Source organism: Zingiber officinale, chromosome 4B (genome assembly GCF_018446385.1).
Source record: "Zingiber officinale cultivar Zhangliang chromosome 4B, Zo_v1.1, whole genome shotgun sequence".
NCBI classification, from domain to species: domain Eukaryota; kingdom Viridiplantae; phylum Streptophyta; class Magnoliopsida; order Zingiberales; family Zingiberaceae; genus Zingiber; species Zingiber officinale.
Genome location: NC_055993.1, coordinates 106,099,582 through 106,171,084, shown reverse-complemented (window position 1 = coordinate 106,171,084; position 71,503 = coordinate 106,099,582). Strand labels below are relative to the sequence as shown.

Sequence of the window (71,503 nt, the reverse complement as noted above, 5' to 3'; positions counted from 1 at the left end):
CTCTACTCCAACTTCCACTGGAACCACTGCTTCACCCACGTACACTAGATGGAACGAGATTATGTCGACCGCCTCTCTTGGTGTGGTACGAGGAGCCCACAATACGTTGGGAGTTCATTGGCCGAGCTGTCTCTAGCGTGATCAAGCCGAGCCCATAACCCTCTGAGAATTTCTCTGTTGGTGACTTCTACCTGGCCGTTCCTTTTGGGATAGGCCACTGACATGAAAGCCTGTGCAATGTCATAGCCCTCACACCACTCTTTGAGCCTCCATCTTGTGAACTGTCTTCTGTTGTCCAAGATGAGTCGGCGAGGGATGCCGAACCTACACAAGATGTTTTGTCATATAAACTTGATAACCATATGCTCAGCTATCTTGGCTAGCGGCTCGCCTTCCACCCATTTTGAGAAATAATATACTGCCACGAGTAGAAATCTTCGCTGACTAATCGCCATGGGAAACTGTCCAATGATGTCCATGCCCCACTAGTCGAACGGACATGACACCATGGATGCTTTCATCTCCTCGGTGGGTCGGTGCATGATGTTATGATACTTCTGACATAACAAGTAAGTGGTCATCGTCAGAGCGGCGCCATCTTGCAATGTGAGCCAAAAATACCCCACTAATAGGATCTTTTGGGAGAGTGATCTGTTGCTCGGATAACTACTACAGGAGCCTTGATGAACTTCTTGCAAGATATAATTAATGTCCACCGATCAGACGCACTTGAGCAGTGGCCTTGAGAAAGTTCTTTTTGTTAGGACCTTCGGATAGCGGCTAGAGAGGGGAGGTGTGAATAGCCGACCCCAAATTCTCGTTTCTTCCTCCAATTTGAGTTAGCGCAGCGGAAATAAAGAGTAGAAACGAAAATGGAGAAGATCAAACCTCAAACGCAACAATATAACGAGGTTCGGAGATGATACTCCTACTCCTCGGCGTGTCCGTAAGGTGGACGAATCCTATCAATCCGTCGGTGGATGAGACCCCGGAAAACCGGCTAATAAAAGCTCCTTCTGGGTGGAGAAACCTCGCCACAATCTCTCTTGCAACAGCAAGATCGGAGTACAAGAAATACTGCAAGAAGCCAAGAACAATATGAATGTAAAGACACTAATTTGCTTGCCTTCTCGTCGACTGGTGATGAAGCAACCACTTCACGCCAACAACAGCAGCAACTACAGCAGCAACTGATCAGTTGGAGTCCAGCCGAGGAAAGCTCACACGAAGCTTCAGTAATGGAGAGCTCAGCAAAGCTCTGATCACAAGGAACAAGAAGCAGCAAGAAGAAGAAGTCCACTCTACTGTAGAGGCCCTTGATTTATATGAACATGCGAAGAAGAAGAAAGAAGAAATCTAGCCGTTGTGACTCAACGGCTAGACCTGGACCGATCAGGCTCCACCCTGATCGGTCCAGGGTGGATCTGATCGGTCAGGGGACCGATCAGGCCCTACTCTGATCGGTCCCCAGACCGATCCCAACTCTCACAGAGAGTTGGTTGCGATCCCTGATCGGTCTGTGGACCGATCAGCCTTCTTACTGATCGGTCCCCAGACCGATCAGATAACTCACAGAAGCTTTCTGTGTGGTTACTGATCGGTCCACAGACCGATCAGATAACCCAGTGTTTCACTGGATCGGTCAGCAGACCGATCCAATTACCCAGCCTTAAACCTAAAGCCTTCCTGATCTAGAGAACGAGCTACCGAGCCCTCTCTGACCTAGTCCGGAGAACGAGCTACCGAGCCCTCTCCGACTTCCACGTCCGGTCCAGAGAACGAGCTACCGAGCCCTCTCCAACTTCGTCCGGTCCAGAGAACGAGCTACCGAGCCCTCTCTGACCTAGTCCGAAGAACGAGCTACCGAGCCCTCTCCAACTTCGTCCGGTCCAGAGAACGAGCTACCGAGCCCTCTCTGACCTAGTCCAGAGAACGAGCTACCGAGCCCTCTCCAACTTCGTCCGGTCCAGAGAACGAGCTACTGAGCCCTCTCTGACCTAGTCCAGAGAACGAGCTACCGAGCCCTCTCCAACTTCGTCCGGTCCAGAGAACGAGCTACCAAGCCCTCTCTGACCTACCATGTCAAACTTCCATACTTAGACTTTTCCCCGTGCCAAGCTCCCTGCTTGGACTTTCCCCGTGCCAAGTCTCCGTACTTGGACTTTTCCGTGTCAAGTCTCCATACTTGGACTTTTCCCGTGTCAGGTCAACTCAAGTCGGGTCAACCAGATCAACCTTAACCAAAGGTTGCACCCACAATCCCCCAAGTTCCTATTCTTGTCAAACATCAAAATACAACTTCTCCATTCTTGTCAAACATCAAAATATACCTCGAGTCAGGTCAACTCGAGTCGGGTCACCCAGGTCAACCTTGACCTAAGGTTGCACCAACACTTTTATATAACTGTCTCCAATCAGAGTAAATCGCCCGACCCTCTTTTTCAACAAACGAGCTTCCTCTTGATTGTCTGGTGTGACGTCCATGTTGGTTGCTACTCGGAACACCGTTCTGTTTCCCCTGTACAAAAATTTGTACAAGCACAGAACTTAACCTAGATACCCATGTGCTCTACTGAAGTTAGACTTGGATTGCAAACGATGTTTAATATTATTAATCCAAGTTGCTCTTCAGAAGTTAAACTTGGATTGAAAACGATACTTAACATTTTTACTCCAAGTTTAACCAATGTGATCTTCCTAAGTTAAACCATATTACAAAAGTTAATTAAATATCTATTTGAAATATTGACTTCCAAGTTAAACATGACGAGACACTAGACCTTCTTGGTTATGAGATCATCCATCACTTCCTAGACAAAGTCTTTCAACAAAATTGGATATTTAACTTCTTACAGTAACCCTAGGTTTAACTACAGAGAGCACAATAGAAACACAAGATCGAAACGCAAAATCGAAATACAAAATCGATAGCACGAAATCGAAACATAAAATCGCTAGTCTCTTGTGTTGGTGTTTCAGAATCCATGCAAAGAAAACTAACTAATTAATTCGAAGCGGAAACCATTAATTAGTTATATCTTTCTTTGTAGCTAAAGACCTCTTGATCTTCTGTTGTATTCCTCTCCTTCTCTTGGACGTTGTGTGGGCGACAATCTACCAAGAAAACTCCACTCGAACCACTTCTTTGCCTCCAAAAAACTCGAGCCACCAAGGGATGCCAAAATAGAAAACTTCCTTCTCTTCTTCTTCCTCTCCAAGCAACCGACCACAAGAAGATGCCAACTTGATGTGTCGTTGGCCCTTAGGAAGCAAAAGAGAAAGGAAGAAAAGAGAGAAAATCTGGCCACCAATCACCAAGAGATGCTAGGATACAATGCCTCCTTCTCTTCTTCTTCTTCTATATACAACCGGCCACCAAGGATGAGGTTCTCTCCTTAATGCCGCCGGCCACAAAGAAGAGGGAAGGGAGAAGAGGATGGCCGGCCACACCAAGGAAAAGAGAGGAGCTAAGAGAGATCAATTCAATAACCATAAGGCAACCTCTACCTCTCTTTTATAATCCTTGGTCATGGTAAAAAAGAAAATTTTAATAACAATTAAAATCTCTCTCTTTTAAATTTCCTATTGTACATGGCAATAAAAGGAAAGTTTTAAAATTAATCTCTTTCTTTTAAAACATGTAGACAACTACAAAAAGGAAAGATTAATTAAAACTTCTCTTTTTAAATCATAGTTACAAAAAAGAAAAGTTTTACCAAAAATTAAAATCTCTCTTTTAAACATTATAGATAACTACAAATAAGGAAAGATTTTAACTAAATTAAAATCTCTCTTTAATCTTTTGTAGATAGCTATAAAAGGAAAGATTTTAAAATTTTTAAACTCTCTTTTAAAACCATGAGAATGACTATAAAAGGAAAATTAAAATCTTTCTTTTAACCATTGTAGACAACTACAAAAAAGGAAAGATTTTAACAAAATAAAATCTCTCTTTTAACCATCGTAGATAACTACAAATAAGGAAAGATTTTAACAAAATTTTATTTTAAAAAACAAAACTTCCTTTTCCTTTTCTAGTGGCTGACCCCTAGCTTGGGCACCAAGCTTGGCCGACCACCTCTTGGCTTCCAAGCCCATGCTTGGTCGGCCCCCTTGCACCAAGCAAGGATGTGGCCGACCCATTATTTATGTAAGAAGTGGACTTTATGGATACAAGGATTTATAGAGGTTACAACAGGGACCAAGAGGAGAAATAGGTTTCTTAAGCTTCCTGTGTTCGCCTTGAACACCCAACTCAAGTTCATCAATAATAATTCATACCACTAAAGAGTTATTATTGAACTACCGCACCAATCCCAAATTATATTATGGACTCCTTCTTATCATGAGTGCATTAATCTCCATATGTTTAAGATATCAAATGTCCATTAATTAAATGAGTTACTGACAACTCACTTAATTAATATCTAGCTCCAAGAGTAGTACCACTCAACTTCATTGTCATGTCGGACTAAGTCCACCTGCAGGGTTTACATGACAATCCTTATGAGCTCCTCAAGGGGACATCATCAACCTACATTAGTAGAACACAGTTTTTTTCTATAATAAAAAAATACACCATATAAATAATATTATTTCCCAACTAAATCTCACCCATTGATAAATTAAAGAAATGCATACTAAGTATATGTGCTTGTTATTATATCGGGATTAAGAGTACGCACATCCATAATAACAGAAGTATTATTCTTTTATGTAGTCAGTATAAAAAGAAACTACCTCAAATGGTCCTGCTCAACACACACATAGTGTACTAATGTAATTTTATAGTCAAGATAAACTAATACCAAATTACACTACAACCACTCCAATGGTTTGTCTCATTCCATTTTGGTTGTGAGCTACTATTTATAATTTATAAGGAACTGATAACATGATCTTTTGTGTGGCACCACACACCATGTTATTTATAATATAAATTAAATGTACAACTGCATTTAACATAAATGTAGACATTTGACCAATGTGATTCTTATTTCAAAATAAATGTTTACAAAAAGTTAGATTTTTAGTATACATCCTAACAATCTCCCACTTATACTAAAAGACTATGCTGCCATAAATGTTGTCATACATCTGATTCTCATCCCCTCAATATGCTGATCAAAAGCTTTCGCTGGTAGGGCCTTAGTGAAAGGATCTACCAGGTTATCTTCTGATGCAATCTTGACGACAACAACTTCTTCTCGTTTCATGATGTCTCATATCAGGTGGTACTTGCGCTCTATGTGTTTATTTTCCTTATGGGCTCGTGGTTCCTTCGAGTTTGCTACTGCACCACTATTATCATAATAAACTGTGATAATTTTGGGCAAACCAAGAATCACATCCAAGTCCATCAAGAAGTTTCTGAGCCATACTGCTTCTTTGACTGTCTCAAAGGCTGCCACATACTCAGCTTCTATAGTAGAGTCTGAAACGCATTTCTGCTTAACACTCCTCCATGTTATGGCTCCACCTCCCAAAGTAAACACATACTCCGATGTCGACTTACTATTGTCCATATCTGATTGGAAATCTGAATCCGTGTAATCCACAGGGAGCAAATCATCTGCCTGGTAAACCAACATATAATCTCTAGTCCTTCTCAGGTACTTTAATATATGCTTTACGGCAGTCCAATGTCCCTGTCCAGGGTTACTTTAATATCGGCTAAGGGAGCAAATCATCTGTTTGGTAAACCAGCATATAATCTCTAGTCCTTCTCAGGTACTTTAATATATGCTTTATGGCAGTCCAATGTCCCTGTCCATGGTTACTTTGATATCGGCTAACCATGCCCACGACAAAACATATATCAGGTCTCGTACATAGCATTGCATACATCAGACTTCCTACAGCTGAAGCATAAGGAACTGCCTTTATCTCCTCTATCTCTTTTGATGTCTTAGGAGACATCTCCTTTGATAAAGGTACTGCATGTCGAAAGGGTAAAAAATCTTTCTTTGAGTTTTACATGCTAAAACGAGCAAGGATAGTATCGATATACGAAGCTTAGGATAAGCACAATATCCTTTTTTTTATCCCTTATTACCTTGATCCCAAGAATATGTCCACATTCTCCCAAGTCCTTCATATCAAATTGCTTGGACAGTCATACCCTTACGTCTGACAAAACTTTGACATTGTTGCCAATGAGAAAAATATCATCTACGTATAGTACAAGAAATATCACCACATTTTCATCACACTTCTTGTATACACAAGACTTATCTGAACACTGAATGAATCCATAAGACTGGATCACTCCATTAAACTGGATGTTCCAAGATCTCGAAGCTTGCTTCAGTCCATAAATAGACCGGTTGAGCTTACATACAAGATGTTATTTGCTCTTCACAATGAATCCCTCTGGTTGCTTCATATGGATGTTTTCTTCAAGACTTCCATTAAGGAAAGCTATCTTGACATTCATTTGCCAAATCTCATAATCTATATGAGCGGCAATAGAAAAAAGAATCCGGATAGACTTAAGCATGGCTACCGACGAAAAGGTTTCCTCATAATCGATTCCCTCTATCTGAGTATACCCTTTTGCAACAAGCCTTGCTTTGAAGGTTTCCACCTTCCCGTCTGTCCCTCTTTTTCTTTTGTAGACTCATTTACATCCAATGTCTTTTACACCATTTGGTGGCTCTACAAGCTCCCAGACCTGATTAGAATACATAGATTCTATTTCAGAGTTCATTGCATTTTGCTAAGATGCGGCATCTTTATCTTAGAGTGCTTCATCATATGTCCGGGGATCAAGTTCATATTCATCAGGGATCAAGTCTGAAGATTCTCCCAAAAATATGAATCTTTCAGGTTGCCTAACAACCCTCCCACTACAACGAGCCACTACTTGTAATTGTGCATCATTTGTGACACGTGTTGCAGTTTCTTGTGGTATCTCATCTTGTACAGTTGGTACTAAATTAGACGTGTCTTCTCTAATTTCCTCAAGAATAATTTTACTCATGAACTTGTGGTTCATTACATAGTCTTCTTCTAAAAATCGGGCATTGGTACTAACAATGAGTTTCTGATCTTTAGGATTATAAAATAAACCACTTTTCGTTCCTTTAGGATAACCCACAAACAAGCAAACTTCTGTACGTGATTCCAACTTATCAATGTCTCCTTTCAGCACATGTGCTGGACTACCCCCAAATGGGAATATCCTTCAGACTAGGCTTACGCTCATTCCACAATTCTATGGGAGTAGAGGGTACTGACTTAAAAGATACCATGTTTAGAATGTACACTACCGTTTCCAGAGCATATCCCCAAAACAAATTTGGTAATTCTGAATAACTCATCATTGATCTAACCATTTCCATAAGAGTCATATTCTTTCGTTCTGCCACACCATTCTGTTGGGGTGTACCAGGTGCAGACAATTGGGATTTAATCCCGGCCTCTGATAAGTAATTCCTAAACTCTCCCAAAAGATACTCACCACCATGATCTGGCCGTAGTGTCTTGATACTTTTACCATGACGTTTCTCCACATCAACCTTGTACTCTTTGAACTTATCAAAGCACTCAGACTTGCGACGCATCAAGTAAATGTACCCGTATCTCGAATAATCATCTATAAAAAAGATAAAATATTCGAAACGACCTCTTGCCTAGATTGTTATAAATCCACACAAATCAGAATAAACCAATTTCAACATATCTTTGGCTCTATTCCCCTTGGCCTTAAAAGGTCTCTTGGTCATTTTTCCTTCCAAGCAAGATTCGTAGGTTGAAAAATTTTCCGCCACCAATGAACCTAAAAGTCCATCGGCTATTAACCTTTGAATCCTACTCAAGTTAATATGACCTAGCCTTAGATGCCAAAGATATGTCTGGTTCATTTCCGAAGGATGCTTTCTCTTATTAGAATTAGAATATGTGTTATTAATTGTTGCATCGTGTGAGTTATTGGATTTAGAGTATACAAATTGCCAACCAATATACCAGAACAGATAACCACTCTATTTTTGTTGACAACTACTTTATCATCAAAAGAAACAGAATATCCATACTCAAATAGTTTAGAAACTAAAATTAAATTCTTTCTAAAACTTGGTATATAAAAGTAATTTCTCAAAATTAATGTTTTACTCCTATCAAAGGATAAATAAATATCTCCCACTGCAACAACCGCCACTTTCGTAGCATTGTCCATGTAAATGGTGATTTCCCCTTCATGTAGTCATCGAGTTTATTAGAACCCCTGCAATGAATTGCAGACATGATCAGTGACTCCCGTATCTACACACTAGGTACCGGTAGATAACACCACTAAACATGTTTCAATAACTAATGAATAAGATACACCATTATTGTTCTCATTTTTTAGAGGACAACCCACCTTAGTGTTCAAGTTTTGTTTCCCATCATTATAATTGGGACTAGTAAGTCTATTCTCTAATACAACAGCAGGAGGTTTGAAGGTCATTTGAAATCCTAAGAATCACAAAATATTTGGTCAATACTTTAGAATTTAAAATAATATTGACTTCTTAAACAATATCATTTAAATTCACCAACACCTCAAAACATCGTGAATTTTATATGCCACGTTAGTGTGGACGTACACAAATTCAAACATTTATAAATGGAGATTTTACCCATTAATTTTATTAGTTTGTCATCCTAACTTTATGACAAATAAAATTAATAGCTGATTTTTTTTTCAGTCACACAAATAATAGCAGTGACTCCGATGGGGATGATACTATTAAATGTGCCTAAGTATATACCATTACTTGATACTTAGTTCATTAAATAGGATTGTGCCCCTTCAGTTGGAGAAGATCACACGCTCTTAAATAATTTCCTATAACCATCCAGTAAGGAAGTTTGATCTAGTGATCCGCAAACAAACTCATCAGTTGTGGAGGAAGGCACTCAGAGCCAACATGCAAGTTTGAATGCATCACTTACAAACCAGTAATGGAGACCGTGGAATTTAAATAAAATTCCTCTCCCACTTAGTTATTTAGAGATGAGGAATTTTAGCATGCACACAAGCACACAAATACAAGCATACATAACATAAAAGGCAATAAATAAGAAAAATAATTTTCCAACTATTATGACCTCATCCAATGTTGTCCTCCGTATGCCACCAACCCTAGCCGCCGCCAAAGGGTTTACGTCGTCGCGTCCATCATGCTTCCTTTTCCGTTGCGCCTCCGGTGCTCAATTAGTATCACGCCTAGCAAGGATACGATCCGCGACAAAAATAAAATTTTACATTTATCGATCCTATATTACACGAAGGAATGTACATGTAATCTAGATCGAATAAAAATGTAAAATCCTAAAACTAATACAGCTCCTGCTGTATTTAATAATTACAATCATGCACACATATAAAATGCCCTCGACATTTTCGAGGGTCCAATTACACACAATCACAATAGGTCATAATAGTTGGAGCCTACAACCACAGAGTTAATCTATTTACACATCCTACTATTATCCTGCCTAAACTTATGTATGAAAAGTGCATAATTAACTGAAAACCAAACACATAGAGGCAAAAAACCTAGCTCTGATACCAATTATTGGTTGCTACTCGGAACACCATTCTGTTTCCCCCATACAAAAATTTGTACAAGCACAGAACTTAACCTAGCTACCCATGTGCTCTACTGAGGTTAGACTTGGATTGCAAACGATGCTTAACATTATTAATCCAAGTTACTCTTCAGAAGTTAAACTTAGATTGAAAATGATATTTAACATTTTTACTCCAAGTTTAACCGATGTGATCTTCCTAAGTTAAACCATATTACAAAAGTTAATTAAATATCTATTTTAAAGATTGGCTTCCAGGTTAAACATGGTAAGATACTAGGCCTTCTTAGTTATAGGATCATCCACCACTTCCTAGACAAAACCTTTCAAATAAATTGGATATTTAACTTCTTACGGTAACCCTAGGTTTAACTACAGAGAGCACAATAGAAACACAAGATCGAAACGCAAAATCGAAATACAAAATCGATAGCATGAAATCGAAACATAAAATCGCTAGCTTCTTGTGTTGGTGTTTTAGAATCCATGCAAAGAAAACTAACTAATTAATTCGAAGCGGAAACCATTAATTAGTTATACCTTTCTTTGTAGCTAAAGACCTCTTGATCTTCTGTTGTATTCCTCTCCTTCTCTTGGACGTCGTGTGAGCGACGATCTACCAAGATAACTCCACCCGAACCACTTCTTTGCCTCCAAGAAACTCGAGCCACCAAGGGATGCCAAAATAGAAAATTTCCTTCTCTTCTTCTTCCTCTCCCAGCAACCAACCACAAGAAGATGCCAACTTGATGTGCTGCCGACCCCTAGGAAGCAAAAGAGAAAGGAAGAAAAGAGAGAAAAATCCGGCCACCAATCACCAAGGGATGCTAGGATACAATGCCTCCTCCTCCTCCTCTTCTTCTCTGTACAACCGACCACCAAGGATGAGGTTCTCTCCTTAATGCCTCCGGCCACAAAGAAGAGGGAAGGGAGAAGAGGATGGTCGGCCACACCAAGGAAAAGAGAGGAGCTAAGAGAGATCAATTCAATAACCATAAGGCAACCTCTACCTCTCTTTTATAATCCTTGGTCATGGTAAAAAAGAAAATTTTAATAACAATTAAAATCTCTCTCTTTTAAATTTCCTATTGTACATGGCAATAAAAGGAAAGTTTTAAAATTAATCTCTTTCTTTTAAAACATGTAGACAACTACAAAAAGGAAAGATTAATTAAAACTTCTCTTTTTAAATCATGGTTACAAAAAAGGAAAATTTTATCAAAAATTAAAATATCTCTTTTAAACATTATAGATAACTACAAATAAGGAAAGATTTTAACTAAATTAAAATCTCTCTTTAATCTTTTGTAGATAGCTATAAAAGGAAAGATTTTAAAATTTTAAAACTCTCTTTTAAAACCATGAGAATGACTATAAAAGGAAAATTAAAATCTTTCTTTTAACCATTGTAGATAACTACAAAAAAGGAAAGATTTTAACAAAATAAAATCTCTCTTTTAACCATTGTAGATAACTACAAATAAGGAAAGCTTTAACAAAATTTTATTTTAAAAAATAAAACTTCCTTTTCCTTTTCTAGTGGCCGACCCCTAGCTTGGGCACCAAGCTTGGCCGACCACCTCTTGGCTTCCAAGCCCATGCTTGGTCGGCCCCCTTGCACCAAGCAAGGATGTGGTCGATCCATTACTTGGGTAAGAAGTGGACTTTATGGATACAAGGATTTATAGAAGTTACAACAGGTACCAAGAGGAGAAATTGGTTTCTTGAGCTTCCTGTGTTCACCCTGAACACCCAACTCAGGTTTATCAATAATAATTCATACCACTAAAGAGTTATTATTGAACTACTGCACCAATCCTAAATTATATTACGAGCTCCTTCTTATCATGAGTGCATTAATCTCCCTGTGTTTAAAATATCGAATGTCCATTAATTAAATAAGTTATTGACAACTCACTTAATTAATATCTAGCTCCAAGAGTAGTACCACTCATCTTCATTGTCATGTCGGACTAAGTCCACCTGCAAGGTTTACATGACAATCCTTATTGTTGGTGCAACCTTAGGTCAAGGTTGACCTGGTTGACCAGACTCGAGTTGACTTGACTCGAGTTGTGTTTTGATGTTTGACGAGTTATGTTTGACAATGTTTGACGTGAACAGAAAAGTTGTACCTTGATGTTTTACAAGGATACAAGCTTGGGAGATTGTGGGTGCAACCCGTGGTCAATGTTGACCTGGTTGACCCGAGGTGAGTTGACCTGACTCGAAAAAGTCCAAGCAGGGAGCTTGGCATGGGAAAAGTCCAAGCAGGGAGTTTGGCATGGTGAAAAGTCCAAGCAGGGAGCTTGGCACGGGAAAAGTCCAAGTATGAAGACTTGGCACGGAGAAGTCCAAGTATGGAAGCTTGGCACATGGGAAGTCGGAGAGGGCTCGGTAGCTCGTTCTCCGGACTATGGTCAGAGAGGGCTCGAGAGCTCGTTCTCTGGACCGGATGAAAGTCGGAGAGGGCTCGGTAGCTCGTTCTCCGAACTGTGGTCAGAGAGGGCTCGGTAGCTCGTTCTCTGGACCGGCAGTGGGAAAGTCCTGGTGAGTGAAGCCAGGCAGTGGGAAAGTCCTGGTGAGTGAAGCCAGGCAGTTGTGAAAACCCTAGTGAGTGAAGCTAGGTGAAAGTCCTAGTGAGTGAAGCCAGGCAGTGAGAAAGTCCTGGTGAGTGAAGCCAGGCAGTTGGAAAGTCCTGGTGAGTGAAGCCGGGTAGATTGGAAATCCTGGTGAGTGAAGCCAGGTGAAAACCCTAGTGAGTGAAGCTAGGTGAAAGTCCTGGTGAGTGAAGCCGGGCAAGGGAAAATCCAGATGGATCAAGGGTGATCGGACATCTGGTGTTGAGAAGGTCAAGTAGGTCAAGGGAGTGACTGGATACTTGACACGAAGAGAAAAGTCCAAGTGGGTCAAAGGGATTGACCGGACACTTGGTGGGGAGTCTTAGCAGGTCAAGGGAGTGACCGGATGCTAAGCATGATGTACCAACAGGTCAAGGTTGACCGGATGTTGGTTTGGAAGGTTTGGGACTTGGTTTGGGCAAAAACCAAGCTCTGGATCGATCAGTGGATCGATCCAGTGATACACTGGGTATCTGGATCGGTCTGGTGACCGATCAGTAACCAAACAGTAGCCTACTGAGTGTTATCTGATCGGTCTGCAGACCGATCAGGAAACAACGATCAGAAGGCAAGAAGTTCGGGAGAAAAGGAAGGGACATGCATGTTGATCGGTCCCTGGACCGATCAGAGGAAGCTCTGATCGGTCCCCAGGACCGATCAGAGGTGCCCTGGACCGATCAGGCTTCAGCCTGATCGGTCCAGAACTATCCGTTGGCTCACAACGGTCTTCTGTCTTCTGCTGTCTTCTGGCCTCTTCTTCGCAGGTGGATGCAGGTATAAAAGAGGCTGAGGGCTTCTACAGTGGGGTTACTGCTTCTCTTCTTCTTCCTACTCCTGACTGTGCTCTTGAGCTTTGCTGAGCTCCGAAGCTTCCTGTGAGCTTCTTCGACTGAGTTACTTGTTGGCATTCGTCCGTGAAGTTGGTGCTTCATCCGGGACTTCAGTCGACGAGAAGGCAAGCGAGTATTTGTACATTCATTGTGTATTTTGTTCTTGCTCTTCTTTGTATTTCCATATTGCTATTGCAAGCTATTGTGGCGAGGTTTCTCCACCCACAAGGAGTATTTATTAGCTGGTTTTCCAGGGACTCATCCACCGACGGATTGATAGGCTTCGTTCATCTTACGGACACGCCGAGGAGTAGGAGTTTCATCTCCGAACCTCGTTACATCGACGCGTGTTGAGGTTTGCTATTCTCCGCTTTCGTTTCTATTCGTTTTATTTCCGCTGCGCTAACCTTGATTTGTAGAAAGAAACCAACGATTTGGGGCGGCTATTCACACCCCCCTCTCTAGCCGCGATCATCGATCCTAACAAGTGGTATCAGAGTGAGGTCGCTCTTCGCCGGATTAACACCCGAGGGAGCACAAGCTAGAGATGGATCAACTCGGAGAGAACATCACGATTCCACCCTTCTACGATCGCGACGACTTCGCGTTTTTGGAAGGTAAGAATGAAGTACTTTCTTATGACTAACCTTGAAAATTGGAGTTGTGTTCAATTAGGTTTCAAGCCTCCGATGGACAATAAATGAGAAACCCTAGAGAAGAAGGAGTGGACCAAGGAACAAGTCCACCAATCCCTAGTCAACGATGAGATATTGAAAATTTTTGAATTTTCTTTACCTAATGATGTTTTGTGTAGGATAGGTGGATATAACGATGCCAAGGAGTTATGGAACAACTTGGCAAAGTTCCATGAGGAGAACTCCACTTCAAGTCATGAAGAGGAGTCAAGTGAGCCAAGTAGCTCACTTCATGGAGGAATGGATTTAGAAGTTGAGGACCACTCAACATCTAAAGAAGAAGAGGAGGAGAGTTCTTCTTCAAGTTCGGAGCAAGAAGAAGAAGCTTCTACCTCCGGAAGGGATGAAGGAGAGAGCGTTCATCCATCCTCAACTCTAGGTAACTCAAGTCATTTAGTTTCTAGCAAATTACACATAATGTGCTTTGAGTGTAGGGAATTTGGACATTACAAGAGTAAATGTCCAAAGAGGGTTAGAAAGACTCCACCGGCGCCAAAGGTCAAGGAAGCTGGAGTCCCAACACGCAAGGGCAAGGAGCACGTGGTGTGCTTCCAATGCAAGCGAAGGGGACATTATCAGAGCCAATGTCCGAGGGGGAGGCAACCTCACAAGGACAAGAAGACGAGCACATCGATAGGGGGAGCTAAGGCAAACCCTAAGGTAACATTTAAGTCTCACTCTTGCAATAAGACACATGCTAGTAGTTTTGTTGCAATTGTTAATAATGATAAGCATGTTAACTTTAGGAACCAATATATGTGCTTAGGTGCTAAACATGTTAGCCTAGGTAAGGACAACACTAGAAATGTCAATCCTAGGATTAACTCATCTAAGGTTAGGGAGAACCTAGGTAGAAATCCCAAATCAACTAGACACATGCCTAGGAATACCTCAAAGAAAAATGATAAATTAAAGCTTGAGGTATTAGAGAAAGAAAATCAAGTCTTGAGGTCAAGACTTGACTCTCTAGAAAAGGCTCTTGAGGACTTGACTCTAGGGTCTAGGGGTCAAAAACTCAAGTCCAAGGACAAGAAAGGTTTGGGTCACAAACCTAAGTCCCAAGTGGTCAAGCCCACTTATCATAATGTTCCATTCGATTATGGAACAAGACCTAGGGTTAGGAAGACCATCACCAAGGTCACAAGGGGAGTCACCCCTAGAGTTGATCTTGATGAGTCCCAAATGGCCAAGGCTTTAAAGCCTAAGAGGGTCATTAGGAGGGTTGCTAAGGAAGTCATCCCTAGTGAATATTTAGTGAACCCAATGAGCTCAAATAGGTATTGGGTTCCTAGGAGCGTGATTTCATCACGCTAGATGAGTTAGGGTGTGCCAACCTTACTTGAATAGGTAGTTAACCTAATCATGACAAAAGGTGGCACTTTAGGAATTTTCAAGATCTAATCAAGCCTTGAAAATGAAAGTGAAAATTATTCCTAAGATAATTAGGATGTGCCAACCACATTTGAGGAATTTTCTAGAGTCAATCTAGTTGGCACATAGTGATCTAAAAGTCTTGAGGATATGATTTTAGGTCTATTACACTTAGGAATATAGAATTTATGGCAAAATGATCAAAATTATCAAAAATGACAACTAAGGCTAGAATTAGGTATTTTCTATACCTTTATGCGCTATTTGCCATATATTGTTTGCCATATGCCATGTCATGACATCATATTTATTTTATGATCATTTAAAATGTCATGATAATGCTTAGGTTAGTTAAATGTCATGCTTTATTTAAGTTTCATACTTTATGTCATGACATCATGACATTGGCACATGTTATTATGTATGATATCATTTTATGTCATGTCATCATTTCTTGCATTTATAATCAATGAAATTGATTTAAGGACTAAAACACAATTTGATATGGAGATCAAATTGTTGTTTAGAAAATGCATGAGAACTGCCTAAGATGACCTAAACTCATATCTCACATCAAAATTGACTTGGACGTGTTTGATACACCTTAGATGTGTGAGATATTAGGATGATGAGTTAGGAACAAGGTGCATAGTTCTTGTACCTAGATGAGCCTAATTAAAAATTGGGGATCATAGGGAAAGCTTATGTACAAGTCATGTACATTTAGCCCAAAGATTGTGGTCATAAATTAAATGATTTAAAATCATTTCAAAATTGATTTGAAAAACCTTGATGAAGCTTTTCTAGTGATAGCATTTATCATTGAGCCAAGTGATACAAAGATGAGTTAACTTTGAGCTATTTCAAAGACTTTTGAACTTTGTATAAAGATTTGAAAATGGAACTTATTTTCATAGAAAACTATTTTTCCATGATAGTATATGTTATGAGGAGTGTATCCTCAAAATTTCACAATTTTTGGAATTTTCTGTAATTTTCTAGAGGTTTCTGAATTTCGTGGAGAGAAATTCAGAACTGATATCAGAGGTTGTGAACCGATCAGAAGGGAGTCTGATCGGTCCAAGCAGTTGTGGATCGGTCACTGTGACCGATCCAGGGAAGACCTGATCGGTCTGGTGACCGATCAAGGCGTGCCAGTTTCGACTGTGCTGTCCGAAATTTCTGAAATTTCAGCACTGAAGTTGGTGTTTTGGATTTCTAAAGGGTTGAAACTCTCCAAGACATTGTTGGTGCAATGGTCAAGGGGGAGTTGACCTTTAGGGGGAGTTTTACCTATTAGTCAAGGGGGAGTTGACTTTTAGGGGGAGTTTTTACTCCTAAAGACTTGAGTGATATGAGATTATCACTAAGTTAATTGTTGACCTTAGTATCAAGGGGGAAATTAAGGGTTTCAATAAAAGGTATGAGACATTCATTAGAAAGAAACTCTTGACCTTGATTCACTCTTTTTGATGTGTGTCAAAAAGGGGGAGAGTGTAGGTTTGAGGAGAATAGAGAATGTTCAGGGAAGAACATTGAAAACCTAAGTTAGGTTATCGGGTTAACCTAACTTGATTATGAGTTTGATTATGGGTTTTGTCAAACATCAAAAAGGGGGAGATTGTTGGTGCAACCTTAGGTCAAGGTTGACCTGGTTGACTAGACTCGAGTTGACTTGACTCGAGTTGTGTTTTGATGTTTGACGAGTTATGTTTGACAATGTTTGACGTGAACAGAAAAGTTGTACCTTGATGTTTTACAAGGATACAAGCTTGGGAGATTGTGGGTGCAACCCGTGGTCAATGTTGACCTGGTTGACCCGAGGTGAGTTGACCTGACTCGGAAAAGTCCAAGAAGGGAGCTTGGCATGGGAAAAGTCCAAGCAGGGAGTTTGGCATGGTGAAAAGTCCAAGCAGGGAGTTTGGCACGGGAAAAGTCCAAGTATGGAGACTTGGCACGGAGAAGTCCAAGTATGGAAGCTTGGCACATGGGAAGTCAGAGAGGGCTCGGTAGCTCGTTCTCCGGACTGTGGTCAGAGAGGGCTCGGGAGCTCGTTCTCTGGACCGGATGAAAGTCGGAGAGGGCTCGGTAGCTCGTTCTCCGAACTGTGGTCAGAGAGGGCTCGGTAGCTCGTTCTCTGGACCGGCAGTGGAAAAGTCCTGGTGAGTGAAGCCAGGCAGTTGTGAAAACCCTAGTGAGTGAAGCTAGGTGAAAGTCCTGGTGAGTGAAGCCAGGCAGTGAGAAAGTCCTGGTGAGTGAAGCCAGGCAGTTGGAAAGTTCTGGTGAGCTAGGTGAAAGTCCTGGTGAGTGAAGCCAGGCAGTGAGAAAGTCCTGGTGAGTGAAGCCAGGCAGTTGGAAAGTTCTGGTGAGTGAAGCCGGGTAGATTGGAAATCCTGGTGAGTGAAGCCAGGTGAAAACCCTAGTGAGTGAAGCTAGGTGAAAGTCCTGGTGAGTGAAGCCGGGCAAGGGAAAATCCAGATGGATCAAGGGTGATCGGACATCTGGTGTTGAGAAGGTCAAGTAGGTCAAGGGAGTGACCGGATACTTGACACGAAGAGAAAAGTCCAAGTGGGTCAAAGGGATTGACCGGACACTTGGTGGGGAGTCTTAGCAGGTCAAGGGAGTGACCGGATGCTAAGCATGATGTACCAACATGTCAAGGTTGACCGGATGTTGGTTTGGGACTTGGTTTGGGCAAAAACCAAGCTCTGGATCGATCAGTGGATCGATCCAGTGATACACTGGGTATCTGGATCGGTCTGGTGACCGATCAGTAACCAAACAGTAGCCTACTGAGTGTTATTTGATCGGTCTGCAGACCGATCAAGAAACAACGATAAGAAGGCAAGAAGTTCGGGAGAAAAGGAAGGGACATGCATGCTGATCGGTCCCCAGGACCGATCAGAGGTGCTCTGGACCGATTAGGCTTCAGCCTGATCGGTCCAGAACTATCCGTTGGCTCACAACGGTCTTCTGTCTTCTGCTGTCTTCTGGCCTCTTCTTCGCAGGTGGATGCAGGTATAAAAGAGGCTGAGGGCTTCTACAGTGGGGTTACAGCTTCTCTTCTTCTTCCTACTCCTGACTCTTGAGCTTTGCTGAGCTCCGAAGCTTCGTGTGAGCTTCTTCGACTGAGTTGCTTGTTGGCATTCGTCCGTGAAGTTGGTGCTTCATCCGGGACTTCAGTCGACGAGAAGGCAAGCGAGTATTTGTACATTCATTGTGTATCTTGTTCTTGCTCTTCTTTATATTTCCATATTGCTGTTGCAAGCTATTGTGGCGAGGTTTCTCCACCCACAAGGAGTATTTATTAGCCGGTTTTCCGGGGACTCATCCACCGACGGATTGATAGGCTTCGTCCACCTTACGGACACGTCGAGGAGTAGGAGTTTCATCTCCGAACCTCGTTACATCGACGCGTGTTGACGTTTGCTATTCTCCGCTTTCGTTTCTATTCGTTTTATTTCCGCTGCGCTAACCTTGATTTGTAGAAAGAAACGAACGATTTGGAGCGGCTATTCACACCCCCCCCCTCTCTAGCCGCGATCATCGATCCTAACACTTATGAGCTCCTCAAGGGGACATCATCAACCTAGATTACTAGGACACAGTTTCCTTCTATAATCAAAAAATACACCATATAAATAATATTATTTCCCAACTTATCGGGTCTATTGATTTAACGAACTAAATCTCACCCATTGATAAATTAAATAAATGCATACTAAGTATATGTGCTTGTTATTATATCGGGATTAAGAGTACGCACATCCATAATAACAAATGTTTTGTTCTTTTATGTAGTCAGTATAAAAAGAAACTATCTCAAATGGTCATGCTCAACACACACATAGTGTACTAATGTAATTTTGTAGTCAAGATAAACTAATACCAAATTACACTACAACCACTCCAATGGTTTGTCTCATTCCATTTTGGTTGTGAGCTACTATTTATAATTTATAAGGAACTGATAACATGATCTTCTGTGTGGCACCACACACCATGTTATCTACAATATAAATTAAATGGGCAACTGCATTTAACATAAATGTAGACATTTGACCAATGCGATTCTTATTTCAAATTAAATGTTTACAAAAAGCTAGACTTTTAGTATACATCCTAACAGTCTGATCGGAAGAACTCTATCAGTGGCGTTCTCTAGTGGCTCGAGAAGGTTATTCCGTCCGTTCTATCGATGTGTGCCACCAGTGAGACTTGTTCGATCGGCTTATCAATAATGATCGATGATAATGAACTAGCTAACTTATCCAACTCGTCAGCGGTCTGGTTGTCCGATCGAAGGATCTTTTGTATAACCACTTCTTGAAAACTTGCCTTCTACTTCTCGAAACCATCGGCGCATAACCTAAGCCGGGCGTTACTTATCTCAAATGTGCCCAATAGCTACTGAGCTACCAGTTGAGAATCCGAGTGGATGAGGACTCTTGTGGCTCCTACATGTCGAGCTGCCTGCAAGCCAACTATCAGGGCCTCATATTCGGCTTCGTTATTTGTAGTCGGATAATCTAGCCGTACGGACAATCACATCCTATCCTCCTGCGGCAATATTAAGAGGATGTTGATCCCGCTACCTTGTCAAGTGGATGAACCATCTACATATATCTTCCAAGTCATGTCCGACTCGGTGTTCTAGACCTCGGTGACAAAATCAACTAAGGTCTGGGCCTTGATCGCTGTTCGTGGTTGATATTATATGTCAAACTCGCTCAGCTCGGTGGTCCATTTGATCAGCCGTCTAGACCCTTCTAGGTTAAGGAGAACTCTTCCCAGTGCGTTGTTGGTCATCACCACAATCGGATGTGAGAGAAATATGGACGAAGTCTCTGAGCGGCGAGTACTAGCACGTACACTAATTTTTCGAGACTGGTGTAGCGGGATTCTGCATCTTTTAATATATGACTTAGAAAATACACTATTGTTGCTCAAAGCCGTTCTGCCGCACCAACGCCGAGCCAACCGCATGCTCCATGTAAGTACCCCGGAGTAGTTTTGATTTGGTCAACCAAGTTCAGTTAGGTACTGTTGTGTTTTAACCCTTGTGTCTAAGCGTGCATGAACTTAGGAGCACAGGAAGTCGAGTGAAAGACACAACTAGCGAGAATGATTGCATGGGAAAGAATCGATGGGCTTGGTGCATCTGAGGGACGAGATACTGTAGAGTACACCGATGGATGAGAAGGGCATGCGCGACGTTCGAGAGACGAGAAGCCAGGGAGGAAGCCCGCTCGAGGAGAAGGCCGGAAGATGGGTTCGAATGAGCCCAATTCCAAATAGATGAAATCACCCAGGCTATTGGAGCAGCGGAAGAGCCAACGAGGAGTTGCAGAGCTGCTGGAGGTGCCCTCAATGTGGTTGGAGGCGCCTCCGCACCTTTCTGTGGGAAGGCGCCTTCAATAGGGTTAAAGGTGCCTTCAACCACTCATGGAAGGCACCTTCAACCTTTTGAAGGCGCCTTAGACAGGGCAAAATGTAACTGTTAGTGAAGATAAAATCTTATCTTCGCTTACGTCGTTGGAGGCACCTTCCACCCTATTGGAAGCGCCTTCCAGCCTAGGATAAGGTTTTCCAAGGATTATAAAAAAATCCCTAGAACTATGAAATATTTAACAACTCAAGTATTCATTTCTTAATAATTCTTTGAGCATTCAATAAGTGTAAGAGGCTTCTTCGCCTTCACCGAATGAGATCTTTAGTACTTTCTTTTACCTTAGATTAACAACCACCTAGGTTGTAACCAAGTAACTTTCTTATCCTCTTTATTTTATTAGTTGTTAAATTGCTTTGAGTTAATTATGCTAATAATCTTGTTTGAAAGGATAGAGAAAGGTCCATTTTTGAATTTACAAGTAATTCACCCCCCCTCTTGCCGGTCCCGCTGCACCAACAAGTGGTATCGGAGCCAGAATACCTCAAAAGGACTAATTTCCGACTGAAGCACCGAGACGATGGTCGGACCGAGCATCTAACCACCAAAGTTCAAGGGAGAATTCGCGACCTGGAAGAAACGGATGGAGATATTCTTTAAAACTAACTTTGAATTGCTTTTAATTATTAAATATGATTTTATAGTTCCCAAAGACCCACAAGGAAATGAAAAGAATAATACCAAAGAACCAAGAATGAGCAAGCAGACTTTGTAGCAAATGGACAAACCGAATTACATCTGCTGAGCGTGTTGCCTCTGTAAGAAGTCAGTAGAATCAGCGCCTACGAATCAGCAAAGGAACTTTGGGAGAAGTTCTTAGAACTACACGAATGTACGTCCGAATCCAAGCTCGCAAAACGGGATTTGCTCCGGAGCTAATTGATCAACCTCCAGTTGAAAGAAGGAGAATCAGTAGCGCAACTGCATGCTAAACTAAAAGAGCTGATCACCGGACTCACGAAATTTGGAGAAAAGGTAACAAACCGAGACTCCCTAAGGTACTCATTAAATGCTTTTCCAAAGGCACTCGAATGGTCCTCAATCGTCGACTCCTATTATATTTCTAAAGATCTAGAGGTAAGCACATTAGAAAGTTTATTTTTCACTTTAGAACTTCATGAATCTAGATGTGTAGAATCAAAAGAGCCCAGACAAAACATCGCCCTGAATGCAAGAACAGATGATCTAGACTTTGAAGCGTCAATTGATGAAGACGAAGCAGCCCTAATGGTAAGAAAATTTAATAAATTTATTAAATCTAATAAATTTAATAAGTCGCAGGCGAAAAAGTACTTTCAGAGCAAGAGGAATGTACGATGTTATAACTGCCAAAGAGAATGACACATCAAGAACGACTATCCCGAACTGAAGAAAAGGAAAAGGAGAAGGACAAGGGTAAAAGACCAACAAAATCAAAGCATAAAAATTTGAAGGTCACATGGGATGAATCGTCGTCCTCCAAGTCTGAGATCGAAGCTTACGTCGGACTAGCTCTAATGGCAAGCCGCCAAGGAGAAGCTGAAAGCAGCTCAGAGATGAGCATCGATGAAAGGGGAGGATTATCAGAGGAAAGTTGCGATGAAGGGAGAGCATCAAAACACGAGGTAAGTGAGGTACGTGTGCTATCTCTAAAGTAATCTTTTGAATATATCAAAATGCTTTCAAAAAATATGTGCAAATTAGAAAAAGAAAATGTGAACTTGAAAAAACAATTAGTCAATGCATGTCCACTAAAATTGCTTGATAATTTAAAATTTAAAAATAAAAAATTAAAAACACAAATAGAGAAATTGAAAGATTACCATGCATATTCTAACTACATTCAACTAAAGTTTATAAATCATGATAGAATCAATTGGTACCGTAGACATCACCAAGGACATATTAGGAAAATCCCTAAAAATTATATACCTCCCAAATTTTTAGTAAATTCAGTAAGCAGAAATCTATATTGGGTTTCAAAATCTTCTTTAGATTAAAATCTATTTTTTTATTTGGATAGAAATTGTCTCAATTAGAAAAAAAATTTATACTTCGAGTTGAAAATTTTTCTATACTATCTGATAATTTAATCTACAAATAGAGATTTTTTTCAAATTTTGTTTACTGTTGAGTTATTTTTTAAAATGTAAATGTATTTTGAAAATGCTATTTTTCTATGATAAAAGATAATATTCTCTATCTTTACAAATATTTTTAATTTTTTTTAAAAAAGGTCTAATTTATTACGAATTATTTTCAAAAATTAGTTTCTATACTGTAATAATTTATTTCTTTTAGAATACAAATTATTTCTTCATGTAAATTTTTCTAACAGTTTATTCTATTTTTTTCTCAAATTTTTTTTAATGTGATCAAAGAGAGAGAAACATGTACAAGTTCAGGAAGAGTTAGAATTTAGAATTTTTACTCATTTTGCACGTAAATTTTTACTTATCGTTATCACTTTTAGTTTATTACATTTTTAACCCTAACTTGAACTTGAGTTGATGCACATCAAAATGTGGGAGATTGTAAGTATCCCAGGATAGTTTTGATGTGGTCAACCAAGTTCAGTTAGATCCTGTTGTGTTTTAACCCTTGTGTCTTAAGTGTGCAGGGACTTATGATCACAAGAAGTTGAGCGAAAAACGTAGCTAACGAGAAGGATGGCACGGGAGAGAGTCGACGGATTTGGTGCATCTGTGGGACGAGATGCTGTGGAAGAGTACATCGGTGGACGAAAAGGATGCGCACAACATTCAAGGGATGAGAAGCCGGGGAGGAAGCCTGCTCAAGGAGAAGGTTGGAAGATAGGTCTAGGTGAGCCCAATTATGGATGGACGAAATCACCCAAACGATCGGAGCAGCGGAAGAGTCAACAGGGAGCTGCGGAGCTGCTGGAGGCATCCTCAATGTGGTTGGAGGCGCCTCCATGTCTTTCTGTGGGAAGGCCCCTTCAATAGGTTGAAAGCGCCTTCAACCACCCATGGAAGGCGCCTTCCTTCACTTGTCTCGCTGGAGGCACCTTCCACCCTATTGGAGGCATCTTCCAGCCTCGGATAAGATTTTTCAATGACTATAAAAAGACCCCAGGACTTAGGAAATATTTAACAACTCAAGTAATCATTTCCTAGAAATTTTCTAAGCATTCAACGAGTGTAAGAGACTTCTCCGCCTTCACCGAAGGAAATCTTTAGTGCTTTCTTTTGCCTTAGATTAACAACTACCTAAGTTGTAACCAATTAACTTTCTTAGCCTCTTTATTTTATTAGTTGTTAAATTACTTTGAGTTAATTGTGCTACTAATCTTATTTGACAAGATAGTCCCCCTCTTGTCGAATCCACTCCATTTTTGAACCTCCTCATTTTCCTCATAGACTAGCGCGGGAGATTCTTCCATGATAGTGTTCACCTCCAAACGCTGAACTTCCGCGTGCCCCTCGCCTCTGATTTAACCATCTCGACATAGCACTGCCGAGCGGCCAACTGATCGTCTTTGACTTCACCCACCTCATTGTCTACCGGGACCTTTATTTTTTGGCAGAAGGTAGAGACCACAGCTCGGAACTCATTTAGGGTCGATCGACCCAATATGATATTGTAGGCAGATGGCGCATCCACCACAATAAAATTTATGATCCTGGTACTTTTGAGAGGCTCCTCTCCTTGGCCGATCTGTAATACTTCATTGCCTGTGAACCCATACAGCGGGGTTGTCATGGGCTGCAACTAGCTCCAGTTGATTTGTACATGGTCGAACACCTTCTTAAAGATTATATTTACGGAGCTACCTGTATCAATAAAAGTTTGATGAATAGTATAGTTAGTTATTACCGCCCGAATGATCAAAGCGTCGTCGTGAGGGATCTCCACTCCCTCTAGGTCTCGAGGGCCGAAACTGATCTCTGGTTTCTCGGCTTTCTCTTTGCTGCATCTTACAACATGTATCTCCAGTCGTCGGGTATGCGACTTCCTTGCTCAGTTGGAATCACTATCGGTTGGCCCATCGGCGATCATTCTGATTTCGCCTCAACCGGTGTTACTTCTATTTTCCTCCTCCTGAGCCAAGGGTTTGGTTCGCTCAGCAGAAGCTCAGGCGGGACGTGTTATTTCTCCGTTGAGGCTAGCGATAGCGCTACTGGTCCGCCGGTCTCACTTCTTCTCTTTGCCTGTCTGACCGACATCGATGTCGTCGATTGAGAGTTGGTGAGCGACGACGATATCTTGGAGAAGTCGGTCGGCTAGAAATCGGCCTCAAGTCATAGCAGTCTCGAGTGTTATACTTCACCGATTGATGAAACAAGCAAAACAAAGGTGTCCAGGTCTTGCCTTTTGCAGCTTTAGGTCGACCTGTTGCTACATGGCACACGACATGTATTCTTGGCTCCTGGTGCGACTATGCTACTCCCGATCAGGGACCCTTTGGTGGTTGATCACCGAAATAGTAGAAAAAATGGAACAACAGTAAGCACAAGCGTGAATAATGAATAACGCGTACCTCAGTCTTGCCTTTTGAAGCTTTAGGTCGACCTGCTGCACGACATGTATTCTTGGCTCCTGGTGCGACTATGCTACTCCCGATCGAGGACCCTTTGGTGGTTGATCATCGAAATAGTAGAAAAAATGGAACAACAGTAAGCACAACCGTGAATAATGAATAACGCGTACCTCAATCGATACATGTACCCCTCTCTTATATAGTGCTATAGTGGACGATGTGCACCCTCCTCAAGGCGTGGACACGCTCTCCAAACTGCCCTATGAAAGGACATATCAAAAAAATATCTCTAACACCGTACCTTAACAGGACATGTAAATCCCTGACAAGACAGTAGAAACTTCCGTCGTACGATCCACCTGCTGACTATGTCATGTTGTCAGTGGCATTATCTCCCAAACAGATATTAAGAGATATGAGAGGGGTCCCAGTGTTTGGCCGAGCGAGGGAGCCGCTCGGCCAGGGATCCCCGCCCTGTCGACCTCAGCTGTTCTTCTCCGTAATCCCTCAACTCGGTTGATTGTTTTCGCTCGACCGGACCAACACTCCAATTGCCTTAGCATTCCTCCGCTCTGTAATGAGCGTCTGATGTTCTTGTCGTAGTACTCCTGGCCAGACGGGCGATCCGCTCAGACAAGCTGCTTCGCAGATCGGACACTTCAGGCTCGATCAGCAGCTAGAGTCGATTTTCGCTCGACCAACTTGGGTGGGACCGTTGACCACCATTGACTATGTTGACCGCTTGGACTTTGATTTTCACGTCGATTGTTGTCTACATTTGACCCGCACTTGGTGGGCCCCTTTATCATCACATCACTAAATAAATAATAAAATAAAATAAATAAATTTAAATTTTCAAGCTCAATAATTAATCAAACAACTAAAAGTTTCAAACAATCAAACAAGCTTGAATTGAGAGTTCGATAACATTTAAATAAACCAACCTTAAACTAAGCTCAAACCAAGTTTGAATTGAAAACTTGATAACATCTAAATGAACGAGCTCAAGTCAAGCTTCAAACAAGTTCAAGTTCATAAAAAATAAACCAATCCAAACTTGAACAATCATTTCAAAAATTTAGTTCATTTTAAGCACAGCTCAATTGTCTTATTAAATAAGCTTAAACATCCCAAAACTCGACTCGTTTACAACCCTATGGTCAAGAGAAGAATGTAAAGACTTTGTAAGGATTTTATTATTTTTATCATCTCAAAGGAAAATAAAAAAATCTTTTAAAGCTTCAACATTTGATTGAACTTGTGTAATATATGCATATACTAGAAAAGATTTGTTTATCATATTTGAATTTTCAAGGTTGGAAGATGAGTTGAAATTAGCGATTGAAGGGTTAAAATGTAGTAAGATTGTTTACTTGTAAAAGAACATAGAAAGCAACACAATTTACTAAATTTGCTACACAGAAGGCCAACTTAGGTGGAGTGTCGACAACTTAAAAGCATCACCTTTGTAATTTATAAACCAACCAAGTAACATCGACCAAGCTTTAGTAGATCGATCAATGTTTTGCATACTAATGCCTCTATATATATATATATATATATATATATATATATATAATTGCGATCAAAATGTAAATAATTTAGAACACTATCAAGAGCTCACATTCTCCTTCACGGCTACAAAGATCTCGAAACATGGCATTAACAAATTAAAAGATCAAATATATTAGAAGTCGTAATCAAATTCCATTAATTTAATTATGCCTCAGGTGTTTTCTTTGCCTGCCCGCTTGGTCTCCAGCCTGCGTCGCCCCTCGTCGTCGTCGTCGTCCTCAGACGCCGCCCTCCGGCAGAAGACCACCCACGAGTTCACCTCCAACGCGACGCAGACGCCCACCACCGTGGACAGCCCCAAGCAGTAGGCCAGCTTCCAGTACGACCTCCCCAGCCCCATGACGTCGAACCCCTGGAAGACGTTGACCACCCCCACCACCATGCTCCCGTACCCCACCAGGTGGTGGTACGACTTCCAGTACTTGCGGTACTTGTTGGTGGTCTTCGGCCGGAGCAGCAGCGCGGCCGACTGCAGCCCCCCGCCGACCACCGCCGCCACCCCCAGTCCCCGGTGCAGCCCGTACTCCACCCCCTCCGACCGCGCCCCCATCACGATGCCTATCGCGAACCCCGCCGCCCCCATCAGGTACCCAGCAATTTGCACCGCTGCGTGCAGGAAGAACCACGACGGCCCCAGCGGCTGCCGGAGGTACCGCGCCACCGCGACCCCTGCCGGGAGGAGGATCCCCCACGAGGCGGCGTTGAGGGCGGCGTGGGTGGAGCGGAGCGCCACCTCCGACGAAGGCGAGGGCCCCGCGGCCTCAGTGGCAGTGGAGACGATGTCGATGGTGGCGCGGGAGGCGAGGTCGGCTGGGGATGTGGGGTGTATAGTAGGGGAGTAGCCTTGCACGTAGAGTCCCCTGTTCCAGACGTGGTGAAGGCGGGTGTGGTTGGGGGACAGTTTGAGAGTAGCGAAGATATGTACACCGGCGCCGGCACTGACGGCGGCTGCGTGCCGAAGGGCGGCGGAGGAGGAGAGGAGGTGAGGGCCGAAGGGACGGGAGAGCAGGGGGGACTGCTGGAGCTTCACGGAGGGGTCGAGGAAGAAAGGGAGGAGAATGAGTCCACCAGAGGAAGGATCGGAGAAGGCAGCGACGACGCGAGCCCCGGTCATGGAAGGGGAGTCCGGGTTGAGCCCCCAGGCAACCCAGCCGGAGGGGGAGATGAAGGAGCCAGAAAAGGCGAGGTCGAGGGTGGCATTGCGGGCGTGGTAGGTCCAGGCCAAGGTGGCGCCTTGGGTGGGCAGACCAACGCACTTGGCGAAGGTTCTCCCGAAGACGGTGGCAGTGCAGCGGGAGGCGGACGCGGGGATCGCCGGCGAGTGGAGGAGGACGACGAGGAGGAAGATGAAGGGCGACGACATGGTCGAAGGAGCTCAGTGGAATGGGAGGACTGTGAGTTGAGGCTGAGGGAATAAGAGAGTGCAGTGGCTTGTCCATTGCCATGCAGTAGAGCTGGCAATGGCTTGGCTTCCAAGTGAAGGCAACTGAACGTGGGAGATGAGATCATGGTGGGTGTAATCGAGTGAAGTTCAATGCTTGTAAAACAATTAAGAATGATTTATTTATTTCAGGATTAATTCAAGAATTATCATTGCCTTGGCTTCAAAGGAATGTGATATCTCGTTCATGTCAAGAAAAAAATAAAGGAAAAGAAAATTGAAGAAATGAAATGGATGTCAAGTTTTACCTTGAAATGGTTGTGTACATGTGAGGTAATTAGGGTTTTGGAAGACATCATGATGTTCTTTCTCCTAATCAGTAACCTGCAGAGAGTTTAAAATTCTACAGTTAGGAGACAATTAGTCGTGGAAACCTTTAATTATTCACGATAGAATTTTTTTTTAAGAGATTAATATACTGAAAGTGGGCATAATGATGAACTTCTAGTATAAGAAAGATAGTCAAAGGCATGGAGATTAAGAAAGTTATAACTGACTAAAATATGAAGAAAAATATAAAAAACAAAAATGAATGTCGAGCAATGTAGTTTACATTGTTAATTATTCACAAATTTAGATATCACCGTAATCTCAATGATCAACCTGAGTCCGTAATCTCAATGATCAACCTGAGTCTTAGTCCAAGTATCCATAGTTCGATTCCAAATTACGATACACTATAGAGCATTTCCCTCCGATAAGATGATAAATTTGAAATGTTGGTCTGTAGAGCCTGATAGTCGGTGGAAAATTTTTATAGAACCGGGCCGATCATCCCCAAGATTAGTCGGTCCGAGGACTGAATACCTGGTGCTAACTAAAAAAAACCAAGTCTTAGTCCATAGTTTACCAATATAAAAATTCAAGTTTGGCTCATATTGGAGTTGAAGTATGAATTTACCTAACCATCATAATGGAGGAACTTATTCAAATCTCCTCTACTCGAACAACATTTCATTATCACTAGATGAGCATTAGTGTTACCTCAATGAGATGCTCAATGCTCATGGAAGAAGCAATGTGCCAAACCCTGCCAAAATTCAATGCATACGAGCAACAAAAGTTAGATTATTCGCTCAAATGTCAACCCATCATTTTCTTTGAATCCAATTTCAAGTTCCGAGAGATGAATTAGCAAGAATATGTAGGTTGATAGTATAAACCCATAGGGTGAGACAAACAGAACACTAGAGAAGACAAAAAGCAGACTATCCAGATAGATTGGATATTGCCGATTTGCCGGTAAGGCAATTAAGTTTTGAGTTACTACGATCTCATCAATCATGCTATATAATGAATTTTCCAGTTCCTACTGCCATTTTTATGAGATGAGCCTTACACAGGCACATCCTACATGCACCAGATTAAAGCAAATAGCTGTCGCTTAAATTAAAAACACATGGCCACACAAATTATGGATTACATTACCTGATGTCGTTTTTGGATTTAGAATCCAAATAGTATCTCCAGCATACTCATAAGGCAAAAAACATTCATCGATGAGGATGCTATCATATCCTTTAGGAGCAGAAGATGCAAGTGTTAGCCAGATCTAAGTCATTTGCAACTAATGGCATCGCATCTTGGTCCAACAGCAACGTAATTAATGGGAATGCTAACAAGCTCTTCTATCCTCTCGACATACTTATGAGCAACTAAGGGAAGGCCTTCATAGTTTCAGGTAGATGAATGCCACTTTTCCAACCAGGCAGCACTTCATAATCAACCTGTATTAATGCAAATATATCAAGGACTGAGAAGGTCGGAACTAGAAAGAATAATTGTATTTCCAGTCATAAATTAGACACTTCAAAAAGACTGGGAGTTATTTCAAATGACTTAGAAGTTGACTGTAATGATCTGAAAAAACATGCCTGCGCTTGCTCAAGAAGACGAAAATCAGCAGGGAATGATTTAAGTTTTTCACCATCCATTTGCAGATAGGAAATACCAAGCTTGATGTCTGGAAGTTCAGATAGCACATCAAGCTTGGTGAGATTGAGAGACAAAAAATCATTTATCTGGCAGGAATACTAACGCAACTATATCAAGCCAGCCGTAGCAGTGAAGACAACCAGTTGTTGTTCCAAACTCCTCCATCCCAAAAACCCTAAAAAGGTCACCATCTTTGCCCAAAACTTCAGTTGGAAATGGGCCAGAGCCAACCTGAGTCGTGTAAGCTTTCACCTACATAACATTGAAGAACAATTTGATTATTTGTGTGAACTTTCACCATTCACAGCCCATCCTACCTTCCCAATTAAGTTTGACTATTTGATAATCAAATATAATTCAAAAATTAATTCATTTCAAGTTAAACAAGAAAAACATCTAGTTGTATAGTTTGGGTACCGTTTCAAGTTGGTGTGATGACCAAGGACTTGGAGGATTTAGTAGTGAACAATACCACAACAATACAACATGCAGAGAACCATTTCAGGAGTGTGTAGCACACGTACAAAACAGATGGGGTAACTAAGGGGGAGAAATTATTTAACTTAAGAAATATTGACATTCTGCTACCAGCTTAAATTTTCAATCCAAAGAGAAAATTTTGGTCAATGTTCTATCACCTAAAACATTAACTATATCCCATTGCAACGGAGGAAAATATATGGATGGAGATGAGAGGCACTGTGAAAAGAGAGGAAGAAGTATGCAAGGGTTGTAACAGATAAATTGTTTATGTGTTTTAAAAGATTGAAATATATATGAGCCAACCCATCTAACACACAAAAATTGTTTGTGTGGATAATCAAGGAGCAAACTTGTTTAAGGCCAGAAGAAAGTTACACAACATCTTAAACCCATATTTTAGCTCTATGTCAGGTCACATAGCGTAAAAAAGTAGTCAACTCTTTTGTTGGCATATCTGAATGTTTGTTCAAAAACTCTTCTTGACTGAATGGATTAGGGATATGGAACAAATGTGAACTCAAAACTGAATATAAGGCGACAAATCAAACAAAAAAAAACTCATTTCAGTTTGGTTCGATTTTGCCATTTTCCAATATATTCAATTTCTGTCTACCTTATCTGAATGTTCCTATACAATTGCTGTTGAGGAATTGCTTATGGGTATGGAAGAAAGCAAACTCAGACCTGGATATAAGAAGAAAAAAAATCGAATCCTTAAAAATAATTTCATTTTGGTTGAATTTTAGACTTTTCAACATATATTGGATGCATTATATTATCTAATATTTTATATAACATTATATATAATATTATAGTATATATTATGATAATATATATAACTTTATGTATAGTACATATAACTTCTGATTTTCAGGTTGACTTTTCTATTCAGGCCAGTTTTCCATTTCAGTTTTGAGGTTATTGAGGGTCTATGTATAAATGATTAGTCAATTGCATATGTGTGCCATTTGAGTAAAACTCATTGGTTAAGTTCAACTCTAATCCTATGTTAAAGTTCTTAGCATTCTTCATTCTTAAAATGCTACAGAAATTATCATATGCTTTGACTTCACTATACTTAAAATTTGGTCTAATGGTAACCTAGCTATATCGGGAAAAATTTCAGCCAAAGGTCAAGATTTTGAATCTGTATAGTGTCACTATTGGGAGGGATTTAACCTTGTCGCTATTGCACCGAATCTAATGTAGTGTGATTTAAGTATTATAAGTTATGGGTACGGGTCACTAGGGGGGTGACATAAAGAACATAATCACTTATAATTATCAGATATCTCCCTTCCTAACTACAGTTTACAAGGCATAATTACATCTCAAAATTCTCTTCATTTTTGTAACATTATCCTTAAAATCCTTATCAACCACAATAACTACTACATTTTACAACTAACTATCCATTTCTATAACATTATCCTCAAAGTCCTTATCCACCAGAATAACTACTATATTTTACAACTTCCCATCATATGAAATTTGGATCTTCTATCATGTACTTCTTAGTCTCTCCTCTCATCTTTTTTTCATTGATTATGTTTGTTCTCCTACTATCATTACTTTACGAATTCCGACTTTTTTCTTGAATGCGTTCCTATACTTCCAAGTTTTTATCACCATGAACTAGCTTCTTTACACTTGCGCAGTTCTATAATCCCCTTTTTGCACCAGTTACAGATGCTGAATGCGGTGTTCTAAGAGTCCGCCTAACCCACCAATTGTCTGATAAAAAAAAATAGGACAGAAACTTTACCTGGCACCGGGCAACGATATCAACGAGTTTCCTTTGCCCTCGTCCCCTCACTGCGTGCTAAGCACGGTCGCCTGAACTGACTTAGCGACGCTACCCTGTATATGGAGTCTCCGCGGTCAATCTCCTCAACGGCTGCGAGGGCTGCGGCGGGCACCACGGCTCTGGCCGATGGATCGATCTGTTCCATTGGCTATTGGATTTGCGCAGGTGAACAAAAGTGGAAACCCTGATGACACGAATTATAGTTTAAAATAGAAATAGGGCCTCATGTTGTATTTTCAAAACATGAAGAGCTATAAAGTATTCTTTAAAATTTATGGATATTTAAAAAAATAAGGAATTTCAGAAAATTCGGAGGGTGGAAATAAAATTTTACCTTGACATCGTTTCGGCGGAACTGATCCGCTCTCTCGATCCTTCCTGCTCTCCTCCTCCCAAACGGAGTTCCGACGGCGATGCGCAGAGCGGCGGCGACCCTCCCTCGGCTGCTCGCCAGACCTATTGTTTTCCCGCGGCCTCGCTTGATCTCCCTCCCTCCTTTAAGCCCTCGATCCCTCCCATGTTTACGCCTCGGTTCCTCGCTGTCTCTTTCTTCTTCTCCTCCTCCTCCTCCGGTCGACACAGTTGCCCCGTTGCCAACCTCTTGGGATCCTCCACGACCTTCGAGCGTATCCCATGCATACGCTGATCTGGAGCCTTATCTTGGATGCTCGATGCCGGGGAAGCGCCTCAAGGTCGCCGTCCTCCTCAGCGGAGGCGTCGATAGCAGCGTCGCCCTACGTCTCCTCCACGCCGCCGGACACGATATTACTGCTTTCTATCTTAAGATTTGGTTTCAGGTACTTTTTCCATTTCAACATTTCTTCTCTACTCGCCTTGCATTTTGATGGATCGCGCTCTTTCACATCCCGGGCTGTGTTTAATTTATTAAAGTTTACATCTTGTAGCTATTTATGTTGTTTCTTACAATACCCACTAGTAATTGCAAATTGGAGGGAATTTGAAGAACTTTGGACAACTAAAGAATCGTAAGGGTTTTCATTCGCATGTTCTTAACTGCCGATCATCATTCAGAGAAGTAAACTAATAGCCTTTCGTTCTCTTGTAAAACACATTGGGGGAGGGAGGACTTGAAAGGCTATTCCTTGTGTTATTTTCTACGGAAACCCATAATAACGTTCTTCTAATCAAGCATTGATCTTAATTCTAGTTTGTATTTATAATTGACTATGGCGATTGAATTTTCCTTATATGAGTGTTACACCTTGCTGATGTTGTATCCTCAGGATCAAAAATTCTGTGTCAATGTTTTTTTGTGCGTGTGTATGTGTGTTACTATTTTCATGAAATACATATTCTTGTCTATCGGACAACACAGTAGTTTTATTGATACATGTTTTCCTATAGGAAGATTTTGAAAACTTTTGGTCTGAATGCCCGTGGGATGAGGATTTAAAATATGCTACCATCGTTTGTGACCAGGTGAGTTGCTTCTTTTCTTTTCTCCCCATATGTTTAAGGTCAAGTTTATAGCAGTTATCTGGATCACCGATATTGAAAGAAAATTTCCTGTTTAACAATCAATTAAGAAATTTGAATAATGGTTTTGCTATGATCTATGAAATAGAAGTAATCAAACTTTTTTTTAGTCACCTCTTTCAGAATAATCTTTTAAGTAAATATGAACTAAAGTTTGTTTTTCCTTCATCTTGATTTTATGTTTAAAAGAAAAGGTGCAATGCCTCTTAACTTTGTGCACTAAAACATAGTTTGATGATGTTGCAAAAGGTCACCAATCATGTGAGCTATTTTATTGATACAGGTTGATGTGCAATTTGAGGTGGTCCATTTAACAGATGAGTATTGGAAGAATGTGGTAAGTCTGCGCTGCTCTCTGGTAACTAGTTGCTGAATCTCTAAAGTATATGCTGAAACTTTAAATGAGAACAATGTTGAATTTGAGCAATCAAGATAATTAAGATATAAAGACCATGAATTTTGGTGATTCCTATAATAGTTGTAGAACCAACAACATGATTACATTGACTAATATCCAAAAATTCACCTCTAGTACTCATGAAGTTGAATGCTTACTGTCTTAGGTATCTCACATTATCAACGAGTATCGTAGTGGTCGAACTCCTAATCCTGATGTTCTTTGTAATACAAGGGTAAAATTTGGTACACAACTAACACCTTTTTAGTCAATTACCTTATTAGTATTTTATGAGCTATTTTTTAGAGTTTGAGTAATGCCAAAGTTTATTTGTCCTAGGTGCTTTCTTGGAAGCCATTGGTAGTAGGGGGTTTGATTATGTTGCTTCAGGACACTATGCTCATGTTATCCACTCTTCTTCAAAAGATGGTCTTTCCATTCTGAAATTGTCAAAAGACATGGTACCATTTTGTAACTCCTGCTCAGTTCTTGTACAAGGCACTAATCTTATTGATGTAGTTGTTAGGTTTTAAGTTCTTTCAGCAAGTTGAGTTAAGCTCTGTATCATTATAAACACGACAATTACCCTTAGATTGTTGAGAAATCTTTATTTTGTATTCTTAATGAGGATTGACAAAGTTTTATCATATACAAAAACATGAATCATGTTTCCTAGGTGAAAGTCCAATCAACAAACGCTTTTTTGTAGCTTCATAGTTGGCAATTTGTTAAAAAGACACCTTGAAGTTTAATCTAAAATTTCAACAGCTATACTTTTTGCAAGTTGCATATTTGTTTATCAAGCTTGTTATCCTTATATTTATTGCCTAAAATTTCAATCCCCATTAGTTTTTCTCCTACAGACAATTAGTTCTAGTGATTGTGAAACAAAAGTTTTGCAAGTGTTTAATTGTATGCATGTTCCTCATATGATCTGGTCACCTTATTGGATAGTAGAGATTATCTATTGTGGGTTCTGCACAGTATGGTGTTGATATATTTTTATTTGGAATTATGGATTTGATAAGTTGATAATATACTGTCATTTATACTTCATTGTTGTCAATATAAATGTTTTATCAAATTTTTGATATGGATTGTATATTCTCCCACATATACGTTATATGCAATGTGGTGACCACATAGCACCTATATATAATTTTATCCTTGCATCAAAATTACTTAGTTAAATGCGTGAAGTTAGCAGTGTAGAAAAGAAAGTAGGTAGGAGAAATCTAACCGACTGATATCATTCAAGAGATTTTCTAAAATGTTCTTACTAAATTGAGAATTTAAGAAATTGAAATTCCTTGTTCTCAGAACATTGTTGTAGTAGACCCAGTATATAGTAGCACCATGCTACTTAATTTCCCTATGTTCTCTTAATTCAGAAGTAAACACTGTAATAACTCAATTAGATATTAATTTTCTATGATAAATTTCATAATCTTATGTCAACTAAGCATTCATGCCAAATAAGCATGCAACAATAAAACACAAAATAATAGCATATTTGTCACAGTCAATATAAGGAGTTAAGGACATATAAGAATATAAGATTAAGAAAACTATAAATGATATACTAATACTAGTTCTATGACCATATTGATAAATGGTGATGCCTTTGGCCATTAGTAATTTCCGATAATTGATTTTTCTTATCAGAATCAATATGATAATCTTTGTCTATATACTATATTGCCTGTCTAGCTGATCTTTCTGACAATTAATTTTCTTTGTGGGAATGGAAGGGAGATTTAAATGGTGAAATGTTTTCATTGTGTTTGACACAATTATTAAGCTGATTAAGTAGATTTATTTATTCACCTCAAACATTATTAAGCTGATGTATAAAGCTAATCAATCTTGTAGGTCAAGGATCAAACCTATTTTCTTTCTCATCTATCCCAATCTCAGCTCAAAAAACTTCTTTTTCCACTTGGATGTATCACAAAGGTAATATGACTCTAATTGATAAGGACCACTTGATATCTTAAATAATGATATTGAAAGTTAATTTTTTACCTCCATTGGGAATATATATGTGATCCATCTACCTCAACAAGTTTACTTTTTCCAGCGTTTGGTTGATATTATATTTGGTTATTCTAAATAGGAAGAAGTGCGTAGTATAGCTTCCCTAATGGATCTGCCAAACAAAGACAGAAAGGACTCCCAAGGGATATGCTTTCTTGGAAAGGTAAATAAGATACACTGATGAACAAAATACAAGGATTAAGTTCGCCTTGAGTCCCAATAATGTTATGTATCTTAGGTTTTGACAAGTGCCCTTATCCATGTTTTCTAAACCATTTCAAGTAGGTTAAGTTCAGTGAGTTTGTTGCAAAGCATATAGGGGAAATGGAAGGTATAATGCTTGAAGCTGAAACCGGAGATTACCTAGGAAAACACCGTGGGTTTTGGTTCTACACCATTGGTCAACGGCAAGGCCTGCGGCTTCCTGGAGGACCCTGGTATGCTGTTTTGCTTCAGCACATACTTTTCTCTGTTGCCTCATATCATTGCTTCAGCATTACAATGGTGATAGAAATGCTTCTATTTTATTATCTGATATTCACTGCATCACAGGATTTGGCTATAACTTTTGGCTAACGTTTAGCTCAGTTTCATATTGCTTGAATCAATCATTGTAGGTATGTTGTTGAAAAAGATGTGCAGAACAATGTCCTTTTTGTATCAAGAAACTACTTTTCATTAGATAAAAGGCGACGGATATTCCGTGTTGGATCATTGAATTGGTTTAGTGGTTCCTCTCCTATTAACGTTGAGCAACTACAATGCAAGGTAAATTCTAACTCATGTTTCTCAACTGTATAATGTACTTTTTAAACTTGCTTGATTGTTTTACTGAGATACAATATGTATTTTTGTACATTGTATTAGAATTTATAATGTCAAATATCAAGGTTGATGAATTGGTTGGTATTCCACATGTGATTTCATATGATTTGATTAGAAAATCTTAGTGATGAAGACAGCAGTATTCTGGCGACACGTTGCTATTATGAAATATCCATCAAAGTAATTTATGCTCGGTTCAAAGTTCAAACTTCAAGAGTTTTTTTTCGAGTGTAAAAATACTGAAAAAAAAAATTACTATTAGGTCCGGCATGGTCCTGGTTTCTATGAGTGCAGCATTACAAGTGGATCAGGGATAAGTGACGAGGAAAGTTTGGTTGTGCATCTATCGGAAGATGATCAGGGTTTGGCTGCTGGGCAATTTGCAGCTTTCTACTGTAACAAAGTGTGTGTAGGTTCGGGAGTTATTTTGGACTCCTGGGATGAAAAGTGCTTCCCCATTTGTTCAAAGGCTTTGGAGATTTCAAGGATGGAAGACAAATCGAAACTCGGAAAACCAGTTAGAATAATTAATCTGGAGACGAGTAAAACTACAATTTGTCGATCAGAACACTGATGACATATTTGCAAGAATATCAGATTTATGGCCCAAACTCAGGTATACATTTCTAAAAACTAATGTCGTTGCATGTTAATTGCCTTAGCTTTGATTATCTCCCCTATTTATTGGTAGCTTGAATCCTTTGGAAAGAATGGGGTGCAGGTGACTTGAACAATCATTTTGGACTTTTGTAGTCAAAGTCCTGATACAGATTTATCACCAAAAGTGTCAATTGTCGTCACAGCTTCTTGAATGACTTGCCATCGACATGCCACTAGAAGAGATTTAGGATTGCCACTAAATGCCCAAGTAAATGTGGATCCTTGCATACTAGAATGACTGGTAGAGCCCTTCATCAATTCATGAAGGTAGCTGATTTTGGAGGCTTCCACCAGTTGGAGTTGTCTCAAGCAATCTCTTCACCCCCAAAAGTGTAGATTTCTGATCATTTGTAGAACGAACAATTGAAACTGCTATTGGCAACTTGTGTTTCGCCGACAGACTTGGTATTTAAGCAGAATGACTTTTGAGTTCTTTTAAACAGGAATTGCTTGTAAGTTGCATACATTATGAATTCATAGTTGAATTTCTCTGTCTATGTTTCAGGTTTGAATTTTTCTCAACAACAGTTTTAACTTTATAGCTCCCGGCGCTGATGAGATTCTGTTATATGATGGAAGACCGGGATTAAATAAATCAAATTAATTAAGACTTCGATGGAGAATAAAATAGAATGAATTTATTAAGTTGAAAAGGATGAAAACATAAAAACGAGTCCAAATGAGAATGCAGGATGAAAGTGGGGACGTCGAGTAAAAGCAATGCAACTTTTGCAGAAGCAGGAAGTAAAATCCAAATTTTCTGCAAATACGATGTATACATGAACCAGGATTTGTGGAACCACAAAATGCATAAATTGAGAGCAAAGTTTCGAAAATTATAGCGGTATATCTAAGAATAGAGTTAGCTGATCAACCAAAATTCATTACCAGCAAAACTAAAATATCCTAACAGACCAGTCATCTGCAACCCGAATGTTGGGCTTCCTGATTGTGAGCGCAATTGGCTTTGATCCTTTCCGAAGAGTGAGTGGACCAAGTTCGATGTTCATCTCATGATTTCCTGGTGCAACCACTGCTTTTTTGGCTCCAGATGGTAGCCCAAGGAGTATAATTCTCTCAATGGTGCAATCCGAGGAGAATTTCTTCTCGCCTGCGGTGGAAGGGCGGATGTCTATTGATGTTAGCTTATTATTGGCAAAAATGAAACGACGGTGGATGTAGGCTCCCTTCTCAAAGTCATAGCTTTTGCCATCATCAATGTAGAGCTCCCCCTCGGCAGCAAGTGAACCGTTGAGAGCAATTACCTGGTACCACAATTCAGGTTCATAAGTTACCGGACAAACAACTCTGAGTATTCTAGACTGAACATGCCACACTAGCAATAAATAAAACAAAATTCAAAATCAATTAGCATGAGGTTCAAATCTGCCAAACCGGAGAAGAAATAGCCAAACAACCAGAAGAGAAGGAAAGATACTTGAGGCGTCTTAACATGAAAATTTAGCAACCACAAACAAATCATGTGGTTTCATGTATGAATATAGAAAATATTTTATAAAGAAAAAATGGAAACATGTGCCCAAGCAATATGTCTTTCCCGACTCCAATGACCCTTGCGATCTAGCCAGCCTTCTGTTGGAACAGTGGTTCCTCGTAGGTAGGTTTGATCACATTATTTTGATAGTTTGACAATACAATTTAAGTAATATGGAGCTTGGATTTGAAGACCAAAGAAAAGTAAACTATGTATCGATTAAGCGTGTTGTAATCTTGATTTTTTGTTTTCAAGGCATAATATGCAACCATGTCGTGATTGTAGGAGTTGACCACCTATGCTTGAAACATGTGACTTTGGAGGGAAGTCATGTTTGTTACCTGACTCATCTTAAACCTTAAATGCTTGTGACATGTTGTAAGGTGCCTAGGCATGTCAATCGACAAGATGCAAAGCATTGGGAAAACAAAATAGCAACAATTGACTGGAAGCATTTCAGTCAGCTTGAGATGAGTAGTTTTCAATCGACTGGTGATACAACCATTATAGTCTTAAATCGACATTGTAGTGGTCAACTAGAGGCATCTAGTAAGTGAACATTGGAACTTCAGATATAAGCTCTTATAGAGTTCAGAACTAAATGAAATATTCTATTCTCCTGTGATGGAGTTGATCAAGTGTTTAAAGAAATCAAAGAGCAAATGATTGGAAGACTTCTTGGAGAAACCATTCTTTCCTCGTGGTTGAGCTTAACCACATTCTAGTCCCTTGTAATCCAATGTAAAATACCAGTGGGTTTGCAACACTTAGCCACACTCCTCTCTTGTAAAGTTATGAGGACAAAAGATGTCATTGCCACTAAAGCAAGAGCGGTCCAGTTTCAGAGTATTTCTATTCCTGATCTCAGTGTTGTGTCACAAAGTATTTACAACTCTCAAAGATTGAGTTTGAATGTAGCCATGAGTGGTCAGCTTGCACAAGGAACTATAAGCAACATAGAATAAAAGCATACATGTATTTATATATATCTAAAAAGAATAAGAATATGAGACAGTGATTTTTTTTTCCAATCCAAGTTCCTTTAGTATAAAGCTGAAACACTACCAGCTCACTTGTGACAAATTATCATAGCAAGATTACTATGTCTCATCCTGAAGGAACACATTAGCACTTCCATCTTAGGGCAATGACAAGATATTACGTCCTATGTGTATGTAATGGTCTGGCCAATTACACATTTGCAATAGATGTAAGTTTCATATGATGGATTACAATCCATTACCACTTTTTGGAACATAGCCCAAGCCCCAAGAGTTAGGAACTCGTTTTACAATCTTCCCCATTTAAACTCTTGGAGCTAACAATGATGCAAATATTGCATATAGATCATGAAAAACCATCAAATGTTTCGTGAGCATCCTTGTAGTTAGGTTAATAGTAGTATAGTAGGTTTAGTCCTCGGCTTCTAGATTTAGGGGTTAACAGTATCTAATACAAAAATGTTTCAGAAATAACTATAGCAGAAAACCAGATTCTAACTAAATAGATAAACGAGACAAGGCATATTTAGCAGGTTGAAAAGGGTGACATATTTGTATAATAATATACCAATGTGTAAGGATCATTGACCATCTGGGTGGAACTTCGCCTGAACCTGTCCTTTCTGGGAATAATAGTACCAGCTCTCTGGAAACTGGGTATACTATCTTCTGAAGCATCCAGTTTGAGTAAGACACCTCCATCATACTTGACTCCATTTCTCAAATTAAACCAAGATGCTCCAGAAGGCAAATAAACTGATACTGACTTTTGATTCTGTCCAGTAACAAAAAACAACAAAAAGGAATTGATTACCTAGCCAACTCGTATAAATAGCGGAGACATAAGCATGAAACATGTATACCTTCTCATAAACACCCTGGACTAACAGGCTTGATCCAACCATGAAAGCCTCACTATTGTCATATGTTTCTTTATCAGCAGGAAATTCCAGCCACAAAGGACGCATGATTGGAATGCCACTTGTAGCAGCCTCTCTAAATAGTGTGTAGTAGTATGGCAATAATGAGTACCGGATATGTATTGCCTCTCTCATCAAAGCAGTATTTTCCTCTCTGGATTAATCAGAACAAAAGGTTACATGTATCATTTCGTGTAAAATCAATTACGTTACAAAAAATATAGCTCATTCATTTACTAAACTGCCTTATTCAGAAACTGGTTAGAAGCAGATTAAGTTTTGTAGTCTACAATTTGATGAAAACTAGGCAAATCAGGTTACTAGATATGATTTCAAGATTTAAACAAATAATTCATAGAGAGAAATAGCTACATTTTTAAAAACAAAATATCATTGTACAATAGAATTGTCTCGACAATTTATGGAAATAAAACTATCAATGGAGTCTCAAGCCAGGTTGGAAAAAAGTTGGCAACCAACATAAAATGTATCTTAACCTTATGAAGTTGATCCCATGTAATTGGAACAAACATGACTTCTTATTGTTGTAATGTAGAGAATGTTAGGGTGCTACTGTCAGGACAAATAATTAGACATGAGACCATCTAGATGTTGTGCATATTTCCTGAAAGAATTCAGCTAAGATAGTGAGAATCATACCATATGATTAAGAAAAGCTAATACATTCAGATTCTTTTCTTTTCATAAATTTCTCTAAGAACCAACCAAGATTAGCACAATCTCTATTTTGATTCAGATCTAATTTCCAGAAGTTTCTCAGTGATGTTAGAGCCAATGACCATTTTCAAAACTACAAAGCATTAACCTCCTGAAAGCACATATACACAATTCTATGCAAAATCTAGTATGCCCGCTTAGAATGCTTTTGGGCCAGTCCTTGAAGCCCTTTAACAGTCCTTATTTTCTTTGGATATAGAACTACATAGAAGTTTGTCTTTTTTTGATGAAAATTTCGCAGCAAATCAATTCAACTTACTTCAAAGCTTAAATGTCAGATATCTTGAGTACATCAGGCTAAGCAGCAAACTTAGATAGACTGGGTATATAAGGACCTATAAACTCACCAGAAATTGCCCAAAATTACCAAATAGTCATTATTAAGTATCTTAAGATAAATGATTCCTAGAGACAAGAATATATTAACTGAGAAACAAAAAATCACCATAGGCCTTCGCCTTGCTAGAAATTTTCACACTGTTAAAGTTAGAAAATTTTCTGAGCTTAAGAGCAATAGAATATGAACTGGGGCATTTTAGCAACGATCTATAACCAAATAGAACAAAATATGCCTAATTATGGTTAGCATACATAAGCTTAAAAAAGGTGTTTGGTATTGCATCAAGATTGGACAATGCAACAAAGTAACTGATGAATACCCAAATAGCCAAGGTTCTCGTCGCTTGGTGTCATGATGTGCATGAGCTCTGAAGAATGGATAGTAAGCACCAAGCTGGTACCATCGTACTAACAAATCTACTTCAGGGTTGCCAAAAAACCCTCCAACATCAGCACCTGTGGCATTATCTTGATTTTAAGAAAACTGGTATAAACAATACAACATGCATCAAACATTGAGTTCAAAATTACTTACCAGAAAATGACATGCCAGTAAGACCAAGGTTTAGGATCATTGGAACTGAAACTCTGAGATGATCCCAATCTGCTGAGTTATCTCCAGTCCAGATTGCCCCGTACCGTTGACTTCCAGCAAAAAAGGCTCTTGATAACACGAATGGCCTGTCTTTTCCATTACCTCTCTTTACGAGTCCATTAGCTGTAGCCATATGGAAATAGTAACCATATGCATTGTGTAATTCTCGGTGCTCTACCTCCCCATGATGTATGGCATCCCTGGGCATGGTTACCTAATAAAGATGGATATGATTAGAACATAAAATTTATTTGCAAAACCTTGTGAGTCATGGAACTCAAGGCTAAAATTTAATTAACTACTAAAAAAATCTGTAACTAAGGATCAAAGTCTGATGATTGAGCAACTAAGCTGAAATTGTAACCTGAGGAGAAAAGCTACTGATGGCCAACAAAAGACTTTAAATTTCTGGAAAGACACAAAAACAAAGGGGGGAAAAAGAATAACTTTTTTTTGTCTAAAATGGCCTCAGCTATCATGTATCCCTACACTTTCACTTTGATGTAAAGATAATGGAGTTTTCAAGTGTTGGCCTAGATCTTTACATTGCATTTCATAGTCAATCTGAACGAGAATGAAAAACTAGACACAGAAAGCAAAAAATTTAAAAAAAAAAAATAGACAAAGAAAATACAAATGCAAAATCATTAATTGTGCCCAACTAATAGTTTATACCCTACTAAATGATAAATATTTATTAATCATCTCTGACCTGTAACCAAGATATTATGAAACAAAAAAAATGCAACAAAAAGCTACTGATGACCAACATAATTCATAGTCAATCTGAATGGAGCTTTCAAGTGTTGGCCTAGATCTTTACATTGCATTTCATAGTCAATCTGAATGGGAATGAAAAAATAGACACAGAAAGCAAAAAAAAAAAAAAGACGAATGCAAAACCATTAATTGTGCCCAATTAATAGTTTATACCCCCTACTAAATGATAAATATTTATTAATCATCTCTGACCTGTAACCATGATATTATGAAACAAAAAAAATTGTATCAAGTGGTTGTTATAAACATAGAACTAAAAGAACAACATATCATGATTACCTCAGGACCATTGAAGACTGAAGGCTCATTCATGTCATTCCATATATATAATGATGCAGTCGAACCAACATAATTCTTGTAAGAGAATTTGTCAGCCCACCATTCTCTTATCTCCGGGTTCAACATGTCAGAATACGATGAGGACCCTGGCCAACACCATCCATCGAAATCCTTCCCTGATGCATCTTTGACGTAGTAACCCTTCTCAGTTGCCTCTTTATGCACATGAAAGGAATCATCCCGCTTAATGTGAGGGTCCACGATTGTCACCATGTGCCTCCCTTTGGCAGCCAACTTCTTCTGCATCTCCTCAGGATGTGGGAACAGCGTCCGATCCCAAGTGAAGTATCTCTTCCCATCAGTATGTTCTATGTCGAGCCACAAAACATCATAAGGTATATCATGCTCGTCAAAAGCAGCATCCACAGCTGCAACATCCTCCTCATCCCTGTAATTCCACCTGCACTGGTGATACGCCACAGCAAACTCCTGGGGCATGGCCGGAGTCCCCGTCACAGACGCATACTGTTTCAGCACGTCTTTTGGGCCTGGACCAACAAAGAAAAATGCATCCACCACTCCAGCCTCGCTCATCCAAAATGTGTCGACCCTCCCAGCGTTCGGCGCGGCAGAATCATCCCACCCAGGCGCGAGGACATCAATCTGCATCTCGGCAGCGTTAAGCCAGAAGAATCCGGAGGTCGAACGGGTGCCGTGGGAGAGCATAAATGGAATGGAACCGTAGATGCCGAATGGGGAATCATGGAGGTATTCGAAAACATCGAGGTTGAAGAGGCGGTAAGGTTCGGATTCATCTACTCCGGAGCCTCTCGTCGGGCGCAGAGAAAGTGACGGAGAAGCGTGCTCGGGGATCCCGTACACAAAATTGGCACCGTGGAATGAAACATCGAAGCTTATTGACTGTGGTCCGTGAGGCCGCGAGTCCGTGTGGCTGCGAAAGTTTTCCTCCCAGTCTTCACCTTCTTTCTTTGCCCTCAGCTGCTCGTAATCGAACAACCCGTGGGAGTTAAAGGAGAGGACGGGCTCGCCCTCTGAACCAGTACGGCGGACGACGATCTCGAAAGGGTCGTGGCGGAGAATGCCCTCGAATCCATCAGCAAGGTAGAAGGAAGTCGCGGCAACACCGGAGGGGGACGACAGGCGGGGGAGCCAGAGGCGGCGATCCTCGAGATCGGGAAGGAGAACATCGGGAAGGCGGAAACGGCGCTTGGGAGTCGGCGCGGAGGACGGATCCTCATCGATCTCCAGGCGTAAGATGCCCCCGTGGTAAACGGAGAGGCGGAAGAGGAGAGGCCGCTGGGCGGTGTCGTCAACGGCGGCGTCGGCCGAGGGATCCTCGTCAGTGACCTGGCGGATGGAAGGGGAGGGAACAAGGCGGCCGGACACAGAGCCATCGGACAGGGATACGTCGGAAACGGAGAAAGGAGGAAGCGAGTGAGGGGCGCGGGTACGGGCGCGCTTGCAGAAGGGGGTCTGCTTGCAGGATCGGAATTCCTCCTTCTTCCAGGCGGAGACCGACGAGGAAAAGACAAGGAGCAGAACCAGCAGCACGGGGGCCGCCGATCGGCGGACTGGCGAGGTCATGGAGGCCGGTGCTGAAGGCGACGGCTAGATGGATAGTGAAATGTTCCTCACACCGTGAGAAGAAGGGTTAGTAGTTCTCCAGGAAGATCGATTTGCGGGTCGGATCCCCTAAAAACAAACGGATCCAATTATTTCTATAAATAGTTAGAAGATAATGATCAATCGCAATAGCGGGCTTCCAGTCCAAGAACTCGAGGGGGGAAAGCCCACTAACTTCAAGCCTGTCGCTGTTCCGGACGCCGGTTGCGCGGCATCCGGTCAACGCCAGGAAATCCAGCTCAAATTCTAAAACGGAGTAGCGTTTGAATTAGTTTATAGTATCGCGATTCGGTGTAGGATTGATTTGGGTAAGAATTGGATTGGTTGGGATTAAATGATCGTATCAAAAATATTTTAAATTTAATTTAATATTTAATAGAATAATCAACTGATTAATGAAGACTAATCAATATTAAATTTTTTAAAAATAAATTAAATTAAATTAAATTAATAATATTATTAATGATAATAATAAATGTTTAAACTATATATATAATAAATAAATAAAATTTATTTATAATTTTTAAATTTTAAAATAAATTTATATATATTTTAATAGGATGATTCGAATAACTATCTCATACGAGTTAAGAATTATTTAAATTAATTAATTCAATTAAAAATCTAAATTCACTCACTGTTTCGTCTCCTGTCTTCTTTTTGCACCTGCGTAGCAAGGCGTTCTCTCTTACCCGCGCTCCATACTCATCGTCATTGCTTCCTTCAACTTCACCTGCATAGTCGCATACAAATCACCGTCGATGCTTGTCACCAACGATGTCTTCCCCCTCTTCGTTTGAGCGCTCGCCGTAGTCGTTACCCTCAAGGCCTCACCCGTAATGTCGTTGTTGCCAACTGCCGACAAATACCTTCCCCTCTTCCACTCTAAAAACCACCAACGTCGCATCCTCATGTCCCCTTCGGCCTCCACTGTCGTTGTTTGTCGAGACGTCGATGAAGATGCTTTGTTCTTGTGCTACATCTATATCATTTGTAAATTTCCGATTAATAGATACTATACGATTCTAGAAATTTCATTTCGATCTCATTACAAAACTGATCTTTAATCAGATTGATCAATTTCTTACTTCTAGTAGCATCATACGATCCTGATCCGGTGATGAGGATGGGGGGTCCATATTGATAGAGGTCAATGACACGTGGATGTTAAGATCGGAGGTCAACCTACGGGTGGGGGCCGATCGGAGATGTCTCATGACCACCCGGCCAGGAGAAGTCTCATGGCCATTCGGACAGGATCACGCCAGGACTGGTGCGAAGACAGCTCGACAACGGGGTCAAGCTTCCGACGCTCATAAGTTGCCAAGTACAGAGAAATTGCCTAGCCGAGCGACCTATCTGCTCGGCCGAACTATAGCTCAACCAAGGAAGCATTCTCACTCGGTCCAGCATGCCTTCAGGCTCGAGCCTCATAGTGCCAAGCGGCTATTCCGCTCGGCCCAAAACGAACAAGGCGCAGAAGGGGACAAAGGGAGCAGCTGGGGATATCCTTCTCGAGACGTACGTCGCCGACAGGCGGCGTGGTTGGCGGTTGGACCAGACAGAGAATCGTACGATGGAAGTTTCCACTGTCACATCAGAGATATGCCCGGACGATTGCGGCATGGCGGCAGACACGCTTTTCTGACAAGATCATTCCAAGTATGCTTTGAGGAGTGTGCACACTTTGGGATGCGTGCACGCACCCCCCGAGGAGTCCTATATAAGGACTCCCAGGCTTCGACGGATGTATGCATTCTACATCACTGTAGCTACAATTCTCATTCTCGTCATTCTCTCTTTCTGCCGGAGTAGACTTGAGCGTCGGAGTGTCGTTGCCGGGAACCCCTTCCCGGCTCAGTTTTGTGCTTGCAGGTTCTCACCGGAGGTTCATAGCAGTCGAAGGTCTATACGTCATCACCGGGAGCGCCATGTACCCAGCGCTCATCGACTCAGCACTCAGACAGGATCAAATTGGCGCCATCTGTGGGAACGCACCTGAATCCGAGTCGAGAAGATGGAAGAAGCTGGACGCCAACTCATGGTGACGCTCTCTCCCGAGGAGCTCGACGCACTCATCCAAGCGCGAGCTGCGAAGATGGTTGAGCAACAGCAGAAGGCCCAAGCCGAGCAGATAGCGTAGCAGGCCACCTCAGTTTCTGGTGGCCGAGCGGCGATGGGAGATCGACCGGAGCAATACTCTACTTGGGCACAGAACAAGGGGCAGACCGACACACCAGGAGACGTGCCACCCGCCCTATTCCGTTTCATCGGGCACTGTTCCAGACTCCGTCGGAGCTGGCCCTAGCCAACCAGGGATCATCCGATGAAGCGGCCGCGTGGGACACCAGGAAGGAGAAGGCGCCGTGGGCTGAGTCATCCCCTGAGCAGGTCAATCGCTAGTTCTCCGAGGCTATCTTACAAGACCCTCTCCCAAAGCATTACGCTCACATATCGATCGGAGAGTATAACGGTACAATCAATCCGGACGACCACCTCGGTAAGTTCGATAATGCTGCTACTCTCCATCAATACACCGATGGAGTTAATTGCATAGTCTTCCTCACTACATTATCCGGTTCGGCACAACGCTGGTTCCGGAGGTTGCCGGACGAATCAATTCAGAGCTTCAGAGACTTCCGAACGACATTCCTTCATCACTTTGCCAGCAGCCGACGCTATCAGAAGACCAGCGTCAGCCTCTTTTCCATGAAGCAGGGGCCAAGAGAAACACTCCGAGCCTACATCCAACGCTTCAACCAAGCAGCTATGGACACCCCCGCGATCTCGTCCGAGACAATGATGCATGCTTTCACACAAGGCTTAGTCGATGGGGACTTCTTTCGCTCGCTCATCAGGAAGTTGTCTCGCGACTACGACCACATGCTGAAAAAGCAAGTGAGTATATTAACGTGGAGGAAGCACAGGCGGCCCGAAAGAACGAAGCACCAGGCGAGTCTTCAGCCCCGACCGAACGGAGACCACACACCAGCCAGCAACCTCCGAAAGGACCACGTGCCGAGGGGATGAGGCCACATCAAGATTCCATGTCGCCCGCCGTTCAGCATATTGCGACCGAGCGGCCTAGACAAAAACGCAAGGTATGGACACCCCTGTTTTGCAGAATCCATCAATCAACCACTCACAACACTCAAGACTATCGAAGTCTCCCCCGGTTACCCAACCTGAGCCAAAGAACTATCGCCACCGATCACCTTCACTGGACAGGCGAGCTCATCATCAGAACACCGAACGGCGAATGGCCAGGCATTCACCCGAGCAGCATCACCATCAGCAGCATCATCACCAGCCAAGGGCCAACCCCCGCCTCACAGGAGCGAGCGAGACCATCCGCTCGGGAGGAGGAAAATAGAAGCAATGCAGCTCGGGGCGAGATTAACATCATCGTCGGTGGACCGACGGGCGGCGACTCGAATCGGGCCAGAAAGTCGCACGCCCGACGACTCAGGATCCACGCGGTTGGTTGCACCCAAGAACGGACATCCGAACCCGAGATCAGCTTTGGTCCCGGGGACCTTGAGGGAGTTGAAGTACCCCACGATGACACCCTCATCATCCGAGCGGTAATAGCTAACTACACTGTTCACCGCATATTTATTGATACAGGAAGCTCGGTCAACATTATCTTCAAGAAGTCGTTTGACCAGCTTCAAATTGACTGAGCCGAGCTATTGCCAATGACAACCCCGTTATATGGGTTCACTGACAATGAAGTCCTTCCGATTGGGCAGACCAGGTTGGCTATCTCGCTAAAAGAAGAGCCGCACCGGAGGACGCGGACCACTAACTTCATTGTAGTCGATGCCCCCTCTGCCTACAATGTAATATTGGGACGACCGACCCTCAATGAGTTTCGGGCGGTCGTCTCAACCTTTTGCCAAAAAATCAAATTCCCCGTAGAAGATCGAGTGGGAGAAGTTCGAGGAGATCAGCTGGCGGGCCGGCAATGCTATGTGGAGATGGTTCGAGCCGAAGCAAAGTCCGTTTGGAAAGCACCGTGCCTTGAGGTAAACGCTATAACTGAAAAGCCCCTACTTTGGTTTATGAAGAAAAGGAGGAAGTACAGATTCAGGAAGACCGACCGCGGGCCACCACATTCATTGCGTCTGATCTGGAAGAAGAACGGAAGGAAGAATTGGTCAGATGCCTCCAGCGAAATCATGACGTCTTCGCGTGATCAACGCACGAGCTGCCAGGGATCTCGCCAAGCGTCGCGCAGCACGAGCTCCACGTTCGGCCGGACGCTCATCCCGTCAAGCAAAGGAAGCGTGACTATAGTGCCGAGCAGAACATCATCATACGGGCGGAAGTCGAGAAGCTCTTGGAGGTCGGCTACATACGCGAGGTACAATTCCCGGGTTGGTTAGCGAATGTGGTACTGGTTTCCAAGCCTGGCAACAAATGGCGGGTCTGCACTGATTCCCGTGATTTAAACAAGGCATGCCCAAAGGACTTCTACCCTCTGCCCCGAATTGACCAAATGGTGGACTCGACCGCTGGATGCGAGCTGATATGCATGCTGGATGCTTATCAGGGGTACCACCAAGTGTCGTTGGCCCGGGAAGACCAAGACAAAGTGAGCTTCATTACGGCGGACGACACCTATTGCTACAACGTAATGTCGTTCGGACTGAAGAACGTCGGGGCTACGTACCAGTGACTCATGAACAAGGTGTTCCGAAAGCAGATCAGGCGAAATCTAGAGGTATATGTTGATGATATACTCATTAAATCACTCCGAACGAACAACTTCTGTGCAGATATAGAAAAAACTTTCTGGACAGTATCAGATCCTATAATCTGTATTGTAATTTTAGAAATCACTCTGACATGTATAAGGGGTTAGGGTTTGAGATGTTAAACGGAAAGGCTCATCGTAAAAACTTTTTTAAAATTTTTGTTTTTAATTTTATATAATTTAATATTATGAGTATGAAAAATAATTGGTAAAAATCAAAAGATCCCCTTAAATTTTATAAATATTGAAAGAGGCGCTCATTAAAAAAAAAAAAAAATTAAAAGTGCGTCCATTATGATTTCAACTTGAAGATATCTATTATTTTAGTGACATTACATTAGCTATTATAGTGACATTACATTAGCTATTGAGTAGCATATAAAATTTATTATAGGAGTAGTTTTTAGAATGTGTAAAAGTTATTTGGTAGTTGCTATAATATATTTAAGATGAATTTAAATTTTAATTTGATTGAGTATGAAATATATGATTTTTTATATTCTAGCATTTATCTAATAATTTTATGATAATTGTTATATGTTATAGTTAAATTCTAAATCTTAAAATTTTAAATCCTGAATTCTAAACTCTGAATATTATTATGTCAAAATATTTTTTATAAATTTGACGAAAACTATTTAAATTTCATCAAAATTATTTTAAAATAATCAAAATCCTTCTAAAATTGTTATAGTGCTACTAAATACTTATTATAACATTATAACACTATTGTATTATAATATCTACATAATAGCTTTCTACACTTTATTACAATTACATTATATTAGGAAATTGAATAAAAGAAGATTATGCTCGTCTCAAAGGCCGTCATTAGCCCATCTCAAGACCACCACAAGGACAGTAAATTTAAGTCACGCCAACTCCAAGATTCAATCCTTCGCTAATTGAATAAATCTATCATTTACTTACCATTTCAATTAAACCAAGAGGGCATATATAACAATGAGTTTCTGCATGTAGCAATATCCTACAACATTACAACATTATTCATAACTATTAATAGTAGTAGCATATTCGGTAACTTCTATCTATTATACATTATAATAGTAAAAAAAAAATTAATAATCCCAATTAATCTTATTGATTATCTCTCGAGGTGACCGATCCGATCCTACGAAAATTTCTCACCGATCACCAGGATAAATCAGGAAGCACACGTAACGATCAACCCAAAAACCCAACATTTTTTGATTACGCTCCCCATTTAGAAGAAAAATTCCTGTAAATATTATAAATACACCGTAATTGGGATTTAAACCGCGAGTACCTAAAAGACAATCTGAATATCTTATCACAACATCATGACTCAAAGACCCATTATAACAATCACTAGTAGCTATTAAATAACACTAAGATAAGTCTCCATAAATATGACTTTTTTTTTATTTTTTTAAAACGAGATGTTTCTCTTAATTTGGGATGTCTTTTTCATTTTTGCTCAAAAATAAAACTAAGTTTCATGAATAACCAAAATCCTTTGTATAAATTATGGGAATAATACTTTGACGTGGATAAACCAAATTCCTTTTCTGTCACTTGCAATTGTTAAGAGCATCTGCAATGTGCAATGTTGAGAGATTTTCAAAAGAATAAGATTTTTAACTTTGAAGTGACGGCAATGTAATGGTGCATAAAACTCTTCAAGAGGTTGATGCCCAAGCAACAAACTAAACCAAAACATAAAATTCAGGAGATAAACAAACAAGGGTTCCAAGTCCTTAACACACTATTGAATCATAATTGTTGGAGATAAATAGGTCTCTGGTAGGGAAAACTGACTTCTTGAGATCCTAAGCTTCAATCCTCTCGGTGTTCTCGATGAGAATCGTTTTGGTCGGCTTGGCTAGCAAGTCTGTGTACTCCTGGAAGGGAGACTTGCTGAAGCGAGTCTCTAACCACAAGTCAGGAGTGAGGAACCCATAGGTCTTCATGAGACAATCAAACGTAGCCTGCAAAGCAATAAAAGCATCAGGAGCAAAAATGCAAACAGTTATACCTCTATTGTCAAGATCTCGTATATTATATATGCCCATCCCCAAAAATTACATCATCGGAAAAAAGAGAATTTCCCAGAACAAAACACAAACACCATCATCCTTGTGACCCAAAAAGTGTTGTCACTATTATTAGAGATCGTTCTATATGAATCTTGCAACTATTAGAGATCGCCTACATGTTTATATTATCTAACAGAATAATATGAGTAATGCCACTAATTGTATTAAAATTAATTAAACAATTTTTTTAGTACATTGATTAATATTTCTTTGATCTTCCTTTAACTCGTTAGAGGTTTCACTCTGATAAATTCAACTTTTCTAACAAAAGCATATTAATTGTCTTTTAACATGTCAATACCAAATCTTCTGTCATTTTATGAGTTACTGATAGCACCTAATACCTAATTACTCTAGAATATAAGTATTTGTTTTATTCAATCATTTCTAATCTCTGCACATTCACATTCCCGTTCCGAATTCATCTATGAAACAAAATTTTTTTAGGTGTTCTTTTCTATTGGTCCACTTTGATTGATAAATACAAGTGTGAAAGTTTCTTCTATACTTAGGGGTCACAACGAAGAACTCCATAAGCTTCTCCCCATTTCCATCTCTCATTTTTCATCCTATTCTCTTTCTGAAAGTAAATATCAACAACCATAAGATCATGAGAACCACAAAGTCTAAATTGAACTACCTTCCTTATCTCTAGCAAAATCCAAATTATACCACCTTCATTCATAAATCATATGCATACGGTATACCAAGAATGATTTCATCAAGGCTCTCCCAAAATAATCTTTTGATTTGGTTATTTGATACTAGTTAAGAAGAAAGGAGTTATAATATTTAGTATCTCATTTCTGAAAATCAATTTTCACACAACAATTTCATCTCGAGATTTCTAACTCAGACAGCCTCTTATCTAACTAATATTTATCAAAAAATAAATAGAATATCAAACATAAAGCATGCATAATTAGGTGAATATGTAAAAGATATTGATTGTTTTCCATTAGTTCAACATTTTTTTATGCTAGTGCAATAACAAGGAAGAGGACCCTTCTCCAAAATGCACATTCTAATTCAGTGCGATAAAGATTTTGGAGTTCACTTGATCATAAACCTTCAAGCCAAACATATAAAAAATAATAAAATCAATGAAAAAACTGACCTTGACAAAGTTTCCAAGAGTCTTTGTGGAACCACGGGATGAAGTGTACACGTCCTCAATTCCAGCAAACTGAAGAACCTTTTTCGGAACACGAGCAGCGACAATTCCTGCACCTCTCGGCGCAGGAACAAGGCGGACAGTGACTGATCCGCACTTCCCAGTAACCTTGCACGGAACAGTGTGGGGCTTCCCGATCTTGTTCCCCCAGAATCCCCTCCTGACAGGAACCACTGAAAGCTTAGCCAGGATGATTGCGCCTCGGATAGCCGTGGCGACCTCCTTGGCACACTTGACGCCGAGGCCGACATGGCCGTCAGAGTCACCGACGACTACAAAGGCCTTGAAGCGGGTGCGCTGCCCCGCGCGAGTCTGCTTCTGCACAGGCATGATCTTCATGACCTCGTCCTTGAGGCGACCGCCGAGGAGAGTGTCTACAATCTGGTGCTCCTTGACGGGGAGCGAGTGGAGGTAGATCTGCTCGAGGCTGGTGATCTTGCCCTCCTTTACGAGGCGACCAAGCTTGGTGACGGGCACCCACTTCTCCTCCTCATCGCGCCGCCCGCCGCGTCGCCCACCGCGACCGCGGTCGCCGCGGCCCCGATCCCCGCGGCCCCGCCCGAATCCACGGCCAAAGCCTCCACGGTCTCCAGCGCCACGCTCCGCCATGAGGAATCTCCGGACAACAAGTTGCAGTGATGGAAAAGAAAACGGCGGATAGGGTGAAATGAAAGGTTTTTATAGCACAGGACTCCTAGGGTTTCCTCTGAGCGTAAACAACCGCAAGATTAGAAATCGATCTAATCGGGCCGGAGACAATGCCGGCCCAAATGGAAAAGTTAAAAAAAAACAAATAAATCTGAATTTTGCTTTAAGAATTTTTTTTTGTTGAATTCTTCAGTACACTTTGAGTTATATAAAAATTATCATAATTTTTACCATTCGAAATGCCCAGCTAGCGTGTAAGTTCAAATGGTTCTGTGATTTACCTCTCAGGACAATCTTAGGGGTTATCACCTTTTTACCACACCGATGGTAATAAAAGTGTCCATATTTTCAATAATATCAAAGTGCATAATGCCTGATTTCAACATGAATCAAAGTATCAACTTGAGTATTTTTTTTTTCCTCCGCTTTTTTCTCTATCCATGTAACGTAGGGCTTGAGCCCAACCTCCAAACTTTGTTATCGATGGTGTATCCCCATGGAATATTTAGTTGGTTAGAAGATGACCCTCATGAGGAAAAAAAATCTCCACCCGCTTCCTAACCAATTTGACGATGAACTATAAACTAACTTAGTAGTTTACATCTAACATCTAAGATGAGTATAATCATTTTTTTCCCCTTACTACAATTTGTTATCGATGTAGCTTCGAAAGGTAAACACATTCATAAATTTAAACGAGCATCAATGATTTTGTACTTATGAATGAGAGAGACAAAGCAAGTAAAATCAAATAATACAAGACACTGCGAGGAAAGAAATGATGAAGATTTAACTCAGGCCCGGCCCTGGAGGAGGGCAAACCTGGGCGATGACCCTGGGCCTCGATTTTGAAGGGGCCCAAAATTTTATTTTTTTAATATTATGTTTAATAGTGGAGGAATGAAAATTAGGGCAAAACTTACCGATGGAAAAGTCGTAGGCCTGCAGCGCTCGCCGCGACGCCGCCTCCCGCTTGCACCTGCGCCTACAGCCTACCGCCTACCGCCTACGAGAAAGACTCAAGATGTCTTCTCCTCCATGTCGCATCTCTTCTTCTTGCTCACGGCTCCGCTCTTCAACGGTTAGCTCTGTCTTCTCCTCCCTGTCGGCTGTCGCATCTCTTCTCTTCTTCTTCTACTTTCGCATCTCTCATCTCTGTCACTTCTCACGAATTTCTTACCGTTACTTTTGTATCCACAGAGATGAGAGATGATAAATACAACCCATGGAAATTGGAATAGAATTAGAAGTTTCATTGTGATTTGTGAATTTGAGCTTTGGTTGTCTATTGATCACTGTGCTTCCTCCGTTCCTCGCCGGCGTCGCCGTCGAAAAACGCTCGTCCACATCCTCGAATGCTCGCTTCCTTCTGAAACATCTGGTGTTTCAATTTATAGTTTGGGTATGCTAAATTGCTAACTTGCCCTAGTTTCACTTTCAATGGTTTCTAATTTCTGTTGGCATTGGCGTGTGGTTTGATGATATCTTCCCATAAAACCCCTCAAGACCTGCTTCCACCAAATGATTCTCATCTATAGTAACTTGAAGAACTAACAGTTTATTTTAGTGCCATAAGTATAGTCCCTTCATCTTGAACTTTTTCTTTCGCGTTTGGAATCAATAACTTGTTTGCTACATAACATGTGCTAATAGGTTACTAATAGGGGGCTTCTACTATTACTAATCTGAAAAAAAAATTAATCCACCATAACTTGGAGTGATACACCTGTGCTCAATGCTACATTTTTTGCTACATAATATGTACTAATAGGTTTTTAATAGGAGCTACTAATGATCTCAATACAATTGACCTCCACCATAGCTTGGAGTAGTACAACTTAGCTAGCCTTAAATCAGTTCCCACGTTTTGAGTTGATTCTAAGACACAGATTTGGTAGCTTATTCATTAAACTCTTAGCTTTTGGGAATTGCTTAGTGATTTCTGCGAATGTGTCATTGGCCATCATCTTGTGCAAAAGGAGAAAGATGTTAGCTGCTTTTTGCAATGAGTTGTTGGCACATGCTTGCTGAGCCCTACCTCAATTATTTGTCTCTAAACTTGTCATTTCTATTGATTTTGTCTTTTTAGTAATTCCATTTCTGACATTCAGCTATGAAAAATAATTAAATCATGATTTTTTTTATTTATGTGCAATATAGAAATGCCCACTCGCCTTTCATCCACTAAAGTATAATTAATATTGTTGTTTCTTTAAGTATCATAATTTCACTAATTTGTTTTAATTTGATAATGATTTAATTTTCTTTTAACAGGTGTTGTCTGATGAGGTGCTTAACTTAACGACCTAGGACATTTCTAATAATATTGAAAACTATCATATTCCAGGTGCTATTATTCCTTTACTAGTGAAATAATTTGAATTATCTGTTTTTTTTTTTGTAATTGTTGTGGTTTAATACATTATAATATGTTGCCTAAAAAACATCTTTCTGGATGTGAGAAAAGGAAAAAAAGAAAAAAAAACTAGAACAATTGACGGAATCACAAAGAGGTGCTATTAATAAATTCTTTATTAAAAGTTCTCATGGAAATCCACAAAATTCAACTATGACTGTGAATGATGTAGATGCGTGTCATGAGATTCACGATGTTAACGAAGAAAGGGAAAATTTGAGTGAGCATGAAAATGTTTTAAATATGGTAGATAATGAGAATATTGACATTGATGAACAATTTATTTCTTCATTTGATATATATGATCCAAGAAATTGGGATAATCTTGATAACAATGCACGTGATATTTTAGTTGAAAAAAGGCCTATGAGAGAAATGAATATTATATATCCTTTGGACGACACTTCTAGACATTTTTCTTGTGCTCATTATTCTAGACATTTAAGCAATGGAGAAATAAGAGACCGAAAGTGGTTGGTTTACAGTAAATATGTGGATAAAGTTTATTGCTTTTGTTGCAAGTTGTTTAAATCTGAAAATAATAGAAGTTCACTAGCAAAGGATGGATTTAGAGATTGAAAACATCTTAGTGAACGACTTAAAGAACATGAAAACACTATTGAACATATAACTAACAAGAACACTTGGAATGAATTAAAAATGCGATTAGATAAAAATCTAACAATTGATAAAGACCTACAACGAGAAATTTCCAAAGAAAAAGAGCGTTGGAGACAAGTTATAACAAGAATAATAACAACTGTAAAATGTCTTTCTAAACGTTGTTTGGCTTTTCGAGGATCTAATGAGAAACTTTATCAAGACAATAATGGAAATTTTTTGGGGTTGATTGAAATGATTGTTGAATTTGATTATGTGATGCAAGATCATATTAGACGTATTCAAAGTAATGAAATTCATTATCATTACTTAGGTCATAAAATTCAGAATGAGTTAATTTCTATTTTAGCTAATAATGTTAAAAGTGTTATCATTAATAAAATTAAAGAAGCAAAATATTTTTCAAGAATTCTTGATTGTACCCCAGATATAAGTCATCAAGAACAAATGACTTTTATAGTACGATGTGTTAATATGTCAAGTAATAAAGTGAAAATAGAGGAGTACTTTTTAGAGTTTCTAAAAGTAGATGATACATCAAGTTTAGGACTTTTTAACGAATTATAAAATGTGTTAAAATCACTTGATCTTAGTATTGAAAATATTAGAGGTCAAGATTATGATAATGGTTCCAATATGAAAGGAAAACACAAAGGAGTTCAAAAGAGGTTACTTGAAATAAATCCAAGAGCCTTGTATATGTCATCTGCTTGTCATAGTCTTAATCTAACTCTTAGTGATATGACACATTCTTGTGTTAAAGCTGTTTCTTTTTTTGGAATAGTGCAGCGCATATATACATTATTTTCAAGTTCTCCTAAGAGATGGAAAATTTTACTTAATAATTTGAAAGGATTAACCGTCAAATCTTTGTCGAATACTCGTTGGGAAAGTCGTATTAAAAGTGTTCAAGCTATTAGATTTCAAATTGTGGAAGTGAGAGCAGCTTTACTTGAATTAAATAATATTTGTGATGATGCAAAGTCAATAAGTGAAGCTGAAAGTTTAGCTAATTCAATCGAAAAATTTGAATTTTTACTTGGTATGATCATTTGGTATGATATCTTATTTGCTATAAACATGGTGAGTAAGAAATTACAATCAAAATCTATGTGCATGGACTCTGCCATGAAACAATTAGAAGGTGTTTTTTTTGAAAAGTATAGAAATGATGGTTATGTTGTAAGTTTGACTATTGCTAAGAGTCTTGCATTAGATATGAATATAGAGCCAATATTTACAACAAAGCGCCATATTTTTAGAAAAAGACAATTTAATGAAAGAGAAGATGATGAAGTTTCACTATCATTAGAAGAGTCTTTTAAAATTGATTATTTTATTGTTATTGTGGACATGACAATTGCTTCTTTAAAATGTAGATTCGAGCAAATGAAAACCTTTGAAAATATATTTAGCTTTTTATTTGATTCAAAAACATTAAGAACTTTGAATGATGATGAATTAAGAAAATATTGTGTCAATTTAAAATCTACTCTAACTCATGACAACTCATCAGATGTTGAGTTAGATGATTTATTTACTGAATTAAAAATATTACAAATGACTTTATCAAATATGATAATGTCTGCAATTGATATTCTTGAATTTGTTTAAAGTTATCCAAATGTTGCAATTGCTTATAGAATTTTATTGACTATGTCTGTTACAGTAGCATCGGCTGAAAGGAGTTTTTCAAAATTAAAATTATTAAAAACATATATGAGATCATGAATGTCTCAAGAAAGATTAAATGGATTGGCAATTTTATGTATTGAGAAAGATATCTTAGAAATTCTTGAAACTGATAATATTATAGAAGATTTTGCAAATAAAAATGCTAGAAGAAATTATTATAGATAAATTATGTATTATTAGAAATTTAATTGAGGTCTCATTTTATTATTTCACTTAGGCCCTCTTCAGTCGAAGGACCGGGGCTGATTTAACCCCAAGGAACAAAGGAAGATGAGCCTTTCATAAGGTAGCATGGAGTGAAAACTCTGGCCATGGCAAGAAAAGTAGATAGTCTATCGATTCCATTGCATTCTTCATTCATTACTATACCTCAAAAGAAGTAGATGAAACAATATAATAGTTCTGCAGTTGCTAACTCTTGCTTTGCACATCTCTAATCCTGATGAAGAATGTTGGAGGAGAATGAATGCTCTTGCGACTCGCTTTCTAGATAATAATACAAAAGCTAAGTAGGGAAGACATCATTTCTTCCGTAGCGGAGCTGGACAAATTCTCAGCAGAACAGCAATTCGCTCCTTAAAGTTGATGGCTTTGTCCATCTTTCACCATCACTAGAGAAAGTATAGAGATAAGGAGAATAGCGAGTTAAAGAAACAGCTTAATATAGGGATTGCGGGATTAGCAAGTTGAAAAAATAACTTAACATTGGGAAATCAAGAAACACAGTTTGCCCACCTCAATGTAGCAGTCTTGTCGAAGAAGAGTCTGGTTTTGTGCATTCACTTGAAGTGAGCAAGAAAATTTACCCTGTTCAATGAACATCACAAAAGAGGTCATGTCAATCTATTGAAAAAAAAAAGGAGAAAAAATATCAGGTATCAAATTAAAAATAATTGTATGATTAAATTTGTATAAGATTTTCAATTGTGTAATCTCTATTAAGTAAATTATTAAATTGAAAATCTCTTGGGCGATGTACACAAGTAACATTCCAGTATACCATTGGACCAAAACGTTAAATCTTTGTATAGGGGGAAAAAGTTGACAGAGAAAAGGCTGCCATTAAAACATTACTAGAATCTACAGTTGAGTACAAAAATTGTAAAGCTTGGGTGCATAATAGCCTTGCAAGTAGAGGTGTTAATAGGTCAAGCCTGTGTCAATCCATGAAAAGCCATGTTAGGCTAGGTTAGACCTTTAGTAATTTGGGTATTACTGAGCCTGTGGGTTGCGCCTGATCCATGGGTCTTAACTCTTATGCCCCACATGAACCCATATTTGGTATCAAGACCAATCTGGCCCGGTCAAGTTGACACTACTACCTTGCATCATACATGTCTCTTTGAAGATATGACCCTTAGAGAACAAAGATGGTTTTAAATTTATCATGGTACAAACATTAAGATTATTCATCATAATTATTTGATAAATCACTTATAATTTACCAGACCATCAAGTGTTGGAAACAAACTCAAGGGATCCCAGTTCATAATTATCCTCAAATTACATAATCCTAGTTTCACCATTTCTTGGATCTGATTCACAAGCTGACACCAGTCCTCCCTAATTATGCTTCCAACAATTAAGTCATCCTCTCTCTTCACACTCATAACTTATCATCTCCTGCACACTCCGCAAATTATCATCTTATTTTTCTGCAACCTCCTAGGCCTTACAATATGAATAAGTCAATAAACTGGGAAAAAAAAATAAGAGGACCTTTAGTCCTTTTACACGTAGATTGAGTGTATGTAGTTGAAAAAGTAGGCTAAATCCACTAACATCCACAGATTTTTCAATTAGCAAGTGATAGTTGACAGAGCATATAAGTGGTAGTCACTAGTTTGAGAAATGTGAAATAGGTTCCACGAATCATTTAGAAAATCTAGATAATTTCTGAAGAAAAAGAAGATTCATAGTAAAAGAGAGGAGATATGAATCTAAAAATTTGATGATAAGTAAGAAGACCATCTTTAGCTTAGCAAACAGTAGAACCACTTGTCAAAATTTGGATCCAGTTAGCATACAGGATTAAGTAGAAGACAATAACCTAGAATAGGGTGTGTATTATGGTGGGAAAATAACAAACTTTGTATAAGAAGCGACAAGGATAATTCTGTATTATGTGCATCATCATAGGCATGTATTTTCTGGACATAATTGGGAAAAAAAACATGTTCAATTAGCAAAATCACAGACAATGGGTGGATTTGTTGTCATTCAACAATCTGAACAATGAAGATTTAGCTTCATTTTCATTCTTATTACTTCTTCTATTTATTTAGCATCATTTTCAATCTAATTACTTCCTCCATTTGCATGCCATAGCAAAGGGTCACAAACATGATAGTAGTTGCCTTCTCTAAAAGTCTATTTAGGAAAGTCATTTTCTTCTGCATCTCACAAATTTCTGGAGTATATATAGTAGCACAGCTCATGAAAGCTGCACCAACGAAATTCTTTATGTTGTGAACGTCAAGATGCTAATGTGAGGATGTGAGGGCCATAGTTTCAGGATTTGACTGGTAATGCTTGGTGTAGAAAGTTAATATCTGTCTGAGATATAATGATACCATTACCATTCATACTGAGAGGTGAACACTTTTTTTGCACAATTTGTAGGAGTGCATTAAGGCATACAGACTAATATAGCATCTGGGACCAATGTAGGTATTCACAAATAGGGCCTGAAGCAAAACAGGCAGCAACATCTACCAGATAAAAGAGATGTAATGTGCAAGGTCATATGAAGAGCAATGACACAAACACATTAACGTAGCTAAATCCAAGCAGTTGACATGGTTTGTTCTTCTCGTAGGAAGCTACATTGGAGTCTAATTACAAAGACCAATACTCAAATGTAATAAGTCCATTGATACAGTAGCAAACTATGACTAACCATTTGTCAACTCCTCTATTTTCCGATTCTAGGACAAGTTAAATTATATAAATAAGAACTTATATAGCTTATAACTCCATGAAATTCTCATAGGAATAACACCCAACTTGCCAACACAAGAACTAATCCCACTTGATCTCCTGAATAAACCAGCATAACAGAATGATATATCTTACAGTCATCTGATTATATGTAGTGAAACCCCATTGAAATAGATCATATAATCTTCTACCCAGCAGTTCTAATGCATGGACTCTTAGGGGGCGTTTGGTTCTTTCCTAAGAATAGGAATCGGAATAGAAATCATTGTATTGTAGAATGAGAATGGGTATAAGCATGGATATCATTCTAAAAAGTAATATTTGGTTAGTTGCATATTTTCTATCGGAATAAATCAAAATTTCCTTTTTTACCCTTAAAGGAAAATAAGAGAAAAAATTATATGTGAGAGAAAGATGAATGTGAGAGAAAGATGAATGTGAGAGAAAAATATGATGAAAGAGAATGATGAGAGAGAATGTGTGATGAGAAAAAAGAGAGAGAAAGTATGATGAGAGAAAATGAGAAAAGAGAGTGTGATAGGAGAGAGCATGATGAGAGAAGATGAGAGAGAAAATATGATGTGAGAGCAAGTATGGTTGGAGAGGATGAAGAGAGAGAAAATGTAATGGGGAAAAATGAGGAGAGAGTGTGTGATGAGAGAGATTGAGGAGAGAGAAAGTATGGTGAGAAAGAAAGTATGATGAGAAAAAAGAGAATAGTGAGTGTGATGGGAGAGATTGAGGAGAGAGAGTATGATGAGAGAGAAAGTGTGTTGAGGAAAAAAAAGAGGGAGTGTGACAAAAGAGATTGAGGAGAGAGAAAGTGTGATGAGAGTGAAAGTGTGATGTGAAAAAAGAGAAAAGAGAGTGTGATGGGAGAGATTGAGGAGAGAGAGTATGATGAGAGAGAAAGTGTGTTGAGGAAAAAAAAGAGGGAGTGTGACAAGAGAGATTGAGGAGAGAGAAAGTGTGATGAGAGCGAAAGTGTGATGAGAAAAAAGAGAAAAGAGAGTGTGATGGGAGAGATTGAGGAGAGAGAAAGGATGATGAGAGAGAAAGTATGATGAGAAAAAAAGGAAGAGAGTGCGATGGAAGAGATTGAGGAGAGAGAAAGTGTGATGAGAGCGAAAGTGTGATGAGAAAAAAGAGAAAAGAGAGTGTGATGGAAGAGATTGAGGAGAGAGAAAGGATGATGAGAGAGAAAGTATGATGAGAAAAAAAGGAAGAGAGTGCGATGGAAGAGATTGAGGAAAGAGAAAGTATAATGAGAGAGAAAGTATAATGAGAAAAAAAAAAGGAAAGAGAGTGTGATAGGAGAGATTAAGGATAGAGAAAGTGTGTGAAAATATGATGAGAGAGAAAATATGATGAGAGAGAAAAAAGAGAGAGAAGTAATATGAAAGAAAAAATAAATAAATAAATATATTTTGATATTTGATGTTAAGGGAGAAAATTTTAGTTTTAGGTTAAGAGTATTTTTGGAATAAGAGAATATTTTGATTGATGAAAATAAGGTAATGGCTCATTGAAGGGGAGGTACATGGGAATGAGTTATTACCCAATTTCAAGGATTCATTCCCTTATTTGTATTCCTATTCCTATAATCCAAACATTAACAATGACAATCAATGATTCTCATTCTCATTCCCCACTCCTATTCTCCTAAACCAAACGCCCACTTAATCTAGACCTTTAATATCTGAATCATATATTGAGATTTTGAGTGGACACTTAACATCCAGTTGAGCCTGTGTTAAAATAGTTGTTCCAACACATACATTAATACTGTGTCAGATACTCATCACCAAGTCTGAGTATCATTGTGACATACTCCAAAATAAATGCTTATGTCAGAACTACCAGGTGGAAAATCAATTTGAATCCAAATCATTTTTCACTTTGCAAATGATACATCCAGAGTCCGAAATTAGTCATAAACCAAGCAAGCCACCAAAAAGACTCTTGGCTATTCCAGTAACCATAAATTGAGAATTAGGTCCTCTAATCTACATTTTGTCATTAGTTATTAACATCAACCCTTGCTTAAAGCTCTAGAGATAGACGAGTAGTCATTAGAAAAGATTCACTATTGGCATTTAATCTCTCAGCACCGAAATGACCTGTAAGAAGCCTGACGAATAAAAGTCAGGTAACTAGGCAAAAATGCTACGTGGTTAGTAAAGATAGAAGCATCCGAAACGATTTGAGGGTGTTGAACTGTCACCGGAGTAAAGACAACAATTCGAGTTTAACACACTCAGACCTAACTATAATTTTGTCATTCCAGTGCATTTCTAATCCACATTTTAATCTTGTTGCAGCTGGAGGTTTAAATTAGTTACAGACAAGATGAGCATATTAAAATGAACAAAGTTCACATCTTTTACCTACCTCAACAGGGACGTCGATGAAGAAGATTCGCAACTTGCCCTGCACCTCCGTTATAGTTTCAAAGGGGATGGATCCCCTCCTATAATCCTCGAGCAAGTAGAAGATGTCGTGAATCACCCGGATCCCATTCAGCTGCAGGTCGGCATCGAGGTACGAGACCCGGCGCGCCCCGACGCGCCCACCCTCCGACGTCACGGATCCAAGCTTCCGTCCCCGGTAGCCGATGGTGGAGACGAGAGAGTCGTAGTCCAAGGAGAAGAAGTTAGGGTTGCGGACCTTGACGGAGAGGCTGATGGAGACGTTCAGGCAGAGGGAGGGGGAAGTGGAGAGGTGGACGCCGTCGAAGCGGAGGCGGGCGACGCGGAGGTCGGGATCGGCGGGCCAGAGGAGGAATAAGGCCACGCCGAGGGCGAGGGCAAAGAGAAGCACCGGGAGGAGGCGGAAGGAGTTGCGCCGACGAGGAAGAGGAGAGAGAAGGGGATGCGTGCCTTCTCCTTGCTCTTCGACGACCGCCATGGCCATGATCGATGGGGAAAATCATCGCCAGCAAAGCTTCGAACTCGATGGTCGTTTACATGGTCCCCCAGTTGGTGGGCGGTGACAGATACGCTGGGCAAGGATCATGCCCTTCGGAAAAACTATTTAGCGGTCGATTATAACTTAACTCCATAATTTACATCTCCGTGACTCCGATGGGAAATTAACATTAAACACCTTGTTAATCTAATTAATTTTAAATTTACCAAGTTTTAGTATATCTTTCATTTTGCATCTTTTTTAACTAAATTTAGAGCGGTCAGAATGATCAATCCATGACAAGACGGATCAATCCGTAGCGAGTCAATCATTTGGCGGGACAAGACGGACCGACCCGCCAACTTGATGGGTTAGAAAATTTTCAACCCAACTTAATCCAAGGTGGATTATGGATTTAACCAACTCGCGGGTTGATCAAATTTTTTTTTAAAAAATTTTAATTTTTTTTTTTTAACATTTCACGTTGGAAAGATTTAATTAATTAAATATATTCATAAATACATAAACGAGTACTTATATTAAGATAAAAGTACTATTTTTATTTTAAAATTATAATAAAGAAAAATAATAAATTGACATAAAATTTAATTTATATATGTTTCTCAACCCGCGGGTCAACCCAAACCCATCGCGAATCGACCCGTACGAGTCGTGGGCCTAGACGGGTCGGCTAGTCAACATAATCCGTTTAAATTATTTGACGGGGTGAGTCAATTTGACAGGTCCAACTCAAATTTACGACTCTAACTAAACTTCCCCGAAAGGAATTGAATATTAAATATTGTTTCTTTCTAATTATCAGATATTTTCTCCTGAAATACTCTTTATTTGAGCATTGTTATAGCATAGCTACTACGCTACCGAGTAATTACCATAACATTGTTCCTTATTTTTCAATATAATTTTAACCGTTACAATGAGCTACTATAACATATAAAAATTACTCTATGTATGTTACAAAATTAACACCACTATTGTGGTATTTTCACAACTACTTATTAGTTGTAACAACTATTTTAGAATAACTTTGATGAAGTTTATATAATTTTAATCAAGTTAGTAAAGAATATGTTGAGAATATAATTTTCTCACGATTATAATTGAGTTGGTACGGAGGTGGTAGAAGAAAAGTTTTTTTAAAGGTAAGTATTTAACTATAGTATTTTTAATAAAATTCTTTTTAAATAATTAGTTAAATAATTAGCAAAGAAATTTTTTTAAAAACTAAGTTTTTGTTAAGTTAAAGTGAGGAATTTCAGGGGAGCTTAAAAGTTGAATTTGTGGAAAAATATTAAAATTTAGCTTTTTCAAAAAAAAATTAAGTATTGATTTTACAAATTAAAACAACTTTTCTCAATGTCCTTTTTGATATATGTCAAAGAGATAAAATAATTTTTAATGACCTTTTTGATATATGTCAAAGAGTTAAAATAACTTTTCTTAGTGTCCTTTTTGATATATGTCAAAGATAAAGAGAAAGTTTAAAGTTAAGTCAAACATAACTTAATAAGTTATTTTCTCTAAAAATTGATGTTTTTTTTCTCAAAAGAGTGAGGGAGAGCATTTTGTTAAATTAGTCAAATTATTTTATTTTTACTCAAATTCTTTACTGATATTACATTAATTGTTGTTATACTTTTGAATTGTGTTGTCATAATATAAAAGGAAGAGATTGTTGGTATAGAAAACGTCAGATGATCAAATCTAAGTTTTAATTATGGTAAATGATTCAAAGTTAAGGTTTTAATTTGTCTAACAAGTTGAACTGAATGTGCAAGAAAGTCCTAAGTGATTTTAGACAAAAAAAAAAAAGTTATAGTCGAGGCTAGGCAAATAGAAAGTCCTAATTGTGGTTAGACATGTGGAAAGTCCTAGTTACGATTAGACAAGGAGGTCCTAGTCCGGGAGACTGGGTGAAGTCTTGGTGGGTCAAGGACTTTGGGTGAAATCCTAGAGTCTAGGACTCTAGGTGAAAATCTTGGGGGTCACGGACACCAGGTGAAAGACTGGACGGGTCGTGAATCAGACGTTCAGCATGAAGTCTTGAAGTCTCGGACGCTGAGCAAAAGTCCAGACGGTCTAGAGGACCGGTTTGACAAAAAAATAAACTCTCCTGAGAGGAGTAGACGAGGACGCGTTCCCCGAAGAAGGAACGGTAGGCGTCGGTCCGACCTAGAGTTCAGCAAAACTCAAAGTCAAGACCGGATAGTCCGGAGGTTGTCAAAGTTACTTCTTATATACTATTATTCTAACTCTATTTTGTAAGAATACTAACATTTGCCAGGTTAGAATTTTACTTTGTTCGGTCGACCAAACGTCCAAATCGGTGTACCGAATTGTCAAATAAAAGGATCAAATTTTAGCTCATAATGAGGTTTTCACCGAGGGATCAGTCGACCAAACAAGGAAGTTCAGTCGACTGAACGATGGATAAACAATGAGTTGATCAGATCAGATAAGCCGAGGATCATCGACGAATCGGTCGATCGAATGTCAAGATCGATTGACCGAATGAAGCCTCTTATCCGAAACGGTAACATCTGGATGGGAAGCTAGCAAATTCAGAAGGTTTGGTCGACCAAACGGCTAGATCGATCGACCGATCAACGTCGAGTCAAAGAGTAATCCCGAGATTAGTGGATCTGGCTCTGGTTCAACTTGGCTATAATAAGGGTTCGACCAGCTGCTTTGCAAACAGTCATTATATTAATTGAAACGTCTTCTGCTCTTGCACACTGCTCAAAAGACATGTCTATTAACTCTGCTTCGACGACCGAAAGTTCGAAACTCCAATTCTCTAAGTCGTCGGTATAACTTTCATTTATAGCACTCAATTTTATACTGTGCTTGTTTATGTAATTCTACAGATTAATAGTGAATTTTCCAAAGTAAACACTCAACGAGTGTAGGTCTTAGAGTATGAGTCGTCACAAGCTTCGAACCAAGTAAAACCAGCTTGTGTTGGTGTTTTATTTATTTCTTTATTTCCGCTGCACGAACTCTTGCACGAATGTATTCTAAAAACGTGAAAAAGTCATGAGCGTTATTCACCCCCTCCCCCCTCTAGCGCTTTTGATCCTACATCTCCCCCTCAAAACATGCTCCAAACTTCTATCACTACACTAAATTGAAGTTATGAGATTGAAAATTCAATATTGAATATAAACCTCCTCCTAAACTCCAAATTAGTCTCTTTTAACCATTTTTCTTAATTTTCTTAAGAAAATTACTCTTAAATACTTATCAAAGCATTTTAGAGGGCGAGGGATGATTAACATGACTAAACATAGCTTAATAGACTGAAATTGGACTATTTCAGTCAAAATCAGGAATACTAATCGATTGATTTCAACTATCAATCGATTCTGATATATATTAATTGATTGAAGTTGAGTTTCAATAGATTACCGTCACCTTAATCGATCAACTGATCGATTCTGAGGGTTTATCTTCGTCAAAAATTCACTATCAATCGATCACCCAATTGATTAAATAAATCTCAATCAACCACCAGATTGATTGGAGTTTTTGATTTTCTGAATTCAATTTCAAATTCAATTTTAGAAACTCATAACTAATTCTACGATTATCAAAAAATCATAAAATTTTATGTAAACATTACTTATGTCATATACTATCAGAAAAAAATAATTTCCTATGAAAATAACCCCTCCTTCTGAAAGATTGATACAAAATTGGAAACCATTGAAATAATTCAATGTTTCACTCTACTTTATATCTAACTAATCAATGGTTATTATTACCAAAAGATATACTTCACCAAAATTTTTTAAAATGATTTTGAATTGTTTTTTAAAATAAAATTTCCAATCACAATCTTTGGGCTAAATGTACATGACTTATACATTTTCTTTTCCCATGATTAGACTTCACATAATTTATCTCTTTAATGAACCTAAAACTCAAAAAGATACACTAAATTAATATATTGAGTTCTATTCATCTTTCTAATATCTCACTTGTCTCTAATGTATATCAATACACATATAAGTCAACTCTATAATTATTGTGAGATGTATAATAGGTTTTTCCTAAACTAAGAGATCATGTATTTCTAACTAAGTATTTAAAACTTATATTATCCAACCTAGGATGTTAATTTATGTCATTGTCCTTAATTATAAGAATTTAAAATAATTCATGAAAATGATCATGGCATACATCAAATGCATATTTCTAAAAAAAAAATCTATCATATCTAAATGATGTATATATGACATTTTTCATATAGATGTGAATACAAAATATAATGTCATGGTATATGATAGGACGTAATTATGGTAATTTTAGCATAAAAAAATACCTAGATTTTCTATCTAAGTATCACTAATTAATCGCTAAATTTAAAAATAAGACTAAGTTTGCCCTTATTTCCCTAGAAATTACCAACATCCCAACTTAACATTTTTTTATTTTTATCCTAATTGTGTCAATTTAATTAAGCCCAAAACTTCAAATTTTGACATATTTTACTGTTTTAAGAGTAAAAAAATAACTTTTCATTTTCAAGATGTAACAATACCTTGAAAATACCCTAGAGTGCTAACTTCATCATAGTTGGGTTAATTATCCTTCTAATTTGAGTTGATACACTCTAAACCCATCTAGGGTGTAGAGAATACACTCCTAAGAATCCAAAATCTATTTGTGCTTCTTAGGTGTTCTAAGCATTTATTAGGGATAACTTCCCTTGATACCTTCCTAGACTTCTTAGAAGTCATGGTCACAATAGTCTCTGTTGGATCGTGAGAGGGGGTGAATCATGAGTTTTTGAAACCAGAGTAATTTTAATATATTAAAATAAAATTGCAACAGAAAGAAAAACTAAAAAGAACACAAAAGACGTGGTTGATTTTTTACTTGGTTTGGAGCCTTCGATGACTCCTACTCCAAGACTCAGGTCTCACAGATCTATCGACCGGTAATCCACTAAAATACCTCTTGCGAAATTGTCGGAACAAGGGATCGAGTACAAGAGACAAGTGTAACACGCTACACTTTCCTTTTGCAATAATTAAGTATAGAATTGTAAATTCCTTGCCCAACACCTTCGAAGATTATCGCCTTAGGCTCGGTGTTGGTCGGCTCCTCAGTAGCAGGTGGGCGTAGCAGAGTCGTAGCAGGGCAGCAGAAGGAGGCTAGGATAATCAGAAAGTCAATCGGGCGTTTAGAAGTTTGTATGAAAGTTGTTTTTCAAATGTTATTCGAACAACCCTCTTAAAGGCTATTGGAGGAGCCTCCAATGCCCATGGAGGTGCCTTCAACCTCGAAGCTTTATCCCGAGAAGATCGCTTCTCATCCACGATGAAGCAATGTTTTGATCCTCTTTAGGTGCCTTCAGTCCACACGAGAGGGCACCTTCCATTAGATCCAAGGCGCCTTCAGCCCACACTCAAGGGCGTCTTCAACCCGGTCTGAGGAGCCTTCAGAACTATTTATCCGAGATGAATGTGTGTTAGGATCGATGATCACGGCTAGAGAAGGGGGTGTGAATAGCCGCCCCAAATTCTTCGCGTTTCTTCCTACGATTAGGGTTAGCGCAGCGGAAATGAAACCGTAGAAACGAAAAGGAAAAAGACAAACCTCAAACTCGATGGATGTAACGAGGTTCGGAGGTGATACTCCTACTCCTCGGCGTGTCCTTAAGGTGGACGAGCCCTATCAATCCGTCGGTCGATGAGTCCCCGGAGAACCGGCTAATAAATACTCCTTGTGGGTGGAGAAACCTCGCCACAATAGCTTGCAACAACAATATGGAAATACAAAGAAGAGCAAGAACAAAATACACAATGAATGTACAAATACTCGCTTGCCTTCTCGTCGGCTGAAGTCCCGGATGAAGCACCAACTTCACGGACGAATGCCAACAAGCAACTCAGTCAAAGAAGCTCACCCGAAGCTTCGGAGCTTAGCAAAGCTCAAGAGCACAGCTTTCAGAAGAACAGCAGCTCAGTTCAGAGGAGGAAGAAGAAGAGAAGCAGCCACTGTAGAAGCCCTTGAACTCCTTTTATAACCTGCACTCAACCTGCACTGCACCTGCGAAGAACAGAAGACAGAAGACTAGCCGTTGTGAGCCAACGGCTAGTTCTGGACCGATCAGGCCCCAGTCTGATCGGTCCCCGGACCGATCCCACCTCTCTGTAAGAGAGGTGGCTGCGTCTCTGATCGATCGTGGAGACCGATCAGACTCCCTGCTGATCGGTCCCCAGACTGATCAGTTCACTCACAGAAAGTTGGCTCAACTCCTCTGATCGGTCTCCAGACCGATCAGATGACTTACAGAACCCTTCTGTTTGTTATCTGATCGGTCACCAGACCGATCAGATACTCAGGCGTATCGCTGGATCGGTCACCAGACCGATCCAGGTTTAGAGCTCCAGCCCTAAACCCTAAATGGTCCTGAGAACGAGCTACCGAGCCCTCTCTGACGACAGTCCGGAGAACGAGCTACCGAGCCCTCTCCGACTTTCCGTGCCAAGTCTCCAACTTGGTCTTCTCCGTGCCAAGTCTCCATACTTGGACTTTTCCCGTGCCAAGCTCCCTACTTGAGTGACTTTAATCAATTGCCCAATCGATCCGAGACCTTTCTATTTTGTAAAGAAAAGCTCTCAATCGATCACCTGATTGATTGGCGCAACTCTTGATCAATTACCCAATCGATCCATATGTCTTCTGTTTCACGAAGAAAGGCTCTCAATTGATCACATGGTCGATTAGCTTTGACCCAATCGATTATCCAATCGATTGTCC

General features: G+C 39.7%; 5 protein-coding genes and 1 pseudogene across 7 annotated transcripts; 2 read left to right on the top strand and 4 right to left on the bottom strand.

Moving 5' to 3' along the window:
- Positions 1-26,604: 26,604 nt before the first annotated feature.
- LOC121975917 (cytochrome b561 and DOMON domain-containing protein At2g04850-like) lies at positions 26,605-29,765 on the bottom strand. Its single transcript, XM_042527851.1, has 4 exons — positions 29,470-29,765; positions 28,943-29,071; positions 28,645-28,858; positions 26,605-28,365 (listed from the first exon to the last, which is right to left on the bottom strand). The coding sequence occupies exon 4, from the start codon at positions 27,961-27,963 to the stop codon at positions 26,752-26,754; it is 1,212 nt and encodes a 403-aa protein (XP_042383785.1). The 5' UTR covers positions 27,964-28,365; positions 28,645-28,858; positions 28,943-29,071; positions 29,470-29,765; the 3' UTR covers positions 26,605-26,751.
- A 2,832-nt stretch (positions 29,766-32,597) lies between these two features.
- On the top strand, positions 32,598-38,183 carry LOC121975915 (tRNA-specific 2-thiouridylase MnmA-like). 3 transcript variants are annotated; one of them, XM_042527850.1, is made up of 11 exons: positions 32,598-33,063; positions 33,632-33,706; positions 34,047-34,100; positions 34,327-34,405; positions 34,500-34,621; positions 36,033-36,116; positions 36,277-36,360; positions 36,483-36,634; positions 36,815-36,965; positions 37,285-37,638; positions 37,744-38,183. In XM_042527850.1, exons 1-10 carry the CDS (start codon positions 32,680-32,682, stop codon positions 37,594-37,596), a joined length of 1,497 nt encoding a protein of 498 aa, XP_042383784.1. In that variant the 5' UTR covers positions 32,598-32,679; the 3' UTR covers positions 37,597-37,638; positions 37,744-38,183. The 3 variants fall into 3 exon arrangements, with proteins under 3 accessions (XP_042383784.1, XP_042383783.1, XP_042383782.1); XM_042527849.1 differs by having other exon boundaries at positions 37,732-38,183; XM_042527848.1 differs by having other exon boundaries at positions 37,714-38,183.
- A 211-nt stretch (positions 38,184-38,394) lies between these two features.
- On the bottom strand, positions 38,395-45,490 carry LOC121975914 (probable glucan 1,3-alpha-glucosidase). The gene is made up of 6 exons (XM_042527847.1): positions 43,830-45,490; positions 42,711-42,984; positions 42,496-42,631; positions 41,042-41,252; positions 40,747-40,953; positions 38,395-38,947 (listed from the first exon to the last, which is right to left on the bottom strand). The coding sequence occupies exons 1-6, from the start codon at positions 45,432-45,434 to the stop codon at positions 38,579-38,581; spliced, it is 2,802 nt and encodes a 933-aa protein (XP_042383781.1). The 5' UTR covers positions 45,435-45,490; the 3' UTR covers positions 38,395-38,578.
- A 6,373-nt stretch (positions 45,491-51,863) lies between these two features.
- LOC121975913 (40S ribosomal protein S2-4-like) lies at positions 51,864-54,148 on the bottom strand. Its single transcript, XM_042527846.1, has 2 exons — positions 53,428-54,148; positions 51,864-52,202 (listed from the first exon to the last, which is right to left on the bottom strand). The coding sequence occupies exons 1-2, from the start codon at positions 54,091-54,093 to the stop codon at positions 52,044-52,046; spliced, it is 825 nt and encodes a 274-aa protein (XP_042383780.1). The 5' UTR covers positions 54,094-54,148; the 3' UTR covers positions 51,864-52,043.
- A 2,146-nt stretch (positions 54,149-56,294) lies between these two features.
- On the top strand, positions 56,295-58,562 carry LOC121978505 (annotated as a pseudogene).
- Positions 58,563-59,180: 618 nt separating this feature from the next.
- LOC121975912 lies at positions 59,181-64,819 on the bottom strand. Its single transcript, XM_042527845.1, has 3 exons — positions 64,196-64,819; positions 59,600-59,671; positions 59,181-59,475 (listed from the first exon to the last, which is right to left on the bottom strand). Exons 1-3 carry the CDS (start codon positions 64,715-64,717, stop codon positions 59,473-59,475), a joined length of 597 nt encoding a protein of 198 aa, XP_042383779.1. The 5' UTR covers positions 64,718-64,819; the 3' UTR covers positions 59,181-59,472.
- Positions 64,820-71,503: the final 6,684 nt, after the last annotated feature.

Excerpts from the sequence above, each read along its gene's own strand:
- LOC121975915 (XM_042527850.1), top strand. The coding sequence starts at position 32,680 with ATGCGCAGAGCGGCGGCGACCCTCCCTCGGCTGCTCGCCAGACCTATT. Across the intron at positions 33,707-34,046 it reads CTACCATCGTTTGTGACCAG|GTTGATGTGCAATTTGAGGT; the intron begins GTGAGTTGCTTC and ends TTATTGATACAG. Across the intron at positions 36,361-36,482 it reads GGATATGCTTTCTTGGAAAG|GTTAAGTTCAGTGAGTTTGT; the intron begins GTAAATAAGATA and ends CATTTCAAGTAG.
- LOC121975913 (XM_042527846.1), bottom strand. The coding sequence starts at position 54,093 with ATGGCGGAGCGTGGCGCTGGAGACCGTGGAGGCTTTGGCCGTGGATTC. Across the intron at positions 52,203-53,427 it reads CTCTTGGAAACTTTGTCAAG|GCTACGTTTGATTGTCTCAT; the intron begins GTCAGTTTTTTC and ends ATTGCTTTGCAG.
- LOC121975914 (XM_042527847.1), bottom strand. The coding sequence starts at position 45,434 with ATGACCTCGCCAGTCCGCCGATCGGCGGCCCCCGTGCTGCTGGTTCTG. Across the intron at positions 42,985-43,829 it reads CAGTCTTCAATGGTCCTGAG|GTAACCATGCCCAGGGATGC; the intron begins GTAATCATGATA and ends CATCTTTATTAG. Across the intron at positions 38,948-40,746 it reads TCAATGATCCTTACACATTG|GTAATTGCTCTCAACGGTTC; the intron begins GTATATTATTAT and ends TTGTGGTACCAG.
- LOC121975917 (XM_042527851.1), bottom strand. The coding sequence starts at position 27,963 with ATGTCGTCGCCCTTCATCTTCCTCCTCGTCGTCCTCCTCCACTCGCCG.
- LOC121975912 (XM_042527845.1), bottom strand. The coding sequence starts at position 64,717 with ATGGCCATGGCGGTCGTCGAAGAGCAAGGAGAAGGCACGCATCCCCTT. Across the intron at positions 59,672-64,195 it reads TCATCGACGTCCCTGTTGAG|GGTAAATTTTCTTGCTCACT; the intron begins GTAGGTAAAAGA and ends TTCATTGAACAG.